Here is a 57,528-nt window from a genome sequence, read left to right on the forward strand (position 1 = left end):
GTGTATCCTTCTAGGAAAATGGTTCCGTGCCTTTGCCACGTCAGCCTTATACAGATCGCGTACGGTTTGTACGACTCTTAAAAATAATAATGTAACAATCGAACTCGAGGACTTAGAAATCGGCTTTAAAAAACTTGTCAACAATTCGTGTCTGGTGAAGTGTGAATGAGTCGGTTTGGATAGAAATGGTACTAAGTCCATGTCCATCCTCAATCCAATAAATTTTGGGGAAATTGTTTTATAAATTAATTTTTTGTGACAATCGCCACTATTAGTTTTTATGTAAACTTTTTCTTTGTTAATGATCTTTGATCCCCAATTCTACTGGTGAGATAGATTATTCAAAGAGTCGTGCAGGGGTGATAAGGATTTACTGTGATTCTCACAATTTTGACATGGAGGTGTGCACGTAGATGATTTTTACTGGTATTGCAAGGAAACAAATCTACGGTTATTTCTCCTCCTCTCTCAACTCAGCAATAATATGTTTTAAATGATCTAGGCAGGACACTTCTTTCTAAGAGTCATGATTTTCTGGCCACCCCCCCCCCCCCCCCCCCCGCCCCCCAACCCCCAACCCCCAACCCCTCCTCCGATACACACACAGAAAGAATCTATGATTCTATGTATAACCACATACAAGAGAGTGTGGGGGGTGTATGCCGTGTGGGGAGAGTTAGAAAATCATTGTTCTTCTTTAAATCATGAGATCAATAATTTACAATTGTTGAGATGAAAAATTAGATATAGCAGATCTTGATTATTGAACATAAATCATCGTGATCAGAAATATGAATTTGTCTTATAGGTAAAGGACCATCTTGGTTTGTTAAAATTCTGCCCAAAACTCGTTTTGTATATATGAGAGAAAGTTACTTGGACTGAGGGGCAATGTAGAGTTTGGACCGAGGTCTACATTTGGGACGCGTGGACTTCCCCCTTGGTCCAAATGACACTTCAACCTTCTTTTTTGTTTTCTAGATTGGGTTTAGAAAATTTTCTTAAAAGAAAAACAAAAAGGCCAAATCTTAAATTTAAAAATAGACGATGAACTACCAAATTTTAAATTTTAAATCCCACAAGATACACCATCATTATAAAGTAATTCTAACCTTACTAACTTAGTAAGATTTCAAATCTTATTAAGAGTTGTTGAGGTCATCTTGTGGCATCCAAGAACACGATCTAATGTCATAGGAATGTAGATGACAAAATTTTATAATATAAAAAAAATCACCCTTAAATTTTAATTTTGAAAGTTTGGTAACCATCCATTTTCAAGACCTTGGATCATGTCCAAAATAAATTATTTTTCATTTTTTTATTTTATTATTATTTTATCTTAGGCGATGTAGAGGATTATGGCGGTGGATAGCCAATTTGATGGTCCATTTGAGTTCAGCAACACTTGGAAATATTTGAAATCTTGCTTACTTACGAAGGGAAGTGTTTCTCATCATCATATATAAGTTAGTCCAATAAGACATTAAACTGAATTCTTACCCAATCGATCCGTACCTATATTTATTGAATAAAAATGTAGAAGATTTTGGATGTGATCGGATCCATAGTTAGCAAGTTGGTATACATTAAAAAATTGTTATGATATTAATTCAAGAATGATTTGAAATATATATTTAGTATTTCGTTTAAAAATTCGGTCAAAAAGTTGGAGAATGGCAAATATGCAATACGAGAATGGTTCGGGCATAATTCGAGTTCAGTATGCTAAGAAATTTTTCACAATTTTCATATGCATATATGTATAGTACTACCCTATATTTTTAAGATTTATTATCTTTATATCTTATTTTTCAAAATCATCATTATTGGCCTTCATCTTTGAGCTCTTCCTTCCTCAAATTAAGAAATTTTGAAACTTTTATGTATGTTTATCAAACATTTAAGCCTTATTATAAATCAGCAACTTTTCACATTTATTATACATTTCAATTCTTATTCCAAAATAGCATAGAACGTATTTAAAACTAAGAATTAAATTTTTTTTTTTTTATGATTAGTCGTATTGTACAAATCTTCATAATGCAAAACGCATATTCTCTTAATTGAGTTACTAAGATTCTCATAAAAATAAAAAAAAATAAAAAAATCTAGGAAGACGGGAGAAGTATAAAGAGTGTAAAACTAGCATAAGGTATAATTTGTGTTTTTATCACATTTGTTGAATTCGAGAAAAAGAATAAATTGTGAATAATTCGAAAAAAGACAAAAAGTCCTAACTATTTTTGCATAGAGTTGAATTGGACTGAGATTTTAATTATTTCTTCTATCATTCGATTATAATTCGCGAATTATTTGGAGAATTACTAACTATGATTAGATCCATTAACAACCCTACCATTTCTAAATTGAAATGCATTTGATCAAAGACATTCGTCTTCGCGATCTCTCTCACCCGATTTTGAATTGTCGAGAAGATCAACTTATTGAATTCTTGATTGATGCCACACAACCTGAGGATCTTCTGTTGCATAAATTGATTCACAATTCGTCTATGCATATAGACTTGAGTAAAACCACATTTGTTATAGTCATCTTGACAAATAACACAAATATATTCATACTTAAGTTGATCGTTTAAATGAAAGATAGAAATTGACATATTCACTTAATTTTACATTATAATGTAACATACTTTCATTTGGTTTACTCCAATAACTCAATTGGTTGTTTCAGTAATTCTTTTACTTTCATGCCAGGGAATTAATCCTACATTGTAGAGGAATTAAATAGAATTTAAATCATGAAAATTACATTTGAAAACTAATTGGTCATACAATTTATATCAAGTGAATTTCATTATCAACCGTTTCACATGATAAATGTGTCGATCAAACCTCTAGCAATGAATGGTTCTTAAAGTCTTTGTTTCTCTTTTTTAAAGTATATCTTGTTTTGTTTTGTTTATCCCCCTCTCTTTTTGGTCTACGTTTAGAAATTGTCCTTTAGTACCTTTTGTATTTATTGGATCTCTTTATCAAAACGGACCCACGCCTAACAACTTTGCAAGTGGTCTTTGATTGAATTGAATTTTGTTTTATTTAGTGGTAAGGCACCAATAATTAATAGAACACATGAAAAATTAGTATTCTTTTCTTGATCATGATCCTAACATGTGATGTACTAATTCATCCAACATGATTGACCTGAACCTTTTTGGTGATCTTCATTTTGCTAGTGTCTCCCATTTCTCTTTGAATATTTGGATGATAAAATCATGCATTAAAATGTATGCGGTTTATATGAGATTGATGTTACAAGTGTACAGAATCGTATATCTGTTTCTTAGTGTATCCCGAAGAAAAAAGATTTATGATTTTGTGCACTTACCCCGTCAACAGGTTTATCACGACTCTTAGTTCTAATAGCAATTAAATGACGGTGCATTTATTTGAACATACCTTTTAAATTATTTTTTATAAAATATTTTTCCCCCTCAAATGTTATTTGACTATTTAAATTTTACAATTTATTTTTTGGGTGCTTTTTGGTGATGGCTGATTATCCTAATAATGATTTATGATCATATTTAATAAGTTTCTCATTTTTAACGTGTATCAGCTTTCTATGATTTGCAAAAATCAAGGAGACCTTAACGAACGCCCCAGTGATGATGGCTACAATAACAGGCAAGGAACTTAAGCTATATTTTACTTTCAATGATAATGTTATCATAATAATGTTAGCACAGGATGATCAAAATGGTCAAGAAAAGCCAACTCAGAAATGGTAAGCCCATGTTCAAGCAATTCTTTTAATGAGACCTTGATTGAGCTCAAACTAGACGCATCTAGTTTGGAGCTCGTTCGAGGAATAAGCAAGCCATGCTCTACCTTAGTTCTCGGAGTCCTAATATCAATTCGTCCGGACAGAAACTTGGAGTTAAGGGCACCCATTAATAGATGAAAAAAAAATTGTTTCAATCAATCGACAACGACATAAGGAAGATACAAGGCAAACGCGTAAAACACTTTGAGAGAGCGAGATACTGGAATACTCGCGGAAGGAGCGCTCTCTCAAAGTGTTGTTGCAATGCTAACGAGGTACTAGCTTTTCTACAGAATTCGTACATTCAAAAGTCAAAGTTGTAATTACCAGTTTATCACTAGAAATAATATCTTTATTATCATAACGGGAGAAGGTGGAGTAGAAGTGTGGACAACAAAATTTGAGTGGTCATAAATATCCTCCACTTATATATTTAAATTTAATATAATTTAGGTCAATTTAATAAAATTTCAAAAATGAAATTGCAACCCACCATCATCTATTCAAGTTGTGTAGTTAATTTCCCAAAAAAAGTTGTGTAGTTTTAAACTTACTTAAGAACATGCAACTAGCATGTAATGTACTAACTAAGGGGTATTTGTTTGAACATACCTTCAAGAATAATGATAATTAGACACCCCCTCCCTCACATGCTCCCTGACGTGGCATGCGCTAAAATCATAGATTCTTTTTCTTGAGATACACAGTTGTACATATTTATGGAGATGTACAGTTGGGTAAAACAAGGGGAAAAAAATATATGATTCTAGCTCATGTCACGTCAGGGGGCATATGGGCGTGTGTGTCAAAGGGGCGTCATAAAATCACGACTCTACCTTTATACAAATTTGATGTAATAAATAAAATTTCCTCCTTAATGTTATTTGACTACATAAATCTTCCAATTTATTTTTGTGTGCTTTTGATGATGGCGAGTATTGCAATTATGATTTTTTTTTAATCGATTTTTTTATCATAAAAGATGATGATCATAGTTAAAGTGCCAGCTTTTACTTAAGACTCGTTAATTTATATCTAATAGTTTCAAAAGTTCTGGTGTAAAGAAAGTAAAGTTAGTGTACTAATATAAACTCTTTTTTTTTCTTCCGCTTTAAACTTAAAATATAGTTGCAAAATTGTTTGAATTTTTTCAAAAATTCATAAAATTCTCCGAATAAAGAACTAACAGATTAAACTAGTGAATTGATAAATTAATCAATGACTTATTGACAAATCACATAATATGACCACATTTTTACTTTTCACCCTCAAAATTTTATTTCCTTCAATATTCAAATATAAAAATAAGATAGGATTTTTTGGGACAAATTTTAATTAAAATCCCCAAAATGTATTGTGCGATCAGAATTCAGTGGATGTTCTGATAGACTTTGCCTTATTGATCTGAAGTCATTCCCAACACCCCTCTCCTCGCAACGGTGTGGTACCTGTCAAAATCACTTCAACGTTCAAGTTAGACATGTAGATGAATAGTCTAAGAAAACTGATTAGACTTCTGATCTCCCCAAAATATCCCTTTAATAGTGCATACTGTGCTACTTATTATTTCCCATCATTGTGAATCTAAGTTTTACCCTTTTCGAACGACAATCCTAGGATATCTCCTAACTCTACAAGGTTGTTTATCAAACGAGGATCTTCTGGATTGTTCGTACTATTCTATAGAGATCTCTAGGATTGACATGCGCATATCAGACTTACGATTATTTTATGACCATATCTGCCTTACTTGACTGGCCTGATTTCACTTAATGTTGTGTTGCCTCTCCAACCAGACTAGGGAGATTTCTACTTTGACCTGCCCTACTTGAAGGGCAATGCCCATGTGTTGATTTGCACCTGGTACCACTTAATCGACTTGGACACGTGTATGACTTAGATTAATACATAATTATTTTTTTTTACATGTATATTTCTCTAAATTTATCCAAATTTTCCCAAATTTTTATGAAATTATCCAAATTGAAGCCCAACCCTTTTGAATAATGGTTTGGGACTTAAAGAGGGGGTTTTATTTGAAAACTTCAATTAGTGGATGTAAAGAATTGTCTTTTTTTATTTTTTTTAGGAATGTGAGTTCGTGGGATCTCCTTATTTATTTTTTTTAAAACCTCCAAGCTCCAACACCGTAAAGGGCCTATTAAGGCCAAAATTTAGGGCCTTTTTTATTTTTTAGGAAATTTTAGTCCGTGTGGATCTATCAAATTGTATTTTTTTAGAATTATGTCTTCTAACGTGGCAATGTGCAAAGGCCCGTTAAGTATAAATAAAAAAAATCATATGTGCAAGCTTGACAGGTTTTTTGGGGGCCTTCCTCTCAAACGAGGCCTTAGGCAACCCCCTAACTTGCCTTGTGAGCAATTTTTTTTTCCTCATCCTCATATGATTTATCCATTTGAAATTGAGTCCAACTAACCTTACTAACTTAGTAAGGATTTTACCTTTACTAAAAGTCCTTGGGCTCAACTTGTGGCATTCAAAACAAAGACAGGATATTTTAGGGTTGTAGAGGACAAAATTCTATGAGCTTTGAAATATTTTATTTAAAAGAAAATATTATTTTCACCGTTAAATTTTATTTTTAAATTTTGAAATTAAATAGAAATTCAGTATCCATCAATTTTCCTTAGATCAAATCCAAAAGATATATATGTTTTGGATTTAAGTTTTTTCATGAAATCTATGTTGGATTGCCAATGTGATGATCAATTGGAGTAAAACAGCCGAAGGTTTAAAATCTTACTAAGTTAGTAAGAAAAGTTTTTTCTTCAGATTATGTGAGATAAAATGTTTGTGATAATCAATTGGAGAGATTTTTTTATAAATAATCCTTAGCTTTTACACGGTATGTTAGAAGTCCATTTTGTAATTTTTCTTTTTTAAATAATCCATAAAGCTTGTCTCATGATATAATATTTTAAAATACCAAAACTACCCTTTTATCATCAAAGTCAAAACTATCCCTTTCTCATCTTTTGACATTATTGGTTTCGCTAAATAAAAAAATTCATAATTGAATTGTCCATGGAACTAAACCAAGTTAAATCAAATTGATGTCAATTTGGTTACATTCTATGGATTGCTAACATCTTATAAAGTTGCGTGGAACATATTTTTAAATTAATAAAAAATGAATAATATTTTTACTATTAAGTCATTAGTTTATAATTAAAAAAATAATAGGACATTAAAGTTTCAATTCCCGGTTAGGTTCAATTCTATACAAACCTTGAACTTAGACTTAAAACGAATTGATTGGTACTCTATTTTCTTTATCCAAAATTGTACTTCAACTTGTTACAAACCTAATCTATTGATATCCACTAGTGTCAACTATCAAACAGGTTAGTGGCCCAAGAAATGTTAGAAAAAAGGTATATTATATATATATATATATATATTCAAATTTCGTTTCTTTTCCAAATTTATCCTTATTACTAAAAAAAAATTACAACTTATCCCATTATTTTTGTACTATTAAAAAAAAAAAAAAAGTTAACAAACACATCTCATATTCCCAATTTAGTTACTTATAAGTCATTCAATCGTGTTGGAGTAATATTATGGAGGACATTTTTGTAAGAACCATACATGCTTTTCACGCCAAAGCTATCCCCCTCTATGTCCCCACAATGTTACCTCAGTATTATCCTAAGTTATAACACTCGTTTAAGATTGTCAATGGATCGGATCAAACCTGAAACCTGACCCATTTCAATATGATAACTTTTAGTTTGGATCGAAGTTTGGAATTTCAATAAAGATTTCATCTGATAATATGTTATAAAGTATATAAATTATATTATATATTTATGAGATATATGAAGTTTATCTAGATTTTGTATATACAATTGGATTTGACCTGATCCGATTGCTAATAGATCGGATTTGAATCTTAATATTGAGTTTCGAGAAAACTTGATCTGATAAAGATCCGATACTTATTGGGTCGGAACCAAATCAACCGGACCCGATCCAATGATTACGCTACCATCATTTAGTGACTTATTATCTCAATTTTTTCTTATTGATCCAATGATTGCGCTACCATCATTTAGTGGCTTATATTATCTTAATTTTTTCTTATCGTATGACAAGCATGACTATGGAAACGGAGATCCAGAGCACTGAAGGAGGAGAAAACCCCAACCCCACAACCATGGGCACCTCTTCTTCTTCTCTCAACAATAACGACAACAACCCATCAAGATTACTTGAAGTGCCAATCCAAGATCACCACGATGTTTCCATTTCCATCGACACCAAAACCCACATTAACAAATCGAAGAAACTAACCTTAATCCCTCTCATCTTTCTCATCTACTTCGAAGTATCTGGTGGTCCATTTGGTGAAGAATCATCCGTTAAAGCCGCTGGCCCTCTCTTCGCTATTCTTGGATTCCTCATCTTCCCCTTCATTTGGAGCATCCCAGAAGCCTTAATCACGGCTGAACTCGCCACTGCGTACCCTGGCAATGGCGGATACGTTATTTGGGCCCATCGGGCCTTCGGCCCATTCTGGGGTTCTCTAATGGGTTCTTGGAAATTTCTCAGTGGAGTCATCAACAATGCTGCCTACCCTGTTCTCTGTGCCGATTATTTGAAGTTAGTTTTCCCAATCTTTGCTTCTGGTCTCCCTCGTATCCTCTCGATCATCATCTCTACTGTGGTTTTGTCTTTTGTTAATTATTCTGGATTAACGATTGTTGGGTACACAGCTGTTGCTTTGGGTCTTGTTTCTCTCTTCCCCTTTATCTTAATGGCTTTGATTTCGATCCCTAAAATTCGTCCTGTTCGTTGGACAAGTTTGGGTCAAAAAGGGGTTAAAAAGGATTGGAATTTATACTTCAATACTCTTTTCTGGAACTTAAATTTCTGGGATAACGCCAGTACTTTAGCAGGAGAAGTAGATCAACCTCAGAAAACTTTCCCAAAAGCGCTATTTATAACTGGGATTCTTGTATGTATGGTGTATTTAATTCCTCTCCTCTCTGGAACTGGAGCTCTAGCATTGGATCAGAACAGATGGGATGATGGGTTTTTAGCAGATGCAGCAGGTATGATTGCAGGTAATTGGTTGAAATTCTGGGTTGAATTCGGTTCTGTTTTATCTGTAATTGGACTATTCGAAGCCCAATTGAGTAGTTGTTCGTATCAGCTTCTGGGTATGGCTGATTTAGGAGTTGTCCCTCGATTTTGCTCTTTGAGATCGACTTGGTTTAACACTCCGTGGGTTGGGATTTTGATTTCGAGTCTGATAACGTTGATGGTATCGTTCATGGACTTTACAAATATAATATCTTCTGCGAATTTCTTATACAGTTTGGGGATGCTGTTGGAATTTGCTTCGTTTCTATGGTTGAGAAGGAAGTATCCTTTGTTAAGGAGACCGTTTAAAGTGCCAATGAAGTTGCCAGGTCTGATCTGCATGTGTTTAGTGCCGAGTGTGTTTTTGATATTTGTGATGGCGATTTCTACTAGAATTGTTTATCTTTTGAGTGCTGGTTTGACTCTTTTTGGAATTTTAGGATATTTTATTATGAACTTCTGTAAGTCTAGAAATTGTTTAGAATTTTCTCAACCGGAAGCAATTGAAGCAGATGAAGTGAACTAAAGATCAGATTGCACGGGGTGTTTTCGTCTTTTCATTAAATAGTGAAATCTGCCTATTTATTTGCGACTAGATCTTTTCGAATCCATAATTTCTTTTGGGAAAATGCTGAAATGACAAAAAGTATTTACTGCGATTTTCACAAATCTGACGTGGGATGTGCACATAACCATAGATTGTTTCCTCGCGATACGAATAAAAAAAATCATCTACGGTTATGTATACATATCCACGTCAGAATTGTCAGAACCACAGTCCTGTGTCACCCTCTCTTTATTGTATTATATATATATATATATATATATATACAAATCCCATCCGATTAATTTGCTTGCCGAAGTTGACTGGAAGTTAAGCTTAGAATGTTCTGATTTATTTATTTATTTATTCTATTAATAGCAGATTACGTGAAATCTAAGATTTTTTTTTTTTTTTAAACTCTTAACTGATTAAGAGTCCGTGTGAATACCCATTTGACTTTTTCTTTTTTTTTTTTTTTTTCTTTATTAATTAAAACCGGATCTAATATGGAATCGATCAGATAAGAATTGTAATTGTTAGCATAGGTGCCGGACCGATTTATTTTGGTTTTAAATTCATATCTTGTCATTTTCACACGTATATATATGAGATCCACTGATTGAGATTTATCTTAGAGATTTGAAATACCTTCTTGGGATATATGTTTTATTCTAATTGTTGGATCTCACATATAAAAAATAGAGCTAGAGATTGTGTGTGAACATATGAAGTCACTTTTCAAAAAGTCTAAGGATGTAGGTAGTGCTATATACATTATTTATATTTTTAAATACATCATAGAATGGAAATAAGATTATGGAATGGATTGGGCTCAGGATCTGGTTGTAAAATATTAGTATAATCCTTGATTATCATATCGTTAAGGTACATATAAATGGATCGCGCCTTAAGTTCAATCACCAATTGATAAGAATTGTTTTATCTTAAATAGACAAGAGTTCGTAGGTAAGCTTTTGGGGTTAAGGTAAAATAAAAATAAAAAAATTGAAAAGATATCATTAAAGGAGTGGATTACGTTGACTCAAGAAATAATACAAGATCTTCACTGTGTAAAAGTAAAATTCAATGATTTACAATTATTCTCGAGATAAGCATCGTTAGGATGTTATCCTTATAATCTCAACCATTGGATGTTATTTTTAAATGACTGGGATATTATGTTATTGTTTGACTCATATTTCTTGAGTTAACGAGCCGACTTATTATTCAAAAAAATTTAGGTTAAGAAGATAAAAGAGGAAGGGAATTAGGAAAAGACAACAAAATAGGTTAAATGGGTAAACAAGGAAATATAGTAAAGTTAGAGGAATATTATTGAAAAATGGACAAAAGAGGAAAGATTATAAAGTTAAAGGAGGGTGAAGAGGAAAGGCAAAGTGAATAGTGTGAACCCACCACGATGGGACGCTTATCCCCCGATGTAGAACCCTACAATTTATCTATTTATTTATTATATGAATCGTGATAATATGACTTACCAGGTGACATACTCAAATGACTCCATGACATGACAAGTTCAGGTACCATAGATTTGAATGCATTGGGATATATTATTGCACTTTCCCAAAAATAAAAATAAAAAGTGTATCCCGAGGGAATTGTGTATTCCAAGGCGTACAAATCTATGGTTATCAAATTTGTCTACGTCATAAAGTCATTTGAGTATGCTACTTGGCGAGTAATTGTATTAAGACTATTTATTATATAGACTAGAGTTAAGCACGAGCATCCTCTTTAGGATTAAGAGGGTAAAAACTAAAAAAATAGAGTTTATGGTATTCATTATTTTTTGAGGTTAAAAGATAAAATATCTTAAAGTTAGAAGGGATAAAGAACAAAGGCAATAAAGTGAACCCACAAAAATTGTGTTTGAATGGTATGTCTTATCTTGGCATAATGGAAGTATGTCCTCTCCCCCCTTAAAAAAAAAAAAAAAAGTAGGATCTACAATTGTGTTTTATTGCATAGATATATTCAAATGCCCTAATTTACCTATCTTATCAATTAGCTTAGCATCTAGTATCAATAGTAAACAACGTAAAAGAAAGTCAATACAACGTAAAGAGAGTCATATTGATGTTAGAAGATAAACTAAGAAAGTGGACCCATTAGGGTGGATTGGACCTTTAGATCAAACCTAATATCCAATCCAAAATCCAATCTTTCATACACACATGTCAGATTCAAAAGACTTCTGTAATTTGTATATAAATTTAGGTCTATACAATAAAAATAAATTTATTATATCCTAATTAAAAATAAATAAATCAATGATTGAGATTAAGTAAAAGTTACAATATTAATAGAGACATGCTATTTCTCTCTTTTGTTTAGATTATTTATTTATATGTTAATAGTTAGAATTTTGTATTGTAAACAAGTTGTCCAAATATGTTATAATGTTTTGTAATGTGGCATAATAACTTGAATCAAGCTTTTGTAATGTTTTAAGGCTGTGTTTTAATCTTTAATAATTAATACGTGATAAATAATTTAAGTAATCGGGCTGCTGTAATAAGTAAAGTTTGGGCCTTGGGATGCCAATAGTATCTCTAAGAATTAAAATTACATAAATTTTCATTTATTTTTAGTAAGATTATCCTCTCTACTATTAAGACCTTTTTTGGAAATTATAATTTCGGCCCTTTATCCTTATCGAACCTATCCATCAAATAATAGTGACCAACAGCTTTCCTCACTTCAAGTTGGGAATTGGCTTGCGAGTCGTCGAAACAACAGTTTCATGCCTTTATCCATCCACGTAGTTATTCATGGTCTACTTGATTAAATAAATAAATAACCAATCAACGATCACATTCATCATGGGACCCACTCTCCCATGTGGAGTGACTGTTTGCTCACCGTCACAGCCCAACACCGATTTGACATGTGGCTAAGATGACATAATTAATAATAAAGAAATTTTATCTCTCCGATCCATCGCCCTCACTATACGTCTATTGTCCAAAAATTTTAATTTTTAAATTTCAAATCTTAAAAAAAAATTGTGGGATGCACATGGATTAATTGATGGCTATTGATCGATCATCTAAATTTATCATTAAGATGCAATGATAAAAAATAATTTTTTTTATTATTTTAATTTCGTAGAATTTCATCCTTGTAACACTGAGGTATTGCCTCATGTTTTTGAATGCGAGAAAGTGAGGAATTTTATTTTTTATTTTACTCTGTGGGCATAAAAATAAAAGTTCTCCTCTTATTATTTATCTTATCAGCGCCACATGTCAAAATGGTATTGGTTTCTAAGCAAATTTGTTCCCAGCAGTGTGAGCAAACAATCACTCCTCTAGTATGAGGTCATCCTTATCTTCTCGAACCGCCAGTTCAGATTATTCTTCACAATTATCCAAAGCTCTTCAATCTCCCTGATATTATTTTACTCACTGATGAGGTCTGATGCAACTTAAACCAAAACTATGTGCGGCACGTGGCAATATCTCCAATCGTTTAGACTCCGTCCTTATCTCTTTACTCTTTAGCGGTTCTTATAAATACACTCCTTTGTATACTCTTTGAAGTAAGATGGAGTTGATTCCTGGTCTACCCGAAGAAATCGGTCTAGAGTGCTTAACTCGGTTGTCATACACGGATTACCGAGTTGCCACCCCAGTTAGCCGTAGATGGAGAGAACTTTTCGAAAGCCGAGAATTTTACAATCAGAGAAAACAAACCGGAAAAACTCATAAGATAGCTTGCTTAATTCAATCTCTTCCGATTCAAACCGAACCGGAAAGAAGGAAGCCGATAGGATCACCATCTTATGGAATCGTCATGTTCGATTCAGAGTATGGGAATTGGGAGCGACTCGATCCGATCCCCAAGTACCCAGATTGGTTTCCGTTGTTTGCCCAATTAGCAAGTGTAGAAGGGAAACTCGTTTTATTGGGTGGGTGGGACCCAGTGAGTTGGAACCCATTAAAGGACGTGTTCATCTACGATTTCACGACTCGGCGGTGGAGACAAGGTAAGGCCATGCCATCGAAGCGATCGTTCTTCGCCGCTTCGGCTTTTGATGGGCGAATTTTTGTCGCTGGTGGTCACGACGAGAGCAAGAACGCTTTGAAGTCAGCGTGGGCGTACAACGTGAGGAGTGACGAGTGGGAAGAGTTGTCTCAGATGAGTGAGGAACGAGACGAATGTGAAGCGGTTGTGATAGGGAACGAGTTCTGGGTCGTGAGTGGGTACGAGACGGAGCATCAAGGGAGATTCAAAGCTAGTGCTGAGTTGTATGAAATCGGAACGAATCAATGGAAGAAAGTCGAAGGATCGTGGATGGAGGGACGATGTCCAAGGGCATGTATTGGAGTGGGCAAAAATGGGAATTTAATTTGCTGGTCCGAGTTAGAATCGGCAATTCGGGTTGGGTCGTGTGCGGTGAGTTTAGGCGAGCGGACTCTGTTGACCGGTTCAGCGTACCAGGGTGCACCACATGAGTTCTTTTTGGTGGAGATGAAGGAAGGGCAAAATGTGAAATTGGAAAAGATCCAAGTACCTGACAAGTTCTCTGGTTTTGTACAGTCAGGATGTTGTGTAGAGATTTGATATTATACGAACGGTCGTCATCATCGTCTATAGCATCCAACTATTTTGTACATGTATATGTAATACGACTAAGAGGCCTATTTGGGGGTAAAAATGGGTATTCGATCGAAAAGGGGTGTAGCGATGATATCCTTTAAAGTTTAAACAGGTAGTTGCATGGGATATGAACAAAAGCATACTGGTGGAACAAAGATTTGCTGTGATTAATAGAGAAAAAAATTTCGGATAAGTTTTAAGTGATTTATTTTAGTTTTTTCAATTTTCATGGCTTCATGAGATTCGATCATAAGTTTAGCACATAAATTTTGCAAGAGTAGGGATCCAACGACCTAACCAAGGTCAGGTGGCGGCACCCCATTTTTTTTACCCACTATCTATCCATCCTTTGGAGAGTCTGTTAAAAAAAAAAAAAAAATCAGTTTGATCAGTGATGTGCATCCATTGATAATATAGCATTGTTTTGAGAATGATTTCAGACAATTGCATTTCAGATCTTTTTCAAAAGATTGTATTCAGTGAATAATACAAGAAACACTATGATTTTTGTTATATAGGGATGGATCATATATCCATACTACTTTCCCTTTGGTCCCCCACCACCCCAACCCAAAATAAAAGTGAAAATAAAAAATGCCAAGTGGCATAAAATGGTATGTACTAGGGTGACACAGGATTTACTGTAATTCTCACAATTCTGACTTAGACATGTATTCATAACCGTAAATGATTTTTGCATGTATCACGAGAAAATATATCTATGGTTATATGGTTATGTGCACATCCTGAGTCAAACTTGTGAGATTACAGTAAATTCTTTTTTGTCATTTCAGTATTTTTCTTTTTGAAATATTAAATCTCTCTTTTGCATTAGTTATCTTATACATTTTTAAAGGGATTTTACCCGCCGACAGACCCTAGTCAACTGTTGCATTTTTCTTACAAAAATTTCCTTGGAGCTTTGACTCACTTTAATCAAGTTTCTTACGGAGCAAACCTGAAGTGAGGATCCACATAATAAAATTTAAATTTGTGTAGTTAATTTTTGTTACTTAAACATATCTTTGAGTGGATTCTAATTACATCAATTTAAAGCATCTAAAAACAGGATAAAATTCTAAGAGAAAGAAAAAAAAAAATTTCACCGATAAATTTTAGTTTTAAATTTGGAAGTTCTCTAGTCATCCATTTTCAACAATTACAATCAAATTCAATAATTTTTTTTTTTTTTTTAATCAAAGTGTTTTCATGAAATCTACGAGTCTAACCCTTAACATATAGGTCAGTCCATTAGATCTCTCTATTTTAAATTTGGCAAAAGGTCCAATGTATTTAATACCACGTAGACTCTGTATGTTGTTGGATTGCGACTCTTTTTGCAAATCCAACTTATTGTGGAGATAAAATTGTAGTTGAGGAGGTTTAATGCCATCGATTACATGTTTTCAATTATATAGTTGGTGGGAAGGGGTTACAAAAGGTACACTTCAATTTAAAATCGACATAATTAGGAAAATCTACTTAAATGATAAGCCTAGAAATATATATATATATATATATATATATATCATCAATGTTTATCAATACTATTAATTCTAAGAGAAAGGTGAGTTATGTTGGATAATTTTTTTGCCCAAAGATGTTTTTCGACACATGCAGCCTAACAAGGTTATTTTTATAAAATTCGGGGATTCCCTCAATATATGCAGTCCCAAACTATATTATTTAATTTGTGGGTTCGTTCAATTGGAATTCAGATTTGTAATTCATGGTTCACTAGTCAATAATGAACCCAATTCATATAAGGAGAAAGAGATGAGGGAATTTGAAGGTTGAAGTGATGAAAAAGGTAAAAAAATGAAGATGAAATAATTTGAAAACTAAAAATCAGATTTTTTTTATTTACCAATTGAAGATGAAAGTTTTTGTTCATTTCCTATTAGTTTACCAATAAAGAAAAAAGTCAAAGAAGTATGCTATCAATTTGAAAGTTAGGGGATATCTTTATTATTATCAATATATTGAGGGGATGTAAAAGAATTAATACGAAGTCAAAGAAAGATTCTCAAATCCATTCAACCGACGTAATTGTGCATAAAGCTGCATTTCACGTCATTTGAATATTTTACTTTTGATTTATGTTGACATGACCTCAGTGGAGAATGTAGGGTGACATCTTGACGTGGTGGCGCACATACCCATAAATGCATTTTCTCCTGGATACGATTAAAATGTATCTACGGATATGCACGAGCCACCACGTCTAAGTGTACCCCACTTAAGTCACGCCGGTATGACTCTTTAATTTTAGTCAGCCTCTCATTTGGTCGGCGGTTTCGCACCTTTTTAGCGAATTAGGTAATCTTGGTCCCAAACTCTTTGACCTCTACAAGGAGAAAGGGGATTTTTTTGCTCGCAGAGCTCATAAAAATCTGGGATCCATCATTCGTATGTACCCATGTGTATTGAATGGCATTCTTAATTTACGAAGTACTATTATTAGTTATAAAACTACCCTTGTATGCTTGCTGTGTAAAACACCGAGGAGTCAATGAGTAAAAAACGATTCGAGGGAAAGGTCTGCGAGTTTTTTTCTTTCCTATTATTAAGTAATTTTTTGAAATTTTTCTTAAATTACATAATCTTTCATATAATGGAGAATATTGTTGAAAATTATTTTTTTCTCATGCGTCTGTGTCTCCCGATCCTTCAACCAACAACAACACGATATAAAGCTAGAACTGACTTTTCTAATTCATATTTCAACGCACATGCCTCACACTGGCATTCTATAATGCATTTATAAGCTTTAAAAGGTGTTTGGCTCGTTTCAGTGTATAGTGTGGGGGTGGGGAAGTGGTTTGTCTTAATAGTTTATTATATTTTTTTATTTAAGATCTAAACTTGGGCATACACTCCTCCACGTTTTGGTGAATGTTTATACCATTCTTTTAAAACTATTGACATGATTTTGAGTCCTTTATGGGTGAACAATAAAAGATGACCTAAATGTTATTGGTAAGAATCGTTAGTCAAGTAAGGCATTTTACGTCATTTTATATTTAATCTTTTTAAGTAGACTGAGGTGAAGGGCAGGGGCAGAGCTAGCAAGGAGACAGTGGCATGAGTTTTTTTTTTCTAAAGTAGACAATGGATTTGAAGGTTGTATGCAATTTTATTTATTAGTTTTTAAAATATAAAATTTATTTCCTAATCAAAATAAGATTAAGATTATTCAATAAGCCCAACCCGCTCAACCCACCAAACCACCCAAAATTACCTAACTCAGGCTAACCGAGCTCAACCTGATTTTAGAAGATCAAGCTCGGCTTGTGCTTGGGTTAGTTAGCTTAGGCTCGATGGTCAGGTTGAGTTGAGCTTGGGTTGAGGGTTTTGCTACTTAGGTTGAGTTGTATTTCATAGATTCAAATGAGTTTTATTCTTGTTGGTTTCTTCGTTTTTGGGTTCACTAGATGGCACTCCACCATTGTTTATTTATAGTGGACTGAGTAACAGTTCGAACTTCACAAAATATTGTCCCATAAGCGTCACAGTAAAATCTTCACTATTTTACCAAGTTACAATAAAAAATCTATAAACCAAAGGAACCCTACGGTAGAGTTCATTATATGCCACCTTTTACCCTAAAAATGTGAAACAAAGAAACAGAAGCATCTCATGAACAAATCATTATCAAAACTTTAATGAAATTTGAATATTAAATGAATAAAAAATCATTGGCATATTTGCTCTTTATCTGGAATGCTTAGCTGTGAATGATTTAATAATCAATGTGTGATCATTATATTCTAGTTGGAGATGAAGTTGGATTGGATGATCGAGACCAGTGGCCTTATCCATCATTGGTTCGGGTAGAGATAGATTCGCCTTTGAATTGGCTTGGTCCTAATCCAACTCTTTTTCTTATGTGTAGATTTTTATTTGTTCAAATGTTCGAAAGCAGTAAAATTCTTTCTTACCATTTCCAATTTGTTCTCCTTGATTTCTCATTCTTTTTTATGAAATCTACCACAGAACTGTAATCTAAACTCCGCCTTCACTATTTTACCTATAAAAAGAAAATAAATATTGCGAAACGTGGCAACTTTATCCACTAGATTTGAATGATTGAATAATGCTGGAAATAAAACATCTAATGCCAGAATAATTTAGCACACATGCTATGTTATTGCCTCGGCTCAAGGCATCAACAATTATGGAATGATAATTGGGAAGAAATTTTGGATCACTATGTTGGATTTGTGTTTAATGTTTTAGTACCCATATATGCCATGCTACTTAGGAATAAACTCCATCTCTTGTTTTCCTGATAAGAGATAAGAAATTTCATTTATGTTATTTCCTCTATTTTCCTTTCCATTGGGGTAAATCTAATTACTTTTTTTTCTTCTTCTTTGAATTATGGTTTGGACATTTTAGTTTCTATCATAGTGAACATGACTCACCAAAGTATCCCTTGACTCATTTTCATGTTTGCTCCATGTAGCCATTTCAACTTCCATATGAGAATACCTCAATTCATTCAACTTGGATTTTTCTTATGTATGTGGATGTTGCATTATATTGATCCCTCCATTTTCTGGTATATTTCTTTTTGGGTGTAGTTTTAATTCCAAAATTTTATGGTCTTTTTAATTTGTTTTGTCATCTAGATTGGTGGTAATCAAGTAGAAGCTTCTGCACGAAAGGGCAACACTTAACTCATGGACTTGTTCTGTGGACACAAGAAGGAAATGGCATATGTTAATTCCTGACTTGCAATTAATTGATTCTGAAGTGGAGGTGAAAGTTGTGGAGAACACACCTGATGATCCATGACAGAGACTTCAGTTTTAGATTCTCATTTTAGTTATATGTAAATTTGTAACCCGGGAAATGACATATGTTAGCCCACAAATTCATAGATTGTGTCATTTTGTTGTTGTAGTTTTGAACTTTTGGCACAAGGTTATTTTCATGTTTATGTGAGTTTACAATGGTTATGAATGTATGGACTTCATAGTATTCTACATTGCGTAGTGTCAGGTTGGACTCATTGTATTTCTTATGACTTGGGACCCTGTTATTTTGTTTTGATTATATGAATTTGTGATTCTTTTATAGGCTAATTTAGATATACATGTTTGGGTTTTGATGAATGTTTGAGATGCACCTTGTGATTCAAACTGATGACATTGTCCACATCAAGGTCTTTCATAAGAGACCAAAGTGCCATCAAGTTGAGAAGGAAAATGAAGGTGAGAAAGAACCAAATTCATAGCATAGATTTTGAGGTATGTAAAAAACTCATAGGATACGATTATTGTAGATTTCACTAGCAATTGAAAATACATGATAAGAAGTTGTTACTACATTCTTATGATTTATTTATATAAAAAATGGAAAGGCAAAACCATTAAAAGTGGTGGAGTCATAAATAAACTGAAGATGCCATTGAAGAAGCTGTATAGGGATTGGATTAAACTCAGTTTAATGGCTCTTTTGTTTTGTTTTAAAAAAAAAAAAAAATCTAGATTTGGCTGAAATGAGAGGATGTTTCAAAAATGAGAATTGCATCATCCTAAATGCAGACTAGAGTCCTGTTGGGGAGTTGGAATCTATTCTAGTGGAAGCAACAATTCTTCAAGGTTTTTGGATCTTTTGAGACAACTTCTCATTAGGAGACTCATCAGGTATTATCATTGGCTAAGACTGAAAAAGTGGGCAGTGGAGATTGTTGAATTTGCTGGGGTCATGTAAGGGGATTAACAAGTAGACAATCTACCATTTTCACTTATACCCAAATGATTTAGTATAGATTGCTAAGAATAGTGTTAATAGAAACTCTGTGCATAAGTGGCACGATGAAACAATGTCACAATAAAGAAGGTTTATATAGATCTCTGTTGTTTATTAAGTGGCTCCTACCTTAACCCTTTTTTTTGTCCGTCACTTATTTCAAGAACTAAAAAATAAAGTAAAAAAAACAAACATTTCAGCGCTTGGCCATTGTTATGTGCACACGCTACAACTAGCAGTATTAGTTCGTAAACTGGTTTAGAAGCCAATGGTAGATTTGTCTTGTAATCTCAGCCATATATTGTCTGATTTATAGACTTACAACTTGCAAGTTATTATTGCAAAGTCCTCAAGCATCTTGGGAGGGATACACCCAAATTCACCAAGAACCTGGTATTAAAAATCAATTATTTCAAATCACCAACCAACATTTTACTGAGTGACAGGTTCAAAGCCATTAGTTCAATGAAAATAACCAACGAACTAACACATTTCATCTATCATCTAAAAAAACCAGATAAAGAAAAAGCTTAACCATACAAGTCCCACAAAAGAGCATGATATTACAGTGACCCATAATTACAAATTCATATCCATCTCATATTACATAACCATACTACCAGTCTAGTTTAAAGAAAATACATAAGCGGACTACCAATTGATTTCTAAAATATAAACTTCATTGAAACTAGGGAGAAGAGAAAGAAGAGAAAAATAAGTAAGCAGGTCCTGCATCCATTCGACTTTCTTTTTAAATTCACATGTGTTACTTCATGCAGTTCATCTTCAACTGCATCTCGATTGTTTTGATCTTGTATAAAATGTGTTTTTGCTTCCTCGGAGGTTCCAAATGCCTTATAATAGCATCCACGAAAACCATCGATATTTTGTGACCTTCTTCTCACATCCTAAAAATTCTTGTCTTCCACCTTATGAATACCACATAGTATTTGGCCATTCTGAAAGCATACCAAAAAAATGGACATAAATTACTTTAATTATCTATATAATAAATCAAAGAAACAATTCTAAGAACTAGGTAGCCACAAATTAGTGACAGTGAGTTGTAAGTTTCACAAATGTTTGAATTTTGACAAGTTGAAGCGATCCAAGGTATGTGGTATTACCACATACAAACATTGGTGATGATGGTAAGGAAGCTCTGTTGCTGCAAGTGGTTCATGCTTTGTATTTTCGTTGTGTATCATGGATGTTTCAGCCAAGAACCATGGTACTCTTATATCTTTTTTAGATTTATTTCAAAACCATATTTATACTTCAATTATCGTCTTTGTTCTTCCATTTCAGTTTGCATTTCTGATATTGAAGATATTGTTTGCTGCTTGTTAGCTTTCAGTAGACATTATTAAATTTAAATAGATCTTAAAATAATCCTGACCATTTGAGATGCTCATGGCAGAGTCTTCTAGTCTTACACTTTTGGATGCTTATACTTTTTTCATCCTTCTTTCCATTGTTCTACATCCCAAACATTTTTTTAGGTGAAAATGCATAAAAGGTGTAGAGTTTATAGGAAATTTATGTAACTTGATGCATTTAAAAATATTTACAAATAAATCCACCCATAACAAGTAGGATCGTACAACATTAAACACATGCAAGGTATGCAGTTAAGAACAGACTAAAGTACAACACATACCATGGGGTAATGGTTTGGTTCTACAGTTATGTTTTTGAGAGAAGAGTATTTCTATAATTTAACTTAATTTTCCTATTTGGTTAAAAAAAATCTAAAGAATGGACGATAAATGAAAGTTTAAAAAAAAGGGAAAAAATACGCGAGATTCAACAAGAAATCTAATAGACCAAAAATAACATCCAAGCAATTTAAACAAACAAACAAAAATTAAAAACTTGCAGAATATCTATCATCGCAAGCAAACAAGGTAAACCAAAATCAAATCACAAAGAAGGGAATTTTTTTACCTGAAGTCGATCACTGGAAATCTGGAATATAGGGTAGTAGTGGCTGGAAGGGATTAAAAAATGGAGGATTTAACCTGAGATTCAATGTCTCACAGATCATACCTGCCTTGGAGGATTTGTTGAAGATCGAGCTCCCTTCAATGCTTACTCAAGATATAAAGAGAGAGATGAGAGTTTGATTAGGGATTTTGGAATTCGTTGAGGAAGCTCGATGGATTGACTGCAAACGACATCAAAGAGGTATTTACCCTGCGTAATAGATCAGACTGTGAGAGGGTTTCGTTCTTCGAGTGTTCGATTTGCGTTGAATAAGCTCATTGGATCGAGTGTTCGTCTCAGAGTTTTTGAGTTTAGAGATGGAGAAGAGAGAAAATCGCGAAAGAAGAGAGTTTTAGTTTTAGTGGGAATGTATAAATAAATAAGAGTAATGTTTAAGGATGGCGTAGTAAAACACGTGTATTTCTTTCACTTAAACGAGTTTTAGATCGTGACCGTTAGATCGAGCGCTATCTAACGGTCAAGATGAATAGGGCACTCGTTTATTCTCTATATATATAACAACTAAAATTAGGTTTAACTAAAACTAGGGTTCGAGCGATCTCTTCGAATTTCCTGTGAGCCGTCATCACAAGATAGGTAAATTAAGATTTTTCGATTTTTCAAATATAATCTTCGAACTTCTAATCTGTTTTTAAGATAGTTTTCTGAGATTAGTTGAATGTTGATTGATCTGATATATCCTGTTTTTTGTGAGAAAATAATCACAAATTTTTATTTTTATTTTTTTTTGTTTTAAAAACAAACGAGAATGATCGATGGAATTTTACAGAGAAACTGATCCGATCTTTATTTCTTATGGTTCTGTAGCCACAAAGAAAAAACCTTGCTAAAGCTGTGGATCTAGCCATTATTCGATCTTAAATTTTGCAATATTTAATCATAACTTAAGGGTTTCGGTTTAAGAGTCCGATTTTTTTTTCTCCTTTTTGTGTTTCCAGTTGTGGAGTATGGATTCTCAAGTGAAGCTTGCAGTGGTGGTGAAGGTAATGGGTAGGACAGGATCTAGGGGGCAGGTTACCCAGGTGAGAGTCAAGTTTTTGGATGACCAGAACCGACTCATCATGAGGAACGTGAAGGGGCCTGTGAGGGAGGGAGATATCCTCACTCTTCTTGAGTCTGAAAGGGAAGCTAGAAGGTTGCGTTGAGAGTCTACTTTTCCCTCCATCCTTCAAGAGTTTTGCTTAGGCTTTCTATTTTTATTTTTATTTTATCTTTTATTGTTTGGGTACTTCATCATCGACTATGCTTTCCCATGTTTTTTTGGTTACTTTAAATGTTCTTCTAATTAAGGATGGATTGGGCTAGTTGTTATGTTGAATATTTGTGATGAGAAAGTTAGAGATTTTATGACAAGTTAAATTATTATTATCTTTATTCCACACATTATTTTTTTGGATTTTTTTTTGGAAAGTAATGGGGGTATTTAGCAGACCCCCAGCTGACACAAGAAATTTACAATCTCACATAGGATTTGCCCACGGCATTCTCATTTACAATGGAACTCAGCTGAGTTGGGAACTTAGAAGGAGACAAAGTTGAACTTTGAAAGGATTTAAACCATGATGCCAAAAAATCTGCAGACTTATTTGTTTCTCTATAGATGAACGAGAATCTGACCTCTTGAAATGACCTTGAGAGCTCCGAGATAGAGTTGATTATCCTCCTTGCATACCAAGGCATAGCAGCTTGACCCAAGATAAATTGGACAGCAAGCTTAGAATCAGAGTCCACACACAACTTGTTAACTTGTAAGGAGATAGCCTACTTCAGCCCTTCTTTAATAGCTCGGAGTTCATGCATTAGAACATTGTCTCCCATAATGCAGTAGGCATGAGCTACTAGAGGTGATCCTTGATTATCCTTTATGATGGCTCCTTGGCCCCCATAGAGTCCTCTAAGAGATCTATCCGTATTAAGAGCGTGCCATTCCAAAGGAGATTTTTTTCCACCAACACCTAATACACTCATTGTGGTAGAATGTCACATTAATCGCCCAAGAGTAAAAAAAAACTGTCTAGATTAAGGCATGTCTTCAACCTTTAGCCTTAAGTAAGAGAATCTCAATCGAACATCATTAATGATCAGTCTTTCGATCTGAGTAGTTGGCAAGTATTCATTCTGGAAAATTTTCGGCATCTTTCTGTCCATACATGGTAGATGAAAGCACAAAAGCTGCTTCTTTTGACCTCAATGACTGGGTCATTACCCTTCCAATTTCTTGTGATCTACTCGATTTCAGATTCCCATGAGGAAGGCACTATTATAGTGAGGTATCTTTTGAGAACGTTATTATTAGACCCATAAAGACTGCGTGTCAAATATGTCACAATTTCTTAGTTGTCTAAATTACAATCGTACTGAATCTTGTTGTTGCTGTGCTATTGCCCTTGTTACATAGTTCTAGTGCTTATTATAGCCTTGATTTGCATTTTTCTTCCGTTTGATTCTAAATTGTATCTAGATACATATCTTATTGATAGTGTCCTCAACGCAAATCCTATTTTTCACTTCAGTTCTATGTAGAGGGATGTATCTTCTTGTTGGTTTTTCGTACTACAATTTGTTTTAGAAGCTTCAATTCTCCCCAAAACATTTTTGTCCTTATCATTGGTGTCAATGCTAATTTCATTTTATTAGAATGTAGATAAACCATCCGGCTCTCTACTCCATAATGCTCAATGCTGGTTGAGTAACATCTTAAAAACACATTTCGCCTTAGCTTCCCAACTCTTTTTCTAAAGCTAGAGTTCTCTTTTTATTTTTTGGATAATTGAATCTAGATTGCAAAAATGGTCGCTCTAGAGTGTTCTATGTTATTGACCCTAATTTGTAAATAAAATGTAATCCTTTTGGGCACTTGGTAGTAAAGTTTCACTTCATACCCTCATTTTTAGTCCTTGTTTTTGAGCCCTTGATGTATGGTTTTAAATTTTTACTTCATGGCTTCTAGGGTATTCTATATTATTTGTCCTACTATAAAGTTTCACTTCATATTCTTCTACTTGGTCCTTTTTGATTCCTCATCCTATCGTTTTAGTTTTGCATTTACTCCCTTTCTGTTGGTCCACAACCATCGCATTAAATGTTTTGAAGTTTTCTCTAGGATTAACATCTCATAATATTAAGTAGATAGTACTTGTTGTTCTACTCGTGAAGATTGCAATGTTATATAGGACTCTCTTCTCAGTTTACTTCATTACAATGTTCTGTTAATACATGTCTATGATTTATTTGCGTTTTTAAGTTGTTTTTTTCCTCCCTTCTACTTTATTTAATTGAGTGGTCTTGGGCCCTGGGCATATCTTATGGTTGTAAATTGTAATTGTAGAGTTGGGCTTGACAAGAGAGTAGGCATTCTAGTATTCGGTCGGGTGAAGGTAATGTACAATAATAGCACATCGTTGTGTTGTAATGTGATTGATACTGGGAATGAGATACAATCAATAGTAGTCTTTGACGACTGTGTTGCCAATATAAGAGGTGTTTGTGTTCACTGTCTTGGTGATGGAGGTGCTGAGGTCTCATCATGGCAGGTGTTATAACTCACATCATTTTCATACTGATGATGATAATGGCTGTAAGGTGTGGATATTGTTGCAAAGGTGGGTGATTGGAGAGAAGTTTAGTTGGGGCCGTTGAGGGAGTTGAAGTAACGAAGGGTCTTTAGGATTTCGTGCAATTAGTTTCCTTGGGGAATATGAATTCCTTGAGCAAGAATGAGAAGTAGCAAATGAATTACACTGTTTGATCGTGCCTAGGAAGACGGCCAAAAGAGAGTTGGTTTTTAGCTGGGTTTGAGTGCATTGCATAAGGTAGTAAGATCATTTTCCTTAGCTGTGTGAATATTTTTCTTAGGATTTAAGTTACGTTGGATGAAAAATTGAATTCTGTGGAAAAATTGTACAAGGGAAATTATATTCCCACGCAAGAGTGTTACATTCAAGGTGAAAAGATTTTTAAAAAATTCCTTAAAAATATCAATCTCTCTATAAATTGTCATGTTATTTAAGAAATCTGATTGTCAATGGGCATGTTTTGGAACTTCAATATATAATTTGGGTGAGGTTGTGTTGATATTTTTTTTTGAAGTAAACTGGACTCGGACTTCGTGATATAATTTTTGGAGGTGTTGGGTTCATGATTTTTTTTGGAGTAAGCTTGACTCGTACTTAAGCGTGTTATTTGATAATTTTGTTTAAATGGGAGTCTTTGCATCTTGTATGATGACCATTTATCTGAACTCACCTGTTTCTATTCTTAATAAAATATCAATCTTAAGAAAAAAAATCGGATCATATAATTTTTTTTTTGGCTCAAAATCTGAATTTTGTAAAATAGAAAGTCTCAAAAGTGGGGTATTTAGCGCTAGTATTAACTCCCCAACTTCTACTTATATCACCCCAATTTCTTAAATTATTTACGACACCTCAAAAGTGAATGAATCACCGTTTGTTGTGTTAAATATGGTGAAACATGTTTTTTCAATGAATTAGTAAATTGATTTATAAAATATTAATGATTTTGTCATTTCATTGATAATTTTTTAATTATAAAAGTGTTTTTCAACTAATTTTTTAATTATAAAAGTGAACTGAGGAATTCACCAGAAAAAAAGGGAATTAAATAAACAGTGTCGCTCAAGCCCTAGTTTTAGTTAAACCTTATTTTAGATGTTATATATATATAGGGGGCGGTTCAAGGGCCATATGAGAAAACATATGAAAAAACTTTCGTTTTTCAAAATAAGAGTTAGAGGTTTTGGATTGAGCTGATTTTTTGCAAGGATGGTCACTATGATGAAAAGATCATCCTCACAAAAAATCAGTTCAATCAGAAACTTCTAAATCCATCAAAAGTGATTTACAAATTAATGATAAAAATTGATAAAAAATCGACGATCCACATTCTAAATCACTTTTAATGGGGTTAGAAGTTGCAAATTGGACTGATTTTTTTTTTTTTTTTGGATGATCTTCCCATCATAGAGATCATCCTCACAAAAAATCAGCTCAATCCAAAATTTCTAACTCATATTTTAAAATTTTATTAAAAACGAAAGTTTTTACATATGTTTTCTCATATGGCCCTTGAACCTGACCCATATATATATATATGGGTCCCGTTCGCCACCCTTAGTTTTACCACACACTTTAACAAACGTGTTTTGTCTTACATGGGTTAGAAGTTTCGGAATGAGCTGATTTTTGGTGAGGATGATCTCTATGGTGAGGAGATCATCCTCACCAAAAATCAGCTCATTCCAAAACTTCTAACCCATCAAAATTGATTTACAAAAAATGGACGGTCCACGATTTTTCAACGTGTAAACATGGGGTTAAACATTTCGGAATGGGCTGATTTTTGGAGAGGATGATCTTCTAATCATAGAGATCATCCTCACCAAAAATCAGCTCATTCCAAACTTCTAACCCATGTAGGACAAAAAACGTTTGTTAAAGTGTGTGGTAAAACTTAGGGTGCTGAACATTTCCCTATATATATATATGGGAAATGTTCAGCAACAAACATTTTGACAAACATTTTGGTAAAATATTTTTGAAAATATGGGTTACAGGTTTTGGAATGGGCTGATTTTTGGTGAGGATGATCTCTACAGGGAATAGATCATCATCACCAAAAATCAGCCCATTCCAAAACTTCTAACCCATCAAAAATGGTTTACAAAAAATGGACGGTTCACAATTTTTCAACCTGTTAACATGGGGCTAGAAGTTTTGGAATGGGATGATTTTTTATGAGGATGATCTCCTCACCGTAGAGATCATCCTCACCAAAAATCAGCCCATTCCAAAACCTATAACCCATGTTTTGAAAAATGTTTTGCCAAAATGTTTGTCAAAATGTTTGTTGCTGAAAGGGACCCTATATATATATATGTAGGGTCCGTCCGGCACCCAATTATTTACCCAACAATTTGTCCAACTATTTTTGTCTTACATGGGTTAGAAGTTTTGGAATGACTTAATTTTTTATGAGGATGATCTCTACCATTCCAAAATTTCTAATCCCATGTTTACAAGTCGAAAAATTGTGAATCGTCCATTTTTTGTAAAGCATTTGTGATAGGGTTAGAAATTTTGGAATGGGCTGATTTTTGGTGAGGATGATCTTCTTACCATAGGATCATCCTCACAAAAAATCAGCCTATTCCATAACTTCTAACTCATGTAAGACAAAAATGGTTGGGTGCTGAACATTTCCATGTATATATATATAGTAAACAAACGCATGCCCTATGCATCGAATTGGAATTTTGTTGCTCAAGCGTTTTAATTAAACTTAATTTTAGTTGTTATATATATATATAGGTCCCGTTCGGCACCCAACAATTTGCCCAACATATTTTGTCCTACATGGGTTAGAAGTTTTGGAATAGGCTGATTTTTGGTGAGGATGATCTCTATAGTGAGGAGATCATCCTCACCAAAAATCAGCCTATTCCAAAACTTCTAACCCCATATTTACAAGTTGAAAAATCGTGGACCGTCCATTTTATGTAAATCATTTGTGATGGGGTTAGAAGTTTTGAAATGGGCTGATTTTTGGTGAGGATGATCTCCTCACCATGGAGATCATCCTCACCAAAAATCAGTCCATTCCAAAACTTCTAACCCATGTTTGACAAAACATGTTAGGCAAATGGTTGGGTGCTGAACATTTTTCATATATGTATATATATATATATATATATATATATATATATATATATATATATATATAGGGTCGGGTTCCTGCGATACACATATAGACAATGTGTTTGTCTTATATAGGCAAATATGTTTGGAATGGGCTGATTTTTTGTGAGGATGATCTCTGTGATGAGGGGATCATCCTGGCCAAAAAATCATCCGATTCCAAAATTTGTAACCCCATCAAAATTGATTTACAAAAATTGGATGGTCTATAATTTTTCAACAAAAATTGGACGGTCTAGAAGTTTCATAATGAACTGATTTATGGCAAGGATAATCTCCTCACCACAGAGATCATCCTCACAAAAAATCAGCCCATTCCAAACATTTTTTCTCATATAAGACAAAACACGTTATCTATATGTGTGTTGAAATGATTGTCGTTTGAACCTGACCCATATATACATATATAAGGGAAATGTTCAGCAACAAACATTTTGGCAAAACATTTTTCAAAACATGGGTTAGAGGTTTTGGAATGGGCTGATTTTTGGTGAGGATGATCTCTACGGTGAGGAGATCATCATCACCAAAAATCAGTCCATTTTAAAACTTCTAACCCCATAAAAAATTGTTTACAAAAAATGGACGATCCATGATTTTTCAATTTATAAATTGGGGTTAGAAGTGTTGGAATGAGCTGATTTTTGGTGAGGATGATCTCCTCACCGTAAAGATCATCCTCACCAAAAATCAGCCCATTCCAAAACCTCTAACCCATGTTTTGAAAAATGTTTTGCCAAAATGTTTGTCAAAATGTTTGTTGCTGAACGGGATGTATATATGTATAGTGAACAAATGAGTGCCCTATTCATCTTGACCATTAAATGGTGCTTGATCCAACCGTCATGATCTAAAACTTGTTAAAGTGAAATAAATACAAATATATATATATAGTGAACAAATGAGTGCCCTATTCATCTTGACCGTAAAACTCGTTTAAGTGAAATAAATACATGTGTTTTACTGTGCCATCCTTAGACACTAGTCTTATTTATTTATATACATCCCCACTCTCCGAAAACTCAAACCCTCTTCTCCTTCTCTAAATTCAAAAACTCCCCAACTCTCCAAAAACGCAAACTCTCCTTCTTATCTAAGTTCAAAAACTCTTACATAGACACTTGATCAAGGGAGGAGTTACATCATGGATCTACTATATACCATATTTCCAAATTTCAAACCTCATCAATTGTTATTCTAATAATAATCAGGGGCAGTAACCAAAATATTTCGCTCTCTATATACAATATTTCCCTCTCTTTGTATGGTATATCTAACAACAAAAATTATGGTTTGAGCTTTAATGGGAATAAGAAGTAAGAACTAAAACTCGGGCTTGAGCGATCTCTACTAATTGAGTTTTAATGGGAATAGGAAGTAAGAACTAAAACTAGGGTTTGAGTGATCTCTACAAATTTTGAGCGAGCGACCATCACAACACAGGTCATTTTAAGATTTTTTGAATATCAAGCTATTGAATTTTTCATTGATGCCATGCAACGTGAGGATCTTCTGTTGCATGAATTGATTCACTCAGATGCACGCCAGTATCTACAGATTAAACCTAGCATTGGAGAGGAACTAAATAGTATTTAAATTATGAAAATTATATTTGAAAACTTATTGGTCATAGTTCACTCCAATAACTCAATAGTTGTTACTTTTATGCCACTGAATTAAACCTAGCATTGGAGAGGAACTAAATAGTATTTAAATCATGAAAATTATATTTGAAAACTAATTGTTCATACTATTTTTATCTAGTCAATTTCATCATCAACCCTTTCACATAATAAATGTGTGGACCAACTACCGGTTCATTTTTTATGCTTAAAGTTTCTCTTTCTTCAATTTTGTTTGTCCTCTCTTTACTTTAGTGACTCCCATTTCTCTTTGAAGATATGGATTATGTTTAAACTAATGATAAAATCCTGCGTTAAAACATATACGATTTATATGTGATTAGTGTGACAAGTGCACAGAACTGTAGATCTTTTTTCTCGTGTATCACAAAAAAAAAAAAGATTATGATTTTGTGCTCTTACCACATCAATAGCTTACGTTTTAGTGCCCCCTGCTTATAATGACTCTTAGTTTTAGTAACGATTAAATAAGAGTCCATTTACTTGAACATACCTTTTAAACAATTTTTTATAAAATACTTTTCCCACATAAATTTTATTTGACTACTTAATTTTACAATTTATTTTTGAGTTGTGATAATCTGACTACCCGACATGGCATATTCAATCAACTACTTGACATGATAAGTTCAAAAATTGTAGACATGCACTCATCGTGATACACAATTCCCTTGAGATATAAATTTTTATGGGGAAGTGCAGCCTTGTATCCCAAGGGGAGGGTAGATCTATGGTTGTCGAACTTGTCACGTCAGGTAATCAATTGAGTTTGTCACATGGGGTAGCAGATTATCACAATTATTTATTTATTTATTGGTGCTTTTAGTGATGGCTGATTGGGCATCCCAATTATGATTTATGATCATATTTAATAAGTTTCTCATTTTTAACGTGTATCAGGTTTCTATATCGTAGAATCTACTCTTTATATGTGTAATTACTAATTTACCACTGAAAATAATACATTTATTAGGATAATGCTGGAGTAACATTAAAATGTACATCATGAGGGAAAATTCCCTTGTTAGCAATCTCCCGATTAATTCTTGAATAATTTACAAATTTTTTTTCTTTCAATGAAAGCATTATTCTTTGGATTATTGAGTATTCGAATAATTCACGGATTGTAAGTTGTGATGTGTAACACAAGTCGACTTTGAAGCGGCCATGCTTCAAAATTTTAGAGGAATCCATATTTTTATGGGACAATGTCCCTTTTATCTTTAGAAAAAGAATGACATGACCCTCTCTACATTTATTTAAGATTACACCTCAATTTTTCAAATTGATAATTTGTCCCTTGACTATAGTCTTTTTTTAAAAATCAATGTATCAATAACCTCAACGTCATCATTATCACCACCATCATTAACATCACCAATTTCATTAGCACCATCACTATCATATGATTGAATTTTTGCTTTCCAAAATTTTGAAATGGAACAGATAATACATGTATGAAGCATATGTTGCATATTTTCCATTTATTAACATTTTGCCCGAAGTTTAGACAGGATTTTTGCAATCCAAAATCGAAGAGAACTTAATTTTTTCACAAATCGAATTTTTGTTGTATTCCGAATTGCTAACAAGGATTCTGACATACATCCACGTCACAAATGTCCCTCACGATTTACAATGTTACTCCAACACGGCTCTCTTTATTATTATAATGAGAGAAGGCAGAGTAAAATTGTGGACAACAAAATTTCAGTGACCATAAATACCTCCACTTATATATTTAAATTTAATATAATTTGAATCATTTTAATAATATTTCAGGAACAAATTCCACCACCGTCTAATCAAGTTGTGTAGTTAATTTCCAAAAAGTTTTGTAGTTTTAAAATTACATAAGCACCTTTTTTTAAGAACATGTAAACTAGCATGTAGTGTACTAATTAAGGGGCATTTGTTTGAACATACCTTTAAGAATAATGATATTCGGACGTATCCTCACATGCCTCCTAACGTGGTATGTGCTAAAATCTTTAATTCTTTTTTTGGGATACACAAATACACATATTTATGAAAATGTACAATTGTGTATGCACAGGAAAATAATATATGATTCTAGCTCATGTCATGTCAAGGGGCGTATGAGGGAGTGTGTAGAGTGGCGTCATAAAATCACGACTCTACCTTTATACAAAGTCGATGTGGTAAATAAAATTTCCTCTTTAAATGTTATACTACATAAATCTTTCAATTTATTTTTTTGTGCTTTTGATGATGGCAAGTATCGCAGTTATGAATTTTTTTAATTGATTTTGTATCCATATATAAAAGATGATGATCATCCATTTATATCTAATGGTTTCAAAAGTTCTGGTGTGAAGAAAGTAAAGTTGGTTTGCTAATATAATTTTTTTCCCCACTTTAACCTTAGAAGCATAGTAACAAAATTGGTCGAAGTTTTTCAAAAATTCATAAAATTCTCTAAATAAGGAATTAATTGATTAAATTGGTGAATTGATGAATTAATCAACGTTTATCGACAAATCACATAATATGACAACATTTTTAGTCTTCACCATCAAAATTTTATTTCCTTCAATATTCAAATCTAAAAAATAAAATAAGATATTCGTTAAAATCTCCAAAATATCATTTGTATATTTCCTTAAATTAATCTGATTTTCCCTAAATTTTTATGAAATTATCCAAATTGAAGCATGGACCTTTTGAATAATAATCGAATCCAAAGTTTTTTACTATGCTTCTACGGCTCATCATTGTAGGATCTCTCTCTCTCTATATATTTTGGATCTTCCAATTTCTAATGGGCCTTCTAAGAAATTTATTTATTATTATTATGTGTTTCTACGGATATGAAAGTGGTCTGCAATTTTATTTATTAATTTTTAAAATATAAAATTTATTTCTTAAACAAAATAAAATTAAGATTATTCAACAAGCCCAACCTGCTGAACCCACCAAATCACCCAAAATTATCTAACTAAGGTTAACCCAAGTTCAACCTAATTTTAGAAAATCAAGCTTGACTTGAGCTTGAGTTAAGTAGCTTAGGCTCGATGGTCAAATTGAGTTGAGTTTGGGATATGGGTTTGGTGGTTGAGCCTTGGTTTACCCTCCAACCCGCCCAGTTGGCAGTCCTACCAAATATTCATCGGCATATCTGCTACGACAGAGCATGCACGTGGCCGGTCAAACTAAATAAAGAGATTGAACGGCTGGGATTAACAAGTCACATAATCATATATTCCTATTGCGCTATAGAATAATATGCCCATTTAAAACCCTATATAAAGTTGTTTCGCTATTGAATTCTATTGGATATAATCGGTATCAACCACCAAGGGGATGGCTGAATGGTAGTAATTTAGGGCTAAGGAATCTGTTCTTTCTATGGTCTCAAGTTCAAATCCCACTACTCATAAAAAATCTTGGTGGTCACGCACTGCTCCACGTAGTGGGGTATAGTCTGAGTGCGGGGCGTAGGGACTAGTTTGAGTACGCGCAAGCTGGCCCGGATACCCTTCATTATCAAAATATATATATATATAATCGGTATCGGTATTCTTATAAAGCCCTATACAAAGTTGTTTCGCTGTTGAATTCTATTGGATATAATCGGTATTCTTATAAAAATATAAAGTTGTCTCGCTGTTGAATTCTATGGGATATAATCGGTATTCTTATAAATGTCAGTGGCAGTTTCCAAGATAGTTCCCCTCCTATATATAGGAACCAAGAGTTAGGGTTAGAGCTTTACTGCGAATAAGAAAAGGGAAGGGTAGGGTTCGAGTTTTAGTCCTGAATAAGAAAAGGAAGGGCTTGAGTTTAGTATATCTGCGAGTTCGGAGCGAGCGAACATCACAACACAGGTCATCTTTCAATTTTTAGATTTTTCTAACATCATCTTTTCAAGTTTTAGATTTTTCTAATATCATCTGCTAATCTGTTGTTAAGTTAGTGTTCTGAGATTAATTGAATGTTGGTTGATCTGATATATCCTGTTTTTTGTGAGAAAATAATCACAAAGTTGTTTTTATTTTTTGTTTGAAAAACAAACGAGAATGATCTGAAATTTTACATAGGGTTTGTAAGCTTGACTGCCTTCGTGTGTATTTGCGTTGAATAAGTTCATTGGATCGAATGCTCGTTTGAGAGTTTTTGAGCTTAGAGAAGAGAAGAGAGAAAGTCGTGAGAGAAGAGAGTTTGGGTTCATGATATATCCTGTATAAATAAATAAGATTAATGTTTAAGAAACGGTGTATTTATTTCACTTAAACGAGTTTTAGATAGCGACCGTTAGATCTAACGGTTAAAATGAAACTCGTTGGCTCATTATATATAACAACTAAAATTAGGTTTAACTAAAACTAGCGTAAGATCTCTTCCAATTTCCAATTTTGAACGAGCGGCCATCACGATACAGGTCAATTTTAAGATTATTTGAATATCATCTAATTTTTCAAGTTAATTTTAAGATTTTTTTTAATTTTTTTAATATCATCTGATTTTTCGAATATCATCTTCTAACTTCTAATCTGCCGTTACGTTAGTTTTCTGATTTTTTGAATATCATATTCTAACTTCAAACCTGTTGTTAAGTTAGTTTTCTGATTAGTTGAATGTTGGTTGATCTGATATATCCTGTTTTTTTGTGAGAAAATAATCACAAAGTTGTTTTTCTTTTTTCTTATTTCTTATTTTTTGTTTGAAAAACAAACGAGAATGATTGACGGAATTTTACAGAGAAACTGATCTGATCTTTATTTCTTATGGTTCTGTAGCCACAAAGAAAAAAACCTTGCTAAAGCTGTGGTTCTAGCCATTAATTGATCTTAAATTTTGCAATATTTAATCATAACTTCTTAATGGTTTTGGTTTAAGAGTCCAATTTTTTTCTCTTTTTTGTGTTTCCAGTTGTGGAGTATGGATTCTCAAGTGAAGCTTGCAGTGGTGGTGAAGGTAATGGGTAGGACAGGATCTAGGGGGCAGGTTACCCAGGTGAGAGTCAAGTTTCTGGATGACCAGAACCGACTCATCATGAGGAACGTGAAGGGGCCTGTGAGGGAGGGAGATATCCTCACCCTTCTTGAGTCTGAAAGGGAAGCTAGAAGGTTGCGTTGAGAGTCTCCTTTTCCCCCCATCCTTTAAGAGTTTTGCTTAGGCTTTCTATTTTTTTTAATTATTTATTGTGTTGGTAATTCATCATCGACTGTGCTTTCCCATGTTTTTTGGGTTACTTCAAATGTTCTTCTACTTAAGGATGGATTGGGCTAGTTGTTATGTTGAATATTTGTGATGAGAAAGTTGGAGATTTTATGACGAGTTAAATTATTATTATCTTTATTCCACACATTATTTTTGTGGATTATTATTATTATTAGACCCATAAAGACTGCGTGTCAAATATGTCACAATTTCTTATTTGTCTAAATTACAATCGTACTGAATCTTGTTGTCGCTCTGCTTTTGCCCTTGTTACATAGTTCTAGTGCTTCTTATAACCTTGATTTGCATTTTTCTTCCGTTTAATTCTAAATTGTATCTAGATATATATCTTATTTGTTGTGTCTTCAACGCAAATCCTATTTTTCACTTCAGTTCTATGTAGAGGGTTGTATCTTCTTGTCAGTTTTTTCGTACTACAATTTGTTTTAGAAGCTTCAATTCTCACCAAAACAGTTCTCTCCTTATCATTGGTGTCAATGCTACTTTCATTTTATTAGAATGTCGGTAAACCATTCAGCTCTCTACTCCATGATGCAATGCTGGTTGAGTAACACCTTAAAAACACATTTCGCCTTGGCTACCCAACTCTTGTTCTAAAGCTAGAATCCTCTTTTTTTTTTTTTTTTGGATAATTGAATCTAGATAGCGAAAATGGTTGCTCTAGAGTGTTCTATGTTATTGATCCTAATTTGTTATTAACATCTAATCCTTTTGAGCACTTGGTAGTAAAGTTTCACTTCATACCTTCATTTTTAGTCCTTGTTTTTTGAGCCCTTGATGTATGATTTTAGTTTTGCCTTTACTTCACGGCTTTTAGAGTATTCTATGTTATTGGTCCTACCATAAAGTTTTACTTCATATTCTTCTACTTAGTCCTTTTTGATCTCTGAGTCTTTATCATTTTAGTTTTGCATTTACTCCCTTTCTGTTATTTGACAACCATCCCATTAAATCTTTTGAAGTTTTCTCTAGGATTAACATCTTATAATATTAAGTAGATGGTACTTGTTGTTCTACTCGTGAAGATTGCAATATTATATAGGACTCTCTTCTCTGTATACTTCATTACAATGTTCTCTTATGACACGTATATGATTTATTTGCGTTTTTAAGTTGTTTTTTTTCCTCCCCTCTACTTATTTAATTGGAGTGGTCTTTGGCCCTGGGCATATCTTATGGTTGTAAAGTGTAATAGTAGAGTTTAGCTTGACAAGATAGTGGGCATTCTAGTATTTGGTCTGGCAAATACACTTGCATAATGGTGTGTTTAATAAGCCCATAATAATATGCCCTCCCCCCCTCTCTCTCTCTTTTGTTTTTTTTTTTAAAAAGAAGATAAAAGGGATCTATGATGAAGGGAACGTACAATGGAGCATCATTGTGTTGTCGTAACGTGATCGTTCCAGGAAATTAGATTCAGTCGATAGTAGTCTTTGAAAAAATTCCTAAAAATATCAATAACTCATCTACAAAATGTCATCTTATTTTAAGAAATATAAGTGTTGTCATCTTATTTTACATTGGGCATGTTTTGGAGCATAAATATATTATTTGGAGGGGTTGCGTTGATGTTTTTTTAGAAGTGAAATTGACTTTCATGTTTTTTTTTGTTGTTGTATTTTTTAAGTAAGCTGGACCTGGCCTCAAGGGAGTTCTTGGATGATTTTGTGTTTGAATGGGAGTCCTTATGCTGCTCAAATAAATTAACTTAACATTGTAATTTAATTAAACTTAATATTGTAATTTAACTTTGTGTAATTTGTAATTTGCCTATTGTATTATGGCAGATTATCTCGAGCGGCTTGTTTCTATTCTTAATAAAATTTCAGTCTAATAAAAAAAAAAATCGTTGTTAAATTTTTTTGGTTCAAAATTGGGCTTTTTAGAGTTAATATTAACACCCCAACTTCTACTTATTGCACCCTAATTTCTTAAATTAGTTATGACACTTCAATTAAAGATTAAAACACATCATTCAAACATCAAAAATGGTCTAGTTCAAATTATAATGGATGAATCGCCAATTTTGTGTGTTGAATATGATGATATTTTGAGTCCGGTACATGGTTCATTTTATTTCTCAAAATATGTTTTTTCATTGAATTCGTTACCTTTACGATTAACAAATTTGTTGATAAAATATTAACGATTTTATCATATTAGTGGTCTTGTGGATAATTTTCAATAATTTCTTTTACTATAAAAGTGAGGAATTCACTGGAAAAACATGTTTTGAAATTGGAATTTTGTCCTCGATTTTGCACGATTTTGGAAATATCTCAAAATTATATCACCTTCAAAAAATTTCAGTAGTTGTTAACAAGTATGATTATGCTCATATAAAATCTTAAATTCAAAAATTAGAAATCTTTGAAAAAAAAAAAAAGAGTTTCTATTGGCACCTTTATTCTAAATAATTTACTTTTTTATTATTATATATTTTTAGTTTGGGGTGTAATAAGTAATTGGGTGCGAATAGCAGCTCTCTCTCTCCCTTCCTTTCGAGAGTCGAAGACTTTTTACTGTCGTAATTTTTTTTATCTTGACTTTTGTGGCGCCTGTTGCGATCGTTTTTGTTTTTTTTTTTTTTTTGGGGAGAAAGACTTTTTATCTGACTCGACTGTGGAAAGCAAGTATAGAATACAGTAGTGGACAGAGTTTACAGAGCAGAGATTCTCTTGAGTGGTACATGCGTTGCCTTCGGATTTATGTGTGTCCCAACTCAAAACCACTTCTATGCGTTGTGTAGCACTGAGAGTCAGACCCTCTTTGTCTTCTAGTGCTTGGAGGTTTCTTCATCTTGTATTCTTGTATCATTCTAAAAGTTCCCCCAACTGATTCACACTAACCATGAACTCAATGTACCCCAATTTGATTACTTGTATTATTTTGAATTTTTTTTTTTTTTTTCAAATTTCATTTTATTTTTCTATTGTTGATTTTGTGGGGCTGGATTCTTTTTATTTTTATTTTTTTATTCATTATTTAGATTCAACAAAAAAAAATATATTTAGATCCAATAAATGACATCTTTTTCATCCAAATTTTCATGTATCACAATCTTTTTGTTGATCAATGTATATTTGGCAATCATATATGCTAACATTAGATTGATTGATTATTTATGTACAATGAGTTCAATAACATTTAGGATCAGTTCTCAATTAGCTGATTAGAATTGATCCACCATTTGATAAGCCTAAGCAACAAAAATAAAAAAATAAAAAATAAAAAATACTTTCTTTACTTGTTTAATATGATTTTAAGCCTTCTTAAAAATCAATTTGCTCAAATAGATTTTCAAATTAGCAATCCAACACGACAACAAGAGACTTTCATTGAAAATCTCAAAAAAAAAAATTAAATTAAATTTTTTTTTTTTTTTTTAAATTTGATTCATAATTTGGAAAATAGATGATTATCCAACTTCTACATAACTCTTGAATTTAAAATAAAAATTTAATGATGAAATCATTTTCTTCTCTTGGTTTATAGAATTTTGTCCTCTAACGATGCTGACCCATCAGATCATGTTTTTGAATGTCACTAGATGATCCCAAGGACCTTTTGTAATGCTGAAATCTTACTAACAAGCATGGTGATTATCATCATTCTTTGTCGATCTGTGTCGAGCACCAGATAAAGAATCCTTCCTGTACTCGGGAAAACGGCGGATTAAATTAGATGGGTCCCACTATGTCTCATCTCTACTATTCTATCCTTGTCACGTACTTATAATTCCTACCCAAGCCTCCTCCATAAAGACAGTGATCCACTAAACCTGATAGCATCGACTCTAATGTTAAACAATCCTCGTGTCTCATTTTAATTTGAAACCATTAGAGCTTTAGTATTATGTTGAACCAGTATGTCCACTAAAATATTGACACAAAGACATTCTATGAATTACTTAATTGTATCTGTTCTATCTGATCAACTCTAGTCTGTAAAAGGCGTCTGCGCATGATAGTGATGTTAACTTCTTTTTTTTATGACTTTTCTTTCTTGTCTTCTTCGACTGGTTACCTTATGGGATAAACCTTGATACTTGCGCTCTCTCTGCAATCGAAATCGACCATCTCAACAAGGACATCTCCTCTTCGACACTTGTCATCACCTCCACAAAAGTCTCCATCTATCCGTACATTTACCAGTTACGCGCCAGTACGCGCTCTGTGACCAATGTTGAATCAAAATATATTCAAATCTCTCTCTCTCTCTGTCTCTAGGCAATGGTGTTGGTGTTACTGTTAAGAGCAAAGCTTCGTGAAGGTCTTTAATGGCGTCGTTAACACCAGGTGTGTTGTCGAAGCTCTTAGAGCACGCAAGCAACAAAGACGTGAAGGTCACCGGAGAACACAGGTCTGCTCTTCTTCAGGTTATCGGAATCGTGCCTACTCTTGCCGGAGGTGAAGATCCATGGCAGAGCCGAGGTTTCTTCTTGAAAGTCTCAGATTCTCTTCATTGTACCTATGTTTCGATCTCTGATGAAGACAACGATCTCATCTTCAGTGACAAGATCCAGCTTGGGCAGTTTATCTATGTCGCCCGGTTCGATTCGGCTTCGCCTGTTCCGGTTCTTCGAGGCGTTAAAACGGTTCCTAGAAGGAGGCCTTGTGTTGGTAATCCTACAGATTTGGTTTCTAGTGATTCGTTGCCGTTTCGATCGAATGTTGATTTCTCTGCAGTTAAAAAGGAATACGAGAAGGTTAAAAACGTGAAAAAAGATGCGTTAAAGATATTGGATTTGAAGTCAAAGGTGAAGAGGTTGGAGTTTGAAGATGTGAAGACCACGAGACGAGCTTCGATGGGAAATGTGAGGGCAGAAGGGATGGAGAAGAGGAGATTAAGTCTGGATACGATGCGGAGGGGTTGGGAGAAGAGTCCGGGAACAAAGGATCGGGTGCCGTCGAAGACGACTTCGAGTTCTTCGGATTCTGCTTCTGTAAGATTTTTTTTTATACTTATTTTTCTGTATTTTTTTTCGTAATTTCAATGTATTTGGATTTGTTTTTTGTTCTGTTAATGCGACTTTGTGAGAGAATTTTTTGCAAATCTTAGATTTAGGCCTTCTACTTAATTTTTTTCTGTACTTTTCATAATTTTCAATGGCTTTGGATTTTTTAGGTTCTGTTACGTTACTTACATCTGGTGAATTATGTGATTTTATGAGATTTTTTTTTTTTAGCAAATCTAATATTTGGGTCTTTTTATGCCTTTATCTGGGGTTCTCTCTCTGTTTATTTTATGAAATATTTTATCTGATTCTCTGTCATGCTTCCTTTTTTATACTTAGCTTGCATTTTATCTCTTCTTAAGTACGAATTTGTTACTTTTCTTTTGATTAAGCTCACTCTCTGTCTTTTGATGGGCAAGATTGGATTTTGTACCCCACCTCGAAATTCTTTAATGGAAAGATATAATTGTTAAATTGGTGGTCTCTGTTCCACTTGGACTTCTAGATTTTCTGTTCCTTTTACTGGGCATTATTAAATGTGTGAAATACACTAAGGTTTGATGGATTCTTGGACAATTAGTTTTAAGTTATGAATGCTAGAAGCAATAGGTACCTTAAGTGTATAAATTTTGGTGATTATTCCTTAATCAAGGGAGATTTCTTTAATCTTCCTGAAAGATAACTGACCTGTAGTAAATACCTTTTTAACATAATAAATTGACGCTTGTGAAAATTTACAATGTGTGTGCACACGCATGTTACTCTTAAAAATCATGAGAGGAGGAATATTGTGGTGTGTGAGATGCACAAGGATATAACGACTTAAGTAGTTCTTGATAAGGAATTCTCAAGTTGGTTGAGAGAAGCTTAATTATTTTTGTAAATTATTGTGCAGGGTTGTTTTGGAAAATTTGGATAAAGATTACGAAGCTTCATGCAATGTTCTGGGAAAGCCTAATGCTTATCATAAATAGTAATCGATAAACCATTTCTAAATACAGGAATAATATGAAACAGCCATAGAAGGATATATGCTCTTTTACTTTTCACCCTTGTCTTCATGCTCCCAGTTTAATTTTATGAAAACCAAAATTGATCTCTTCCCACTTGTTTCTTTAATTCTTTTTATAGTTTACCACTCCTTGCATACTTTTCATGAAGTTGGATTCTTAGGTAAATTGTGCCTTGTGATTTACAGCTTTCAGATAAAAAGACTTCTTCCAGAAAGGATTCATCCTTGAAGCATAAAGGTTTGAGTAGTTCACCATTGAAAAGCAAAAGTAATGGTCCGTCATTAAAAGTGATGAGTAAGACTTTAAAAGGGAATATCAAGTCACCTGTGGAAGGCAATATTCCAAGCGGCAGTGTTAAGGTGCCTCTTAATTTTAAAAATTGTTACGATCAGAGCATTTCATGGGATTCTCTCCCATCTAGCATTCATGATCTTGGCAAGGTATGGAATAAAGTCCTTGCATATGACATTACAATACACATCAGTTTTTCCCAACTCTTCAATTTTATTTATTTGATGGTTTTTTTAGGATGCTGTAAGTCATAGAAATGCTGCATTTTTGGCATCTGTGAATGCGTTACTTGAAGCATCAGCTGCAGAGAGTGTCATACGATGTATGAGGTGCTATAAAATTACTTTTCTCTACTTATTTTTGCTATTTTTTGTTGTCAACTTCATTGTCATTTGTCTTGCGTTATTTTTTAGATGTCAAGATTGAATACTAGGCCAATGTTGTTAAGCATATACCTGAGCTTAAATTTGTTATTGCCGTGAATTTTTTATTGTGTCGAAAGTTAGTAACATGTTTAATTTTCTATTGTGTATAAATTTTTAATATACGTTCGTTTGAGAAGAAATGTAATGGAGAAGAATTCTCTCTTTGAACTGCTTTTGATTGCTCTATTATTGAATTAGCCATTTTTGGAATTTGGAGGCATCATCACTTTTGGCATGCGTGTTCTGTGTTCATTTTAGTGGTTTAAGAAACTGGTCCCATTCTATTAACTGCACAGGTTATAAGCTGTTCCAAAAGCCATGAAAAAAAGACTTTAGATGAGAAGTATATCCCCTGCTTGTAAGATTTTGCAGCGTTGAACACAGAATACTTCCTTTCTTATGAACTAGTCTGTTATTATTAAAGCATGTATCAGACGAGATCTTGCTTCTCCTTACAAGATTTGTTTTAGTTATTTAATGTGCAAACTGCCGTCAATCACTTTCAAACAACTTGTTCAAGAAATGAGTTTGTCAATTGTGCACGCAGATATTAAGTTTTTAACATTTTTGGAATTAGAATGGTTGGCAAGCATAATGACCAATAGGTGATTTTTGATTAAGCAACGTCACTGGTGGTCCAGGCTTCCTTTATCACTCAATATTTATTTTCTAGGATGTGGGACGCATTGCCACCAACATTGACGAAAGTACATACTGTATTGGCAATTCTAATCTACTGGCATGTGAAGCAATGACTGAAGGTACCTACTTGGTAAGTTGGTAAAGTCTGTGAGTAGTAATATACAGACCTGGGTTTGCAACTCACCTTCACCTGCCTACCCATCAATTTTGTTCTCTTATTTATTTTGGACTGTTGCCTATTTTTTCCCCTCAGAGTTTCTTGATCAGATGGTCAAGATTTTCTCCAAATCCACTGAACGGTAGTTTGTATAAGGTCACATGCATCAGTTGACTTGTCAAATCCACTGACATATTTCCATGACAATGAAATTAGTCATAAGTTGGTCTGAGGTTGTTTGAAATGCATAAGGATAAATCAATCCCTTCTGGTTTCATTTCAGTTAGGAGAGATTCATCCATTCAACTAACTATTGGTCTGCATAGGAAAGCGAGCACTCGTTCCAAAGTGGTTAATTTCTAGCCAACCAATCATCAATGTGTATTAAAGGAGTAATCACACGTGGGCGAAATTAACAAGAGAAGACCAATAGGACAGCGATAATCATCTTCTCAAGATGGTTCCATTTAATCGTGTATCTGTAGCCTTTGACCAAAGACCTTGGGTTTTCATTGACTCAATACCAGCCTTCAATTATAAATTCATTCTCTATGGAAGTTGGAAGTTCTAGGTTTTATTTTTTCTTCTCGTTAAGCTTGAAAATCCAACCAGTGTTATCTTTTTCCCACGATAATAACATTCTGTTATCTTTATTTCCTCTCCCAGCTTGTTTGCAGAACTCTGCGAGTCTGCCCAGCAAGATTCTCAGGGTTTCTTGGTGGGAAATTTCTTAGACCTCCATGAAAGCATGCGGCGAGCAGCATCTGTGGTTGATGCCTTACTCAAAACCAGATCCTTCGTAGGTAACACTAGCTCTCAGCTTCCATCGCCAGAACTCTGCAGGCTTTTCACTGACAAGAATATGGATGCTACTTCATGGGTCCAAGCTGCTTTAGGGACGGATCTCTCTAGATTTTCCCTATTTATCGAGCAAGACAACAAGGGGAATCTACGTGGTGGCCAATACCACTATATTGTCTTAGAAACTCCTCCAGATCCACCAACCAAAGAGCAAGTCAAGAATCCTTCGCCACAAAACAAAAAAGGCTCAAGAATCCAGACCGGTACACTGGATTCAAGTGCCAAAGGACGGCCATCTCCTAAACGACGGATTGAGAATCCAGCAACAAAGAAGACTAAAGATGAAAAAGAGGAGTGGTCAAAGGGAAGAGGTTTGACGGAGGCGGCATCTGTGGCAAAACAGTTGCTCTCAGTTTCTCGTGGATGGTTCTTGAATTACTTGGAAGATTCTTCAAATGATGGATTTAGATCGAAACTAGGACAAGAAGGCAATGTGGTTGCAAATATTCTTGGGCAACTTAAAAGAGTAAATCAATGGTTAGAAGACGCAACTGGGAATGAGCTTGAGGTTGATGAAAGAGTAGAGAGCTTGCGGAAGAAACTCTATGGATTCCTACTTGAACATGTGGATTCAGCTGTTGTTGCTAGTAGATAAAGGAGTTCGCTAACAGAAGAGTATTTACTTGGGAGATTATCTTAATTTACAGATCAATTTAAGTACAGTTTTACACAAGTTTACAGTTCGATAGGATTTTACCTGTTGGGCTGAAGTTGTCTCCAATGGTGCCACGGCGGTAACTGCCCTCTAACTGATATTAGCTAATTGTTTTCAATTTTCCTAACCATCTCCCTAACCGTCACTAATCAGAGAATAGTGGTTGTATTTCACCTTCTATATGAAAGTTAGAAAACTTTGAGATTTACTTACTCTCATTGAGGTTTCATTTCTATTGTTAGTTATCTTTCACAGGTTCAAAGCTGAGAACATTGATAAAATTGTAAAAACACACCCACACTTCTGCCACAGGACTGAGTATTATTAATGTGCACGTGGGTGGGGGCATCATTTATTGCCGTGTAAAATGCTTACTTTGGATGTCAAGAAATGCTAGGCCCAAATTCATCGTTTAGAACGTCAATTGTAGATGATCGGGGTATCTCTTAGTAGGCCTGTCAAATCCTGTTGTGACCAAGATCAGGAGTGGGGTTTTGAGAGTGCCCATTTTAGAAATCGAGAGATTCTATTGGCATGCCAAATTTTACTTACAACACACCAATCCTTGAGAAATTGAACTGTTGTCATTATAGATTGGTGTGTTATCAGTAAAAGTTCAGTGTATTAATAGATGCTCTCTAGAAATATACTGAAATCGGGATAATTAAATATTATAAGAGTATTCGATACAGTATTTCTCCCAAGCAGTCTCTTTTCCTTTTGCATGCAATATTGTGTATCAAGATCTTCATTTTTGTTTCAATTTAGCTAGAAACAATACTTGCGTTGGTTGATGTGAGTTTTTTGAGACTATCATAACTGTAGGAGCATGAGAGAGAATGGATTCCCACAAATCCTAAACAGTTTGCTAAAAATAGAAGCGCAGTAAATAAGGTCTACTCCAATGGCTACAATCATTAAGACAAGTAGTCCAAGAGATCCCATCCCATCCATTGTATATCAATTCCAGGGGATTAGAAATCATGACAGGAGGAACACTATTAGAATTGAATTAAGGTAAATAAATGAAAAAATATACTGAAATAAATCAAAACCAAAAAAAAGAAAAAAAGAAAAGCATTGTATGATCACATACCAATGCATAAAATTTACAAAAAAATGTTACACGAGAATGAGCAAACGTTTATCGGGCTTCTACAATTGACATTGTAACATCATTCTGTGAACAACTATCCGATCTCCCTTCAGATGATTTTGTGTTGGCCCCTCTTTTCAATGCGGAAAATGCAGGTTGATTTGGAGCATGTAGGTGCAACTTTTCATTACTAAGCAATGAAACAACAGTTGACATGGTGGGTCTATCTGTTGCGCTTTCTTGGACACACAAGAGACCCACATGAATCCATCTCAACAATTTGTTCTTCGGACATGAATCTCCCAATGTCGGATCCATTATCTCTAAAACTGTACCTTCTTTCCAAAATTCCCATACCTGAAACAATGCCATTTTCATTTTATAATATAAAAATGAAGGTCAAATTCTATATACACAAACCTATAAGGTTGCCACAATGACAAAATCCATGAAAAGCTTATATTGTTGTTTTAGTAACTTACATATCCTATAAGGTTGATGTGTTTGTTAGAATGATTAAAACTGGTGTTCCTCCTGCCAGTTAAGATCTCTAGCAATAATACTCCAAAGCTAAAGACATCCGACTTCACTGAGAAGATGCCGCTCATGGCATACTCAGGAGACATGTAACCGCTGTATCCAATCATGAAAATCATATTTATTAGTATTTAATGGTGACATTGATGCTTGTGGATGAGTAAAGAGTTGTTTACTTACTATGTCCCGACAACCCTAGTTGTATTTTCAGATTCATTCTGTCCAAAAATTCTTGCCATGCCAAAATCTGATATTTTTGGGTTCATTTCGTCATCCAGTAAAATATTACTAGCTTTTAAATCTCTGTGAATGACTTTCAGTCTAGAATATTTATGAAGATAAAGAAGCCCTTGTGCAATCCCTTCAATGATGTTGAACCGTTTCTTCCAATCCAATAGCGCCCTTTTATCAGGATCTGTTTCAAAGTAAAATTTGCAATCATAAGATATTGAATAATTTTCGGTCAAACTTGATGAGTGAACAAGATAGATAACTGAATAAGTAGATACAGTTGAATGAAATCACAAACCAAAGAATCAGCTAAAGTTGAGAGTAGTGCGAACCAAAAATGAATGAATCCAAGCTTTTGTTGGGCATATACTCGTAGATTAGCATCTTCTCTTTTCCTTGAATGCAACAACCAAATAGCCTAACTAGATTCATGTGTTGCAGTTTAGCAATAAGTGAAATCTCATTTTTGAACTCCTCTTGTCCTTGTCCAGAACTTTTTGAAAGTCTTTTCACAGCTATTTCTTTTCCCCCACGTAATTTACCCTGCAACAATATTTTTAATTAACTTGTTAAAAATATAATCCTAAATTTTATTAAAGTAGGACTTAGATTGACATTAACCAAAAATTTAGGGTTAGAATAGAAAGTACTTATAATTAAGAAAAAGTTATTAGACATGGATTATGAAGAGTTTTGTACAAAGCCTCTAGAATAAACTAGGTTACTCCATCATACATCGAGGAGTTTTTAGATTTTTTTTTTTATATAAATCACAGGGTATCCCCATACCCTTTGGGATTGGACTAGTCCCTATGGTCGCATGCCCCGATCCCATGAAGGTTTCCCAACATGCAACAGAATAAGTTAGGAGGCCACTCAGTTTTGAACCACTCACTTTACTGCTGATCCAGCTTATTATTACTATTATTCTACGTTCACTATGCCCCAACAGAATTCTCATTTCTAGGCCACATCACTTATTAGCCGTAAAGTAATCAACTAATTTTTTTTTTCTTTCTGTTTCTTCAAGTTTAAGAGTCATAAGGATTACCTTATAAACAGGTCCAAAACCACCCTCTCCAAGCTTATTTTCAGACGAGAAGTCATCCGTTGCTGCCACAATACTAGCAAAGCTGAATAATTGCAACTCATTACCTTTCTTCAGATCTTTTTCGAACATGTTTACATCCCTAGATTCATGGGAAGGTGTCGAACTAGATCCTAACTCAAGTAACATGTTCTCCTGGTTTATTTCTGTCTCTCCTGTTTTGGATACAAGAAGTACACGACTTGTTATTCATTTAAGTATAATAAAGAGATGTCTCATATATTAGCTGTGAAAAATTATTACCTTTGTGTCTGAGATTCTTCCTACATAAATGGCAAAAGTAACCCAAAATAAGCACAGGTAGAGCAACCGCCACAGCAACGATAAACCATATCCACCACTTCTTTTTACTTCCGACTACTTGGTAAAAATGTGACTTGTCTCAGTAACTCCAACAATGCTGCATATATAATCTAACTATAAAACCCAGCTAGCCTTACATTAATATTATGAGTTGTGGTAATCTGACTCCCCCATGTGGTATGTGCTAGAACAATGGATTTTATGCCTCGGGATACACATCCCCATAAATATGTGCAGTTGTGTATCCCGAGGAGTAAAAGATCCACAGTTCTACACATGCCATGTCAGGAGAGTATGCCACGTGGAGGAGTCAGAAAATCATTACTCTAATATTACTTCAATCCAGACCATCCACTCAACGGGTCCTCAGCAAACAGGTCAGTCAGGCCAATCTAATGGTCCTCTCGGGGTTGGCTTGAGACTCAGATGTCTCTGCCCAGGCCTTATCTGGCTCTGCTAGTCAAATTGCACAGCCAATGCTTAAGCCCATCAATTACTTGACCTAACCAATTTAGCCATTTTGCCGAGCAGCAGTGCTAGAGAATATTTTGATTAGATAAGGACCGACTGGCTTTGGCATTGAGCTTAACAATTAACTAGAACTTCATCCTACATATATGCAGAACCGGACAAAGCTCAAATTCTAGTGAAGTTCACATAAACATTAGTCATGTATTCATGTTAACGATATGACCATGATCCCTCTACTTAATTTGATTCCACGCCGACCCATTGAACTATTCCATCAATTGGGAGGTCTGGATTGATGAACCTACACTGTGGTTTAGTACATGGAGCATCATTGGGCCATCATTCATGAAGTATCTTACACAGACACTGCACCCAAGGTACCACCCCATGTTAAACTTCCTAGGCTTTAAAAAAAATTTGATTCTTGATCTTATTTCAGGAAAATACACTTACCACCATTCGAAGAAAGAGTGTATATGTCAGTTGAACCACCATCACCAGATAAACTCTGCCCCGTGCCCCAAAATCGGCATCCCGTGCCATTGTCATAAGCCAAAGCATAAGCAAAGCAAGAACAATTTCTTCTACACATGAAATCACAATCATTAAGACTCAGAGTTGAATCTTCCAGATAAATGTTGCCACTGAAACCATCCCCCTTTATTTTCTTGAATTGTTCATCACCACTTCTACACTCATTCCTCTTCACCTCCAAACACCCTGTACTGTTACCTTCACATGGACTTATTAACCCATTTTGAATCGAATTCCAAGATGAACCCTCCCATACATATAAATGAATTTGTCCCCACAAATTAATCACCCATCTCGAAATAGTCGAATTATCCGTGATAGTATAAGTAAAGTACAATTCTTCCTCGTTCGAAACAAATCTAAACACGAACTTATCGTTCGATGTAAATTGGGGAACATTGTTGAAACTCCGATTATTCCATAACCCACTAGTCCAATAAACTTCTCCTCGCCTCCACATGTACAATTCGGTCGTTCTATTCGGGTCTACACCAAGGGTGAAAGCCCCTGGTGCAGGTACTTGATCGCTTGTCCATGGACTAATCGACCATTTCAAATCACTCTTCAATTTCAAACCTAATTTCATTCCAGGCAGAAGCGAATCCGAAGGGTAATCGAAGCTTTCCCACAAAATCCGCTTCGTAGCCGATTCTGCCAAAACAAAATTACCAGAATCTAATAGAGTAGCGGTTAAATTACTCACTGTTTGACTTGAATTAAACACTCTATACCTGATTTCACCACCTTGGGTAATTATCAAGCTTCCATTGGCATCAATCCTAAGAGCTCCAGAGGAATCCATGACGGGTGCATCTCGATTTCCAACCCAAACACTCGTAATTTCTGGTACATTGTTGTACCAAATTCCCAAATATCGATTCTTAGAAACCCCAGGACTGAAGAATCCTAATTTGAAGATTCCATTAGCAGAAACAAGATTCTGCCAGTCAGCCAATTCTTGGCCTTGTGTTATAGAATTTGAATCTGCACCATGGAATGAACCCATCATGGTGATGGTGCACAGAAGTAGGAAATGATGTATAGCGTTTAGAGTTACTTTCTTGATGGCCATTAACAAACAGTGTGAAAACTTTGTAATCTTAATCTCTGTTTCTCTCTCTCTCTCTCTCGCTCTCGCTTTCTATGATTCCAAATCCACCGAGACAAAAATCGAATAAAATCTGAAACACCGACTTTAGATGAGATTCAGCCATAGTTCATAGTTCATAGTTCATACCCACCGCCTCTCATGACCAAAGACTTTTTTATTTATATTTTTTTTCTGGTATTAGTTGCTTATTATCGATGTGATAGTCCAATCTGCGGCCGCTGCTGACTACTGTACATCCGGGTCTTGGATTACTAGTTGCAGCCGTTTTTGGACTTTTTACATTTGAGAAGTTGCCATTGGCACCCAATTTTTACTAATCACATCTCAATTAAAAATAAAGAAAATAATTTAATGATTTTGTAATTCAACCTCACATGATAACGAGAAACACACGGACGGGGATGTGCAGTTGTGTATCCCAACACAAAAAAGCTACAATTCTTTAAACATGTTGCGTTGATGAGTTTTTGAGTTTTTCTGTGAGGTTGAATTACAAAATGAGCACTCAAGAAAATAATGTGAATCTCTACAAAATTTCGAGTCTCATACACTTTTCATTTTAATTCCATTGATTATAAAAGTGACGAATTCAATGGAAATTAAAATGAATAGTCTATTGAAATCAGAATTTGGACATTAGTTGCATACATTTTGAGAATAATCCATATAGAAAAAAGGGCGAATCTCTATTTAATGTGTTGAATATGATAATTTTAAATCTCGTATTCTTTTTATTTTAATTTTCAAAATATGTTTTTCCAATGAATGCATCACTTTATAATTAATAAATTTGTTGATAAATTACTAATAAGATATTTTTTATGTTCTGGGATTTAAAATGAATAATATATCAAAATCGAAATTTTGACATAAATTAAACTAATTTTGAAAAATATCTCAAGAAAATAAGTAAATCATTGAAAATAAGTAACACTTAAATGACAACAAAAGCTCTCTCAATTTTTTTTCTTCTAATTGCAAACAACTAAAATTATTTGATTGAGTGTTATAATGTTTTGCAATGTTGAGATTGTAATTTTGAGCCAAACTTTTGAAAAGTTTGAAAAGTGTGTTTTAATCTTTAATTGGGGTGTGACGAGCAATTTAAGAATTTGGAATGTAATAAGTAAAAGTTGGGGTGCCTTTATTCATTTTGAAGATGGGCTCAAATAATTTTTGAAATAGTGATTGACCCTGAAACTTTGTTGGATATATTATTTATTTTGTATTCTCTTGTTGGGTTTGCATCAACATCCGTGAGGGGTGAAGGCAACGTGACTGAAACGTTACCACACCCCTCGCTATTCTACACTTCTGGGCCAATTTCTTTTTTATTTTTGTTTGATTGAGAAGTAGAAGCCATATTTCAAAAGAGACATTCTGGACTGGATCTTATGAGGTCCCCTCACCAACAATGATAAGATAATAAAATCTAAAATGCGAGTAATAAATAACATGATTGTGGTGTCAAAGTGGTAAATTACATCAATGTAATTTTAAACATTGTGAGATTTCACTCACATGAAAAACAAAATCATATGAATTATATGGTTGTCTCAATAGATAAATACAAAATCTTTTCAATAGCTCAAGAAAAACAATGGAAGTATTGCAAAATTATCACGCAAACCAAAAACAATAGGTTTCTTTTAAACATGTTTGTCTTATATTTAATTATCATATATTAAAATAACATCAATTATAAAATATTTTCGGATGCTAATGATTTCATTAAAAAAAGAATCATGATAATTTGACTACCCCACATGACAAACTCAATCGACTACCCTGACGTGACAAGTTCAAGAATTATAGATCTGTGCTCCTCGAGATACATGGCTGCACTTTCCCATGAAAAATTATATCTTGAGGGAATTGTGAATCACGTGGAGTGCATATCTACAGTTCCTGAACTTGTCACGTCAGGTAGTCGATTTGAGTAAATCATGTGACGTCCCGCCAAACGTTAACACAAAATCTCATGTCATATCTCGAGACACTACGTGGTGTCTCGAAATTTCGACATGGTCTCCTCTGTTTATGTTAGTATTCCAAGGCGACCAACCTGCACTTGATAAATGACATACATTATCCTGCATATATACATACAAAATATAATATAAAGCAGAAACCTATATACATCTAATAACGTATGATAGATCAGGGTGCGGAAGAATAACTAAAATACAGGATTATACAAATATTCCTCACTCTAACAAAAGTCATAACGCTCAATACAACATTTATAATACTTCTTGACAAATCGACACCACTAGGGGGTATAGCCCCAATACTCACTAAGTGACGAACTCTGATTGTTTATCTGACCCAACAGATGATCCTCACTCGTACTCTATACCTGCTTCGCTAAGTTCTGAATCTGAAACTAAAAAAAAATGGAGAATGAAAGGATGAGTAACAATGGTTACCTAGTAAGGAAGCAAACAATATCTGTCAATAACTTTTTCTAACATGAACGAATAATCATACTAAATCATTTTAACATATGTAAAATTTTATAGAAAAAACTACGATTAATTGGTACATATAGTTAAGGATGAGCAACTAAACATTTTAAAACTCACATTACATTCATCAACAGTACACACTATAACATTTTCTTTTTATATAAATCTAATTGACCAAATGAAAATATTAAACATGCATTTTATTTTATATATCAAAATAAGGCAACAAATACATAATACACAATGGTGGAGTAGTGAAATTAGAGAATTGGGATTCACGATTGGATCATTCCCAGTCGGGACATGATATTTCATAATAAAATATTAGTTTCTAATTTTGTGGTTGGTCGTTGTTTACCACACTTGCGAGATCATTTATCTGGCTCATGCTGGCCGTTTGACGCGATCGTAAACAATGGTTCTCTTTTCGATGTGTCAGAACATTCGACTACTATAGATTGTTAGTGATCACTGACTAATCATCTTCGTCTATGCCTATCAAACGTACATGTGATTCCTAAATATACAAACCATTCTTATGCGACCACATTTGCATTACAAGTTCACTGGTAAAGACAGAGGGGAATAAACTCAGATTCTAATTGTGACTCCACTCTCATACGCGGCACATATCACGTATGAGTTTGATTGTCCCTACCGTACATCTCAGGATAGTACACCACTCCGGATGATATGACGCACTATTCCTTTAGGCATTTACATACTCTTTAACAACTCATAAAACATCTACATATATATATATATATATATATATATATATATATATATATATATATATATATATATATATATATATATATATATATATATATATATATATATATATAATTTTTATTTGAAAACAAAAGATAAATTAACAATACAATGTTGAGAATATATATCCAGTTTTCTACCATGCAAATGTGGCCACTCGGTCTAAAATAAATAATAGAACTTGGAGCCTCTGCGCCAACAGAATTTAAAAAAACATGCAACCAATCATTATCTCTAGATATCCCTTCATCAACCTACATACAACATTACAATGTAATATGTAGACATCACCCCTCGGGTGTGATTCTTACATTTTACCGTTTCATCTCATTTTTCCTTTTTTTTTTTCTTCAATTTTTACAATTTTCAATCTATCGAACAAGATATTTACTTTCTGATATTCATTAATTCAATATGAGTTTATTGAATATTAAATCATTTTTTTTTCAATTATGAAATTCATTTTTTTCTCAATAACATTGAAAAATTACGAAACGTATATCAAAACAGGATCCGAGCAGTACACAGAACACAACTGACGAAAATAACCCGGTGAAATATCTTATCCACGTATAATTTTTTATAAAATACAATTAAACATATCAAATATGTAAGTTCTGACATGAATTTAAAATAACCAATTGAATTATATATTTTGAAAACATATCACAAATTTTTAATAAAATCATAAATGTAATTTTCACAATCTACGATTACTAATAGAAATTGAGAGTTCCTTACAATATCTATGCGAAATAATTGAGGCGCATGTGCAGAAATTGAGACAGAACAAACTTCGAGATAGCTGATTTTTGAATCTGACCCAATGATTTTGAAGATCTCGATGCCATCGTCCTTTCTCCCTTCTGTGACAGAGAACGGTTTAGACCCGAAATAGATGAAATCTAAAGTCGAAGGTATAAAACTCTCGTATCACATACGACTATTTTTTGATGATACAGGATGAAAAATATGAGAAAATAAAAGAAAATTGGATAGATTTTCTAGAGAACGAGGTTGCAGACAATTTTCCCTTCTGCGTCGAAGGTCAAAAACGGACTATTCGTGGTAAATTGGATGTTGAACTTCGGAAGAAAATAAAAAAAATTAAAAAAAAATAATCCAACTAATTTTTGAATGAAATTAGATGATGAGTAGTGTTTTGGATTAAAAAAAATTATTTATATAAGTACGAGATGAAATCGGTATTTTACCTATTGTTTCGTTCGACGATAACTTAATTATCCGGACTCCAAAAGTAACGAATGAATATTCTATTTTATCTAATTTTTCGTTCTAGATCTAATGGTGTGGTCAAATTTTATAAATTATGTCTTTAACAAAAATTTACTTTTTCGACCCAATGAGATCCTAAAATTGACGTTGTTTTCGTTTTTGACAATAATTTGACATTTTGGGTTCCAAAAATGACAAGTAAATTGTCCATTTTCTATAATTTTTCGTTATAAACTCAATTGTATAATCAAATTTTAAAAATTCTTACTCTAGAAAAAAATCATTATTTTAGTCTGATCCGACTCGATAATCGAGAATTTTATAATTTTTCTGTTCGGACTCGTATTTGAGCGTGCTTACAGGCTAAAGTATGTTTTTTGATCATTTTAAATCCAATAGTGAGGTCAAATTCCATTAAAAATGTTCAAAAATATCCTAAAATTTTATCCTAAGTCATACTTTCAGAATTTTCTCAAAATTTTACTATTTATTTTTTTCTCGAGATACGAATAGAAAACTCAGAATTTTACATGCCATGTGGGGTAGTTTGATTATCACGACTCTAAAAAAAATAGTTTCAACTCTATTACTTAACTAATTAAGAGTTTTCGTTAAAATAAACAACAAACAAAAGAGTTCAAGCCCCCTTGCTAGTCACCCACGAGGATTTATCCCAACTTATCTGATATGTGTAATTTATAGGGCATTGGATATACCTAGGGGATTTGAATGAGATATGGTGGTCGAAGGGCCAGTTGCCTCACGCCAACTATTGATACGAAGAAAATTATATATAAAATTTTTAGGATTTATATAATTTTTTTCTCTTTTATTTGTTTCATTAACAAAAATCCTGATTAATCCGAAAAATGTCAGAAAAATCGTGCATTATTTAGAAATATGTATTTAACAAGTAATAATTGTTTTTTAAGCAATTCGTATACTATTCATAAAATTTATGAATTATTCAAAAAGTTACTATATATGATCCTGAAATTATTCCAATTAGTCCAAGTGCGAGCTTTTGATCCCTCAATTCTTCGGGTCATTATTTATTGTACAAATCTTTATGTGACAAGTACAAATAGCTATTGAAGTGAAACCACATAAAGGAATGCAAATCACATCGTTGAAAGAGAAAGAGAAAAGTGTGGAAGAGTTTTGAAAAACCTTCCCCTATATGTCAAATTCTGATTAGTCCAAGAAAACTAAATGAGGTAAAAAAATTTCTTAGGATGTTTCCAAATTCTAAACCGACCAAGAAAACTTAGTAATGAGGTATAATAATTTCTTGGAAAATTCTAGTATCCAATGCGGCTGGACAGTGAATGTCCAACAAAGTGCTGATAATATGGGAATATATATTGAGTATGGATTCTTCAGGGAAAATGATCCGTAGGAAATTAACCAGTATGGATCCCTAGGATATCTGTATTTTTATTTGTTGATCAGCTAATCGTAGCTAAAGATTTTTTGTAGATTGTTGATTGGCCAATCAACAAGCATGATCAAATCGTTACTAGTCACGTAATCTCTCACACTAGCTAAGGCTTGACAGCTCATTTGGTCAAATAACACCAGACCTCTAAGGTTTATGGTGTAGATAAGGTTTGAACAAATCAAAGACTTTGAAAATAGATGATGACTGACTTTCCAAACATAACCTCTTTTTTTTTATTTTGAGTTTTTAAAATTTTGTTTTCTACACCCTTAGAATCAGGATCCGGAATGGTGTGTCCCGTTCCTGTAATATAGGTATAGTGTACGTGTCATGTTTTGATTGGAATTTAAAACACTTAGGACTCCTAAACAAGCCATTTTCTATGTAAAGCACAATCCAATGTGTTTAAACTCCAATAAAAACATGTCATATAGTCATCACATGTTGTTATAGGAATGGGACAATGTTCTGAATCACTATTCTTTTTCGGATATGACAAGAAGGTCAAGTGGGGAAATTTTCCAGACTTAGTTACGAAAGTGTTGGATAACTTACAAAGTGGGCAATAATGCAAAAATGTCCCAGACGTGCGTGCCCGTGAGGGTGAAGGCAACTTGACAGTGATGTTGTTTGCCCTGTTTGAACTTGTTGAGGAATGGAAGCCACATCATTGAAAGGGAGAATGTGGATGGTGGGCCTTATGAAAACAAGCCGAGAAGGGCCTAATATGTGGAATCAATGAGATTTTAGTGTCAAAAAGTATTGGATACACCATGTACCTCATTTTGCAATTGCTCCTTCTATGAAAAATCTGATTCATTTTAAGTGCCAATTACTCTAGGTGCTCAAATAGAGATGGTAATCTTACAAGTTATATTGACTAAAGGAGTTGATTATAGATTTTATATATGCATTTGCACTGGTTAGTTTCTTTGATGTGTTTCCAATTTGGAAATAGAGTAGTGATTTTCTGACTTTCCCAAGTGTCATACTTAACATACTCTCCTGACATGACATGTGCTAGAAACCATAGATTTTATTTTTTGGGATACACATCTGAACATCATCATAAAATCTAAGCAAGTGTATATCCCGAGACGTAAAATCTGTGGCTCTAGCACATGCCTCGTTACGAGAGTATTTTGAGTGTGTCATGTGGAGGAGTCAAACTATCATGACTCTTTGAAAATAATGTCGAAGTCCGACCTATCAAAATAAAGATAATGGAACTGAGATGAGATGTGAACAAAGACGCTATCTTTAAGGTGTTGTTGTGTCTATGTGAATAATGAACCCTAGCAAATTAGAGAATCGATACATGATTTAGTTAATTTGATCAAAGTTGGTACCTAATTATTAAAAACGAGAATTTTAACAGGCACAGTTGTTTGGCACCACACCACCCACCAACCAGACCAACTTGGTCTGGTTGGACCCACTGGTTCATGAGGTACTGAGTCAATTGGACAGAGTTGTCCACTTGGAGGAAAAATGTGAGTGCTTTTGGGGATCAATCCAAACCCCAAAATATCACTTGATAAGGTTATCGCAAGAGTTAATTACTTTCTCCACTAATGCGAGACTAAAAAAACTTACTTTTGAAAAACATTTAATGAGAGGGAATCTTTTCTTTACTTATTAATAAAATAAACCTAACACATGACAGATGAAATGACCCAATATTTGTTGGATGATTAATAAAGAGAGCTGGTATTGGCACTTCAATTTTTACTTATTACACCTCAATTTTTTAAATTATTAACCACACCCTAATTAAAGATTAAAATGCATTTTTCAAGCATTGCAAAGATTTGGCACAAA

At 33.8% G+C, this 57,528-nt stretch overlaps 6 protein-coding genes and 1 long non-coding RNA gene across 8 annotated transcripts; 5 read left to right on the forward strand and 2 right to left on the reverse strand.

The window, feature by feature from the left end:
• The first annotated feature begins 7,868 nt into the window (after positions 1-7,868).
• PUT4 (Amino acid permease family protein) lies at positions 7,869-9,493 on the forward strand. Its single transcript, XM_086424124.1, has one exon. The coding sequence runs from the start codon at positions 7,901-7,903 to the stop codon at positions 9,422-9,424; it is 1,524 nt and encodes a 507-aa protein (XP_086280250.1). The 5' UTR covers positions 7,869-7,900; the 3' UTR covers positions 9,425-9,493.
• A 3,495-nt stretch (positions 9,494-12,988) lies between these two features.
• LOC147385305 (F-box/kelch-repeat protein At1g15670-like) lies at positions 12,989-14,258 on the forward strand. The gene has a single exon (XM_086423752.1). It carries the CDS (start codon positions 13,010-13,012, stop codon positions 14,027-14,029), a length of 1,020 nt encoding a protein of 339 aa, XP_086279878.1. The 5' UTR covers positions 12,989-13,009; the 3' UTR covers positions 14,030-14,258.
• Positions 14,259-20,343: 6,085 nt separating this feature from the next.
• LOC147385306 (uncharacterized) lies at positions 20,344-22,373 on the reverse strand. The gene is made up of 2 exons (XR_015172014.1): positions 21,773-22,373; positions 20,344-20,784 (listed from the first exon to the last, which is right to left on the reverse strand). It is a non-coding gene; the product is annotated as an uncharacterized LOC147385306 (long non-coding RNA).
• LOC147385307 (small ribosomal subunit protein eS28) lies at positions 22,254-23,200 on the forward strand. Its single transcript, XM_086423478.1, has 2 exons — positions 22,254-22,408; positions 22,771-23,200. Exon 2 carries the CDS (start codon positions 22,780-22,782, stop codon positions 22,975-22,977), a length of 198 nt encoding a protein of 65 aa, XP_086279604.1. The 5' UTR covers positions 22,254-22,408; positions 22,771-22,779; the 3' UTR covers positions 22,978-23,200.
• A 10,679-nt stretch (positions 23,201-33,879) lies between these two features.
• On the forward strand, positions 33,880-35,544 carry LOC147385308 (small ribosomal subunit protein eS28). Its single transcript, XM_086423327.1, has 2 exons — positions 33,880-34,039; positions 35,085-35,544. The coding sequence occupies exon 2, from the start codon at positions 35,094-35,096 to the stop codon at positions 35,289-35,291; it is 198 nt and encodes a 65-aa protein (XP_086279453.1). The 5' UTR covers positions 33,880-34,039; positions 35,085-35,093; the 3' UTR covers positions 35,292-35,544.
• Positions 35,545-35,683: 139 nt separating this feature from the next.
• Positions 35,684-44,659, forward strand: LOC147385309 (protein CORTICAL MICROTUBULE DISORDERING 7-like). The gene is made up of 4 exons (XM_086423326.1): positions 35,684-40,341; positions 41,552-41,806; positions 41,895-41,986; positions 43,548-44,659. The coding sequence occupies exons 1-4, from the start codon at positions 39,676-39,678 to the stop codon at positions 44,335-44,337; spliced, it is 1,803 nt and encodes a 600-aa protein (XP_086279452.1). The 5' UTR covers positions 35,684-39,675; the 3' UTR covers positions 44,338-44,659.
• Positions 44,660-45,386: 727 nt separating this feature from the next.
• On the reverse strand, positions 45,387-49,936 carry LOC147385310 (G-type lectin S-receptor-like serine/threonine-protein kinase CES101). Of its 2 annotated transcripts, none has more exons than XM_086423320.1 (7): positions 48,597-49,936; positions 47,613-47,729; positions 47,313-47,524; positions 46,594-46,804; positions 46,211-46,445; positions 45,976-46,126; positions 45,387-45,850 (listed from the first exon to the last, which is right to left on the reverse strand). In XM_086423320.1, the coding sequence occupies exons 1-7, from the start codon at positions 49,747-49,749 to the stop codon at positions 45,542-45,544; spliced, it is 2,388 nt and encodes a 795-aa protein (XP_086279446.1). In that variant the 5' UTR covers positions 49,750-49,936; the 3' UTR covers positions 45,387-45,541. The 2 variants fall into 2 exon arrangements, with proteins under 2 accessions (XP_086279446.1, XP_086279448.1); XM_086423322.1 differs by having other exon boundaries at positions 47,613-47,726; positions 48,597-49,935.
• Positions 49,937-57,528: the final 7,592 nt, after the last annotated feature.

Source organism: Akebia trifoliata, chromosome 14 (assembly GCF_017979445.1).
Source record: "Akebia trifoliata isolate Shusen 1 chromosome 14, ASM1797944v1, whole genome shotgun sequence".
In the NCBI taxonomy this organism is placed as follows: domain Eukaryota; kingdom Viridiplantae; phylum Streptophyta; class Magnoliopsida; order Ranunculales; family Lardizabalaceae; genus Akebia; species Akebia trifoliata.

Excerpts from the sequence above, each read along its gene's own strand:
- LOC147385310 (XM_086423320.1), bottom strand. The coding sequence starts at position 49,749 with ATGGCCATCAAGAAAGTAACTCTAAACGCTATACATCATTTCCTACTT. Across the intron at positions 47,730-48,596 it reads CACTCTTTCTTCGAATGGTG|TAGTCGGAAGTAAAAAGAAG; the intron begins GTAAGTGTATTT and ends ATTTTTACCAAG. Across the intron at positions 46,805-47,312 it reads GTTTTGGACCTGTTTATAAG|GGTAAATTACGTGGGGGAAA; the intron begins GTAATCCTTATG and ends ATATTGTTGCAG.
- PUT4 (XM_086424124.1), top strand. The coding sequence starts at position 7,901 with ATGACAAGCATGACTATGGAAACGGAGATCCAGAGCACTGAAGGAGGA.
- LOC147385309 (XM_086423326.1), top strand. The coding sequence starts at position 39,676 with ATGGCGTCGTTAACACCAGGTGTGTTGTCGAAGCTCTTAGAGCACGCA. Across the intron at positions 41,807-41,894 it reads GCATTCATGATCTTGGCAAG|GATGCTGTAAGTCATAGAAA; the intron begins GTATGGAATAAA and ends TGGTTTTTTTAG. Across the intron at positions 41,987-43,547 it reads AGTGTCATACGATGTATGAG|CTTGTTTGCAGAACTCTGCG; the intron begins GTGCTATAAAAT and ends TTCCTCTCCCAG.
- LOC147385305 (XM_086423752.1), top strand. The coding sequence starts at position 13,010 with ATGGAGTTGATTCCTGGTCTACCCGAAGAAATCGGTCTAGAGTGCTTA.
- LOC147385307 (XM_086423478.1), top strand. The coding sequence starts at position 22,780 with ATGGATTCTCAAGTGAAGCTTGCAGTGGTGGTGAAGGTAATGGGTAGG.
- LOC147385308 (XM_086423327.1), top strand. The coding sequence starts at position 35,094 with ATGGATTCTCAAGTGAAGCTTGCAGTGGTGGTGAAGGTAATGGGTAGG.